General features: G+C 34.1%; 5 protein-coding genes and 1 long non-coding RNA gene across 6 annotated transcripts; 2 read left to right on the forward strand and 4 right to left on the reverse strand.

The window, feature by feature from the left end:
• Window positions 1-3,031: 3,031 nt before the first annotated feature.
• LOC133328184 (retinol-binding protein pinta) lies at window positions 3,032-10,549 on the forward strand. Its single transcript, XM_061536740.1, has 2 exons — window positions 3,032-3,234; window positions 9,919-10,549. The coding sequence occupies exons 1-2, from the start codon at window positions 3,032-3,034 to the stop codon at window positions 10,547-10,549; spliced, it is 834 nt and encodes a 277-aa protein (XP_061392724.1).
• A 13,470-nt stretch (window positions 10,550-24,019) lies between these two features.
• On the reverse strand, window positions 24,020-24,904 carry LOC133328187 (MOB kinase activator-like 1). Its single transcript, XM_061536741.1, has 2 exons — window positions 24,730-24,904; window positions 24,020-24,659 (listed from the first exon to the last, which is right to left on the reverse strand). The coding sequence occupies exons 1-2, from the start codon at window positions 24,824-24,826 to the stop codon at window positions 24,181-24,183; spliced, it is 576 nt and encodes a 191-aa protein (XP_061392725.1). The 5' UTR covers window positions 24,827-24,904; the 3' UTR covers window positions 24,020-24,180.
• A 4,355-nt stretch (window positions 24,905-29,259) lies between these two features.
• On the forward strand, window positions 29,260-30,987 carry LOC133328191 (nucleolar protein 56). Its single transcript, XM_061536746.1, has 3 exons — window positions 29,260-29,265; window positions 29,307-29,709; window positions 29,785-30,987. The coding sequence occupies exons 1-3, from the start codon at window positions 29,260-29,262 to the stop codon at window positions 30,903-30,905; spliced, it is 1,530 nt and encodes a 509-aa protein (XP_061392730.1). The 3' UTR covers window positions 30,906-30,987.
• Window positions 30,988-36,273: 5,286 nt separating this feature from the next.
• LOC133328192 (uncharacterized protein DDB_G0286447-like) lies at window positions 36,274-36,696 on the reverse strand. Its single transcript, XM_061536747.1, has one exon. The coding sequence runs from the start codon at window positions 36,694-36,696 to the stop codon at window positions 36,274-36,276; it is 423 nt and encodes a 140-aa protein (XP_061392731.1).
• Window positions 36,697-36,867: 171 nt separating this feature from the next.
• LOC133328186 (uncharacterized) lies at window positions 36,868-37,747 on the reverse strand. Its single transcript, XR_009754277.1, has 2 exons — window positions 37,701-37,747; window positions 36,868-36,929 (listed from the first exon to the last, which is right to left on the reverse strand). It is a non-coding gene; the product is annotated as an uncharacterized LOC133328186 (long non-coding RNA).
• Window positions 37,748-41,164: 3,417 nt separating this feature from the next.
• LOC133328193 (uncharacterized) lies at window positions 41,165-59,015 on the reverse strand. The gene is made up of 7 exons (XM_061536748.1): window positions 58,942-59,015; window positions 49,714-49,915; window positions 49,504-49,653; window positions 49,229-49,427; window positions 48,676-48,766; window positions 47,751-48,604; window positions 41,165-43,971 (listed from the first exon to the last, which is right to left on the reverse strand). The coding sequence occupies exons 1-7, from the start codon at window positions 58,992-58,994 to the stop codon at window positions 41,165-41,167; spliced, it is 4,356 nt and encodes a 1,451-aa protein (XP_061392732.1). The 5' UTR covers window positions 58,995-59,015.
• Window positions 59,016-61,592: the final 2,577 nt, after the last annotated feature.

Below are 61,592 nucleotides of genomic sequence, written 5' to 3' on the forward strand. Positions count from 1 at the left end.
TTTGTGGATACATTTAGTATCCAATAAAAACACAATGTACCAAATTTCAGCGTATTCGGTTGAAAAACGCGCCTAAGAACCCAAAAATACTGAAAATTGGGGGGTACTGTTATGTGGGAGCTATGCCTAAACGTGGACCGATATATCCCATCTTCGAACTTGACCTGCCTGCAGACAAAAGACAACCCTATGCAAAATTTCAGCACCCTATATCAATTCCTTCAGATGATAGCGGATCGGAAATGAATATTTCGATGAGTTACAAAGGGAATGACAAAATTAATATACCCTCCATACTACGGTGGAGGGTATAATTAATATATAAGTTGCTATGGCCTACCATGAATTATTGTACCATGCGTCAACTTAATCATGTTCACAAATCCAGTGGATTATATTTGACGTATACGCTATGGAATTTACATTTGAGATCGAGTGGATTTCGAAAATTCAAACGCACTTTATGTCCATAATGCATAAAAACATTTGTGATTTTAAATTATAGTAATATTCGCAATAAATTTTAAAAATTCTCTACTTTTGGTAGTCACATATTTTGAATTGTAAAGCATTTTGTAGAACACTTTAGGGAGAAGTCATTATTTTTTACGTACTAAAGCAGGGTTGTATATGAAAGGTTCGTTCCCGTACTTTTTGATAGTAAAGCTAGTAAAAGAGCGAACTATCAAAAATTACTCTCACATACAAGATTTGCGCAAAAAGTAAAGGAACGAAAAATAGTTAAGAAGAAACGTCAAAATCAAAAATTTCATTTGTTAAGGACAAAAAAAAAAGACTACAGAAACCTAATGCACAAAAAAAAAAAAACAAAAAGTTAAACGGCGTCCATTGCGTGATTTTGATAGTATAAATCTTTTTTGTTTATTTTTTATTTGTATAATTTAGAGGAAAGCCTTATCGAATATTTGGAAGTGGAGTTTCCGACGACTCCGAGCTTACATGGCTCGACGCTCCCATAATGTTAATGCTATTGAAATTGGTAGATATTTTGCGAACTAGAACAACAAGATATGGAACAAGTCAAGTTCAGGGGCTCCATTCGGATCATTTTGAAATGATTACCGTAAGTAGCCCTCCTTGTGCGGATTACAGTGATATACATTTCATGTGGGAAAATGGCCTTGGAATTTCGGAACATATTTTGTTTAAAACAACCCTTTTTCTATTGCCACCAAGGCAATATGGGTATTATTAAAAGTTTATACCGGGTATTTTTTAGAGAACTTAAGAATAAGACATTCACATATGGACAGGCTCATACATGGCTACGCAATATATTCTTCATCTAGTTATATAACACAAACCATAACCTTTAAAATGATACGGCTAATTAAAACAACATACTTTCCAAACTTTCAAGGCCCATATCTCGGGAAGTATGCATTTCTCCCCATATCACTGTAATCAATTCACCGAGGACTACTTACTGTAAAAATGTCAAAGCGATCCAAGCGGAGCCCCTAAACTTGTCTTAAGCCCAAGATATTTTGGATATTTTGGTACGATTGACCAACCCAAGTCTTCATTCTACAGTATCTTCATCTGAATCTTCTGCCAGCCATTCATCTTCGCTATCCTTCAAAAGAGAATAAAAAACTGTTTGTTGATTTTTAAATTTCTTATTTGTTTTTTTTTTTTTAAGCAAATGTGTGTGCGTCTGTGCGAGTGTCTCTTTTGTTGAAGCCCTAACTTTCATATGCTTTATTTCGGACTGTATATATCTGGCAATCAAATGTCAAATTCATAAATTACTACATTTACTATTTCGTGCTAGGCCAAATTGGTCTTGCAGAAAATAGGAGAAGAGAACGCCATTTTGGTTTTAACTCTCTTAAATTTAACTTAAATTTTTCCTAATTTTTGGCGTAAGGAAACGCTTTTCTAGCAACAATTGCAAAACTAGTACAATATAGTACTATATTGCAGGTTTGGGAACACAGCTGAAATTATAGGATTTCGAGTAAATCGAGATATTGAGTGGATTTAAAGTACATTTACATATACGGTTTTTAATCGACTCGATTAACGAAATCCAGAAATACACCCTAATTGTTTACAAATACCTTTAATCATGATCTAAATGCCGATCAGCTGATGTTTGTTTGGTATACATAAAAAAATTATAATTTGCGCCAAAAATATATGTTTGTGAACTGGATTAACGTGACGTATACGCAATGGAATTGTCGTTTGAGATCGAGGGGATTTAGTATCCTTTATTTAGTTTATAAAAATGCCCTCATTTTCCCCGCTACGCGGAAAATAAACGAATCTTAATACCTACAAAATGTTAATACAAAACAAGCAAAGAAAATAAATTAATTAAATTCAAAGTAGCAAAAACACGCTATTGATATGTCGTTTGTTTCTACTTTTTCTTTTTGTTCTACAACGCTCAATTTAATAAGACGTGAGATAATAACTGAGGGAGAGAGTGAGCGCATTTCTTTTGTTTTTCTATTCTCTGTTTGTGGCGAGACAATCGACACATATGTCGGTCAAAAGTAGCTTGTTTATCGCGCGCCTTATTTATTTAATTTCATTGCAGTTTTAATAGCCGGCGAAGGAGGATCGTACAATACGTTTCGTATTAAAAAACAAAAATAAAATAAACCAAAACTGATATAGAATCTTCCACCATAAATATTAATACGCACTCAAAAAAATTAGTGATTTGGTTACAAATAAAGACAACAACAATAAGCATATCAATTTCAGTGCAAACATTTCAATGAACAATGGAAATTTAATACAACAAATATAAATATATATACATATATTCTCTACACAAAGACAAAAAACAGACATCAAAAGATATACAGAATCTTAAGAAAAACAAGTGGCGACAAAAAAAAATAATTACAAAGTTTTAATAACAATTATAATATATATATATATATATAAAGTAGTTGAAATTCAAAACAAAGAAAATTTAAAATCATTTGATTTTTGTTGTTTGTGCATTTGGTATCTACTGTTTGTTACTTCGGTAACTTGTTACTTACCTGCAATGTTTCTACGAAATTCAATAAAAATTAAACCGTGCGATAATAACTGCGAAACGGGCGACAAAATTCAACAAAAAATCCAATTGCTGTATCAATGGCTAGCCGATAACCCCAATATTAACGCCCGCACCGATTATGAAAACTTGGCACAATTCTTACGCAGCTGTAAATATGATTTGGATCGTACCAAGAAGAAAATCAAAAGGTGGGCAAAGAAAAGTTAAATTGAATGAAATATATTACAAAAACAAATGGGAATAAGAATTATTGGAAAATATTGATAAAAAATGTTCACTTATCAGGGTAGTGTTTGAATTTTATAGACGTGAGTTGTATTTTAAAAAGGATTTGGAGCTAATCTAGATAATGAGTGGATTTAATTTTGTATGGTAAATCGCATGGCATAACCATACAAGGTAGTCTCATGTAGTCATATGTTTCTATTTTTTTCATAAATTTGCTTTTGAAAACATTCAGCTGTCAAAATTTAAACGAAAATATCTTCCTTCGAAATGTACGCAAATCTTGGGTCCAGTGGCGAACATTTTTTAATCATTTATATTAATATTTTTAAGTTTCCTGCCTATAAAACCTGTAAATATAAATTGCAGCATTCTTATAGTACGTTTACATTGTATCGGATTTCGTTAAACCAGTGGGTTTCAATTGTCAATTCCATTGTGTACATGTCAAATAAATCCACATAGAGTAAAAAGTTCTAATGTAAATGCCGTTTTAGTTAAATATTGATAACAATCATGGCATAATTATTAAAGGTAGTTTCATCTCCTAAATCGATGATGGCAACTCCAGCAACTCTAACTTAGTCTTGATTTAGATTAGGCGAGTTTACTTGCGGCAATTCTTGTCGTTCCATTTTGAACTTGCTTCATGCGTCTATACAAGGCAATTCGGCTTCCAAAATATTTTTCTATTTGTTGTTTTTTCACATTTAAATATATATAAAATGTCAACAAGTACGAAATACACAAAACGAATTGCCAGAAAATTGTCGGTACAAGCAATTTTTTTTTATTTCTATTCCCCTTGCCCATCTCTCCAACAAACAAAGACTTGCCGCAAGTAAACTCGCCTAATCTAAATCATGACTTAATTTTGTCATTTTTACGATGGCCTATTTGAAAATATTTAAATAAATTTTATTTTAATTATCCATCGCTACAACAAAAATCTGCTTTGAAAAGGACTGTTCCTAGAATGAAGACAAATGTCGAACTTTGACAAATTTGAATTTAATTCGCATATGCAAGTTTCGCATCAGGGCGGAATAAATACAAGTTATCAACGTACGACCTTTGTAAAGCCACATAGCCCAATATGTCTGATGAGCCGCTTAACCAACGGCGAAACGCGTCGCATAATGGTGGGTACGTAGGTTCTTCTCCTGGCTTTCCTTTTCATTGCAAAATTTAGATCATCAAGCTCGACTCGAAAGAGTATAAATAATCACTTAAAATCACTTTCAAATGATCAACAAAATTAAAATAACAAAAAAAAAAATAATTTCAGCCGAGCACGGCTAGGGCTCGAACCTAGGTCCTCGGAGCAACACAAATGTTGCCAAGACCGCTTAACGTTATGAGCCATCAACACACTTCCAAAACGGTTGCGCAAAAACATGTGTATACCATGGAAGCAATTGTAGGTGTGTGGATTAATTATCCATCGCTACAACAAAAATCTGCTTTGAAAAGGACTGTTCCTAGAATGAAGACAAACGTCGAACTTTGACAAATTTGAATTTAATTCGCATATGCAAGTTTCGCATCAGTGCGGAAAAAATACAAGTTATCAACGTACGACCTTGGTAAAGCCACATAGCCCAATATGCCTGATGAGCCGCTTAACCAACGGCGAAACGCGTCGCATAATGGTGGGTACGTAGGTTCTTCTCCTGGCTTTCCTTTTCATTGCAAAATTTAGATCATCAAGCTCGACTCGAAAGAGTATAAATAATCACTTAAAATTATATTTTATAATAATTTCATTTCAATATTTATATAAAGTCCTATTCTATATAGTCCGATACTTTATATTTACTAACTTTCCTCTTTCCTTTTTGAACTTTTCAATGAGAAAATCTCAAGACAGGACAGTTAATATTATTTATTAACTTCGATATGTATTTTGTGTTTGCAAAATAGTCAGGCGTAATCCCAGTTTTATGTTTATATAAAAAACCAAACTATTTATTAGTGAGGAAAGTATGGCATTGTATGGCACCAAGGGCTAAGGCACGGATGACAATAGTTTCGGATCTCGCCTCTGATCCTCATCAAGTCCCTTAGTTTTTTGTTGGGTACATTGTCTAATCTGAATGTCTAGGAAAAGTGGACTTAATGCCTTTATGCCGTTAAGCCAGCGATTCCGCATTGGTATCCACCATTTTTTTAATACTAGCATAATCGACAACAACGATTTAGTAATGATTTGTTGTCCCTCCTGGGTCTATGTTTGCTGTAGGGCTCGAAGATGGTCTTTATAAATACCAAACCTCCATATAATAAATTTTCCGGGTTTAATCCTTTATCTATGAAAAGTTTGTTATTTTGCCATCAGCAGTACGTACATAAAAAAGGAGAAAATAAAAATTATAATTTTTGACCATGAAGGTACAGTAAGAAAACAATTTTGAGTGCATGAGACTACCTTTCTTATTATACCATTGATAACAATGTGGAGCTTTAAACGACATATGCATTAGAACTTTTTACCGAGTTAACCTACTTTATGAGGGTTTATTTTACATATATGCAATGGAATTGACAATTGAAACCCACTGGGTTAACGAAATCTGGATAAATGTAAACGTACTATTAGAAAAAATATTGTATAGTTATGCCATGGGTAAATCGATTTACTAAATAAATTGAGATAATGCACATTATCAAGATAATAGCTATAGTCCAAGCGCACTTTAAGACGTCCTCTATTTACGTAAGTTCCGTTCCAGAAAACAAATACAAATTTGACTAATTTTGCAACTTTTTACTAGAAAATCGTTCCTGAACCCACAAAACTAATAAAAATGTCTACCAAATTTTAGAGAGACCAAAACATAATGGCTTTCTCTTTGTAAACTTTTTACTCGAGAAATTTGGGCGAGTAAAAAATGGTACATGCCAAATTCTGAATGGCTGTTGATTTTGAAGTATTGTCACTTATTTTTTAAACATTTACTAGATTTCCATTCCCGAACATTTCATATTATTTTGTATTCTGAGAGTGATTTTGACGTTATTCCTTTTTTTCCAGCTTTAAACGGCATTTACATTAGAACTTTTAACCGGGTTAACCTACTTTATGAGGATTTATTTTACATTTATTCAATGGAATTGACAATTTAAACCTAATGGGTTTGCGAAATCCGATACAATGTAAACGTACTGTTGCCATTAAAAAAATGCAATAATAAGGTGATGTATCAAAATAAAAACCTTGGTTTTTGTCTCGATCATCTGTCAAATTGTTCCATAAAATATTTCAAATGGTTGGCAACACTGCACATCAAATTCAAGTAGAAATTACCCACTTTGACAGTTAATCAAGACATCAGCTGCGCTAAATCGACTACATTCACTGTGCCATGACTGGAGCAGTACAATATATAGGTAAACTGTCATTTACACAAGGTAAATAATTTAATGCTACATTCACAAACAGGAAATGACAATTTAAAGTCATATATTTTAAGATCACAATATTAACGAAGTGACATTTCAAATAGATTATCAATTTGGTATTCGATCAATTAATTAATAAATGTGCCTCTCAGATTTATAGGAAAATAACCGTGCTAAAAATTACTGATAAGAATAATGTGTGTATACAAAAAATTTAATCGACCATAACCTCTTAAAAGCACAAAATTGACAGATTGCTTGTTGTTGGCGTGATAACATAATTAATGATTATATACTGCATTTCTTTCTTTTTGTAGTGTTACAGAAAACTCTTTATATTGAGAAAGAAGATGCACTTTCTTGTATATAATATTGTGATATTTTTTTACTGATGTACATTTGAATTGCTTAGTTTTTTATTAACCTGCTAATTTCTTAAATGTGCTCGTCAATATAAAATAAATACTCTAGTACGTTTAGATTTAAGAAATCTACTCGATATCAAATGTCAATTCCATAGCGTAGCACATTTACATACAACAGAAAATTCAGGATTTAGGGTCTAAAAGCGGCACAATTTTGACATCGCACGAAAACACCATACTATGCTATACAATCCTGCCTTTGTGCCAAAAAGTACTAAAAGTTACAACTGTTCTCATTAAATGAGTCGCGTTTGGTGCACATAGATTAGCTCACTTTTTGAAAAATTACTTACTTAGCTGGCTTATGATAGAACGGTTGTTCCATAAGCCGAGCTTAAAAAAGATTTCCAGGATCGTCGGTTTGTGCGCATCTCATTCAATTTGAAAGAATATGTTCCAAGATGTTTTCTTCTACTTGATCTTTCCATCGGATTCGTGGCCTTCCCCTTCTGCGTGAACCATCAATAGGCTCGCTTTTGGACGTCTTGCGCGTTGATACCATCAGCTTGGTCTTTTCGCCATTTACTGCCACTCCCACTTTGGCAGATTCCTTTTCAATTCGTTCAAAGGTGGCTGTTACCGCTAGCAATGTTCGACCCATTATGTCGATGTCGTCGGCGTAGGCGAGTAATATATGCCGTTTGGTGTACAGAGTGTCATTTCTGATCACATTTGCATCTCGGCATTATAGTCGACGAATAGGTGAAATGTGTCGATGTGTTTTCACATTTGGATCTCGTATGATTTTTTTCAAGCAGGATGTTGAACAGGCGACACGACGATTTGTCACCTTGGGTGAATCCTCGTTCGGTATTGAAGGGGTCCGAGAGGTATTTTCCTACTTTAACTGCTGACATTGTATCAGTTAAAGTTATCCTGCATAGCCGTATTCAATTGGCAGGAATGCCAAACGCAGACATGGCTTTAAACACCTCTGAATGGATAGGGCTGTCGAATGCGGCTTAATAGGTGGAATGTGTAGATGTGTTTTTCGTGATTTTTTTCCAAGATTTGGCGCAGAGTTAAAATTTGGTCAATGGTGGATTTGCAGGCCTGAAGCCGCATTGGTATGGTCCAATAATGACCATTGGCTTCAATCGTTCCCACAGCATTGGCTTCAATCGTTCCCACGGTGCGAAGGAGACTTATTCTTCTATAGTTGGCACATATCCTCTTTTCTCCTTTTTTGTGCACGGGACATAGGATGCTAAGGTTCCAATCATTGGACATGCATTCCTCTAGCTAAATTGTACAAATTGGCTGGTGCATGCTCCTTACCAGCATCTGACTGATGCCTACACCAAAGCCTTCGGTTTGATGTTTTACTCTTTGGTAAAATTTCCAGACTTCTGTACGTCTCGATTTGCTCACGCTCACGTTTCTCTTGTTCTTTCTTCATATTTCTGATAATACGTTTCTCCTCTCTCCTTTTATACCGATACTGCCTATACGCTGCGTTTTTCACATCAGTACCATTACGAAACTCCTGATCGTACCATGGGTTTCTTGATGGTCGTTTTTGGTATCCAAGAGATGCTTTTGCTGCAGTTTGTAGGGAGGGGGCAATTGTTTGCCATTGTGCTTCTATACCTTTATCGGGACAAGAAGTGCTTTCGTCAAGCAGGTGGGTAAGTTGAGCGGAGTAGGCCTCGGTTACCTATTGCCTTTGCAGCTTTTCGACGTCGAGTTTACACTGGATGAATGCCTTCGTCTATCACAACATAATCAATTTGATTTCTCGTTGCTTGATCAGGAGAAATCCAGGTGGCCTTGTGTATATCGATATGCTTGAATCTTGTGCTGCAAACTACCATATTTTTTGCTGCCGCGAAGTCAATCAAACTCATACCGTTGTCGAATATTTATTTGTGAAGCCTGAATTTTTCGACGGTGGGGCCAAAAATATTTTCCCTTCCGATTTGTGCATGAAAATCTTTTGCATTAAATTTTAATGTCATGTCCAGGGCAGCGGTCATATGCTGTTTCCAGGCGCTTGTAAAATATGTCTACTGGAGTGAATCTGGAGACGAGGTCTTTTATTCTCCTGTTAACCATAAATCCGCAAGCCAAATTTTTGTCTCGTTTCATGACAGCTATAATACATTGCGTAAACTTCCGATTTACCTACGCCTGTCCCTTTCCATCGCATTTCATGTAAGCTTTGTACTTCTAGAGTACATCCGTCGAAGTGAAAATTGCGCCTGTTCTTCAATGGCACATATCAGCACACTATTTCAACGGGTTATGAAAATAGTTACTCCAGGTGACACCTCGGGGAGGTCAGTGTCCACAATTGAGATGAAAGAGGGAACAAGGTAAGCCTGGGCCTCGCCATGTTAAATCGGCATTTAGATCATGATTAAAGGTATGTGTGAACAATTAGGGTGTATTTCTGGATTTCGTTAATCGAATCGATTTAAAATCGTATATGTAAATATACTTTAAATGGTGTTTAACTTATTTTTGATGTAGATTCGTAAAAATAAAGGGAACACAGCGTATTTATTCATAGCCAACAAAATACATACATACACACATATATACCTGCTGCTATTCAAGTTTTTAATTACATGCAACCACAATTATTTCCAGATCTTGAAATTGGAATTGGAGATCTGCTTATTGCTTATTTATTACCAGAATCTTCAATGATACGTTCAGATATTGAATAATTTTCGCAGTATATGTTTTAAAGGGGTATAAGAGGGTTATAAAAAATAATATCTAATAACATCCAGTAAACAATTGCTCAAATAAATATTTGTTTTTGAAAATTCAAATCATTTAAATATTTACCATATTTTCTCTTTTCATTTACAGCTTCTATCATATGCGTGCTGAACGTTCTGAATGGTTTTCAAATCGAGATCCGACGCGGAAAGAAATCCAAGAATTACTCAATTTAGGCGTATTCCTTCCCGTCGATGGTCTAGACGAGGAAAATCGAAAAGTTGTTATCATTCGTACAGCTGTACACGAGCCCAAGGAACATTCACAAAATGATGTCTTCAAAGTAATGAAAATGGTATTGGATTTATTGATTCTGCTCGAACCGGAAAATTGTAAAAATGGCATTGTAGCCATATTCGATATGGATGGTGTTCAGCTGGGTCATGCAATGGCCCTAAACCCGAAACTAATCAAACGAACTGTTGACAGTTGGCAAACGTATCCATATCAACCGAAGCTGATGGAATTTATTAACTCGCCACTACATGTCAATATTGTTTTGAATACATTTCGCATTTTTATGACACCGAAAATGCGTTCACGTGTTGTTGTACAAAAACGTAAATGTTCGGTGAAATGTGAAAATTTACCCTGTGATTTGGGTGGCAATGGTCCATCGTACAGAGAGTTGACACAACGTTGGAAAAAGCTGGTTGAAGAAAATGCCAATTTCTATGTTGAAGATGATAAATATAAGAGTATAATTGAAACGAAAAATTGATAGAGAGAGAGTTTTGAAAAAAAAAAACGGACGAATGAAAATATACCAGTACCTGAGTTTTCAAAGCAATACAATAACAACGACCAAAAAATGGACAATTTTGATTAAAAAAGCAACAACAACAAGAAATGTACAAATCTTTGACAATCAATTTCGTTTAAGAGCTTTTTGTTAATTAATTAAGTATTAATTGAATTTATTTGTTCTATATTACACTGTGCTACGAAAAAAAGTGTAAAATATAAATGTGCATTTTATTAATGCACGTTTGGTACAATTATAAAAGGTAACAGCAAATCCCAGCTGATTTGATTCCAACGTAATACTAGTGTCAATATGAATTTGACAAATTATGTTTTTAAAAAATCAACCAACAGGAAAATTGGGAAGGCATACAATTCGAAATTGTTCTTTATTAAATGTCCTCCTGTATTCATTTTACTCAATCTGCCTGCTGGGAAAGTTTGAGGAAGCAAATATTTCTTCGTGGAATAACTCGCAATTCCCTGCATTTTCATATGTGTCACACATATAAGTGGTAATGACCCAATTATAGGAAAGATGTTGAAGCGATAATAATGTAAATTAGATCGTTTTTCATTCATGTTTTTCAATTTTATTTTGAGGATTCGAAAATATTAGATTTTCAAAATAAATATAATTTGTTGATAATTTGTTTGTTTACATTTTTATGTCAAATGACGTTGACACTAGTATAACTTACAACAACAAATTTCCATGTGGTCGTTTGTTGTACAACATGGCACAATAAATAGGTAGTCCATTTAGCTCAGCTCATGGCAAAATAAATAGGTAGTCCATTTAGCGCAGCTGATGACTTGATTAACTGTCAAAGTGCGTATTTTCTAATTGAATTCTATGAGCAATGTTGCCAACCATGTGAAATATTATAAGGAAAATTTTAACAGATGGCCGAGACAGAAACAAAGGCTTATGTTTTGTTACATCACCTTATTTTTGCATCATGGCTCAGCTGATGACTTGATTAACTGTGAAATGCGTAATTTCTACTTGAATTCGATGTGTAATGTTGCAAACCATGTGAAATATTATAAGGAAAATTTTGATAAATGGTCGAGACAAAAACAAATGTTTTTGTTTTGATACGTCACCTTATTATTTCATCATGGTTGTACAACAACACTTGCTGTTACCTTCTATTATTATACCATGGTTTAGACTAAGGCTTTTAAATATGACATAAAGCAGCCAGCCAGAAAAATGTCCCACCTTTTATTGAGGTTAGAACTTTTTCCCGGCTTAGGCTACGTTTAGACTACAAAATCCACTCGATCTAAAACGGCAATCCCATTGCGTATACGTCACGTTAATCCTGTTCACAAATTCAGTGGATTATATTTGACGTATACGCTATGGAATTGAAATTTGAGATCAAGTGGATGTCATAAATCTAAACGTACATTTAACCTCCTCTATGAGGATTTATGTGACATTTATCATGGCATAATTACAGAAGGTAATCTCATTTGAGAATTTGATGATGGCAACCCTTTTTAATTTGGAAATCATCTATCAATTTTAAATAATATGAAAAATAACTTCCATAAAATTTTATGTATGTCGATTGACATATTTTCAATAAATTCAACAAAATATATTTTCTAAAACTGAACATTGCTTTCAAGATTTAACCATGGTTGTTACCTCTTATATTTATAAGTTTTAGAGGCAGGGAACTTCGAAATATTTATGAATATAAATTATTTAGCAATTTTTGCCACTGAACACATGATATGCGTACAATTCGAAGGAAGATATTTTCATTTCAATTTTGAAAGCTGAATACTGTCAAAGGCAAATTTATGAAAAAATTGGAAACATATGACTGCATGAGACTACACTGTCTAATTATGTCATGGTTATTTATGTAATGGAATTGCCAGATATAATAAATCCGGTACAATGTAAACGTATTATAATGGCATAAAATGACATATGACATAAAGCAGCAAAATTGCCTCCTCTTTTTTGAGGTTAAGGACACATTGTCTTTGTAGCACTGTGTAATAGTATGAACTACAAATACATATGTATAGTAATATGTACTTATGTATATTTGTACATTTGATTAATTAAAAAACCGACAAACTGCATTTATTGCACTCTATCACTAAATAAACTTATACCCCGACACTATAATCTGTGTCAATGCTTCTGTATTTGTATATAACCAAATATATATGTGTATATTTATGTGTATGTATTTTTAGATTTATTAAGAAACGATTTAAGTGTATATATGTAATTAGATTAGCGAACGTTATCATCAATAACTCGAGTAAACAAATAATAAAAAAATGTTATTAAACAATAAAATTATATTTTGTTTTGTCTCTTTTATTTTTTGGACAAAGACACGGGTACTTGCTTACTCTGTGATATATCAGACGTTGAACTTGCAATTACGAAACAACACGTTTCCATGTTCACTTAATCAATTATTCACCTTTGTTGCCTTCCTATTATTCGGTTAAATTCATTGCCAATTAAGGAATTGGCTAATAGACCTTATATCTTGTAGATGGTTCATTGGTGGTCAAGTATTTGCAACACATGGAAATTATGGTATTACCAGCATATGCCCGCTACTTCGTTAGCGAATGTTGGATGTGTTTTTAAAATTCAATACCGTTCTCTTATAGTACGTATTTCCAAAACTACGTCAATATTTCAACCCTACACACCAATTCTGACCGCAACAGAAACCTAGCTCTATACTAAATGCGGTATCATTTACTACACTTTGCACTCTTGTAATACTTTTTTTGGAAAAAATTTAAAATTTTCCAATATAGGTTCACCCAAATCCAAATTTAGTACCAGTTAGTACACATCCAGAACTACATACTTTAACAATCATAAGTACAAATTTCCAAAACTTCCCACATATCCCAATCTTACTTCCAAATTTCAGGATTTTATCGATTCATCTTAATATAATTTGTATCAAATTTAATACTATTTAGTACACATAAGTACAAATTTACCTACATCATGCAATCCAATGAAAATCTTATTGCCCAATTTCAGGATTCCAGCTCTATTGGTTCACTCTTAATCCAAATTGTACCAAATTTTGTACTATTTAGTACACATTTCCAAAATTTCCTACATACCCCAATCCAACACTCCGACAGTGTTAGGATCGCTGTCAAATTTCAAGATTCCAGCTCTATCAGTTCACCTAAATCTAAATTTGGTACCATTTAGTACACACTAGTACAAATTTCCAAAACTTTCTACATATCCCAATCCTACACCCCAACAATGATCCTAACTCCAAATTTCAGGATCACAGCTCTATCAGTTCACCCAAGCTTCCAATTGTACCAAATTTAGTACAATTTAGTACCCTTATGTATGAATTTCCAAAACTACATCCAAATCCCTGTACTACACTCCAACAGTAACCTTATTTCTAAATTTCGAGGTTTCAAGCTCTATAGATGGCATAGCTATACAAGGTAGAGTAACTTCGGGTACTGTGAACACCATTTTCTTTTTTTGATATTGTGGGCGTAACAACGGTAAAAAATAAAAACAAATTGTTTTCACATCATAGTGGATTTGTTGGCTAAAGATCATGGTACAATTATAAAAGGTAACAACAAATCCCAGCTGATTTGATTCCAACGTAGCACTAGTGTTAATATGCATTTGACAAATTATGTTTTTAAAAATCACCCAACAGGAAAATTGGGAACGCATACAATTTGAAATTGTTCTTTTTTAATGTGCTCCCGTATTCAATTTACTCAATCTGCCTGCTGGGAAAGTTTGAGGAAGCAAATCTTTCTTGAAGGAATTACTCGCTATTCCCAGCATTGTCATATGTGTTACACATATATATGGCAATGGCTCAATTAAAGGATAGATGTGGAAGCGATAGAAATCTAAATTTGATAGATTTTCATTCATGTTTTCAATTTTTATTTTGAGGATTCGAAAATATTTCATTTTCAAAATAAAAATAATTTGATGATAATTTGTTTGTTTGTTTACATTTTTCTGTGAAATGAGTTGACACTAGTAGAACTTACAACAACAAATTTCCATGTGGTTGTTGTATCGTTTTTTGTACAACAACACTTGATGTTACCTTTTATTATTATACCATGGCTAAAGATATTCCAGGTCAAACATTATAGTTCCGTTCCAGAACCTAAAAGAATCTACTCATTTTACATGTTTTGCAACTTTTTACTCGAAAACCGTTCCTCAACCCACAAAACTGGTAAAACATTGAATCAAATTTAAGAGAGCACAAAACAAAATGGCGTTTTACTCGAGAAATTTGGCCGAGCAAAAATGGTAAATAGGAATGCCTACTTCTGATTGGCTGTTATGTTGATTTTGAAGTATTGCCATCTAATTTTAGCATATTTACTAGATTTGCGTTCCCGAACTTTTCAAATTATTTTGTACTCTGAGAGCAATTTTGAAATGTTTCCCTTTTACTAGATTTACCATTAAAAAAGTACTATATATTAGTCTATATATATTTGTATATAAAAATGTTATTGCATTATATTTCAAAAAACTCTAAACTGCGAATAAAAATAACTTGGCGGGTAATGTGGACTAGTATGTGTGGGTAACGAGGATCTGTAAGTTAAAGGTGGGTTGAGGATTGGTTGTGATAAATTTCAATTTATTACACACTTGGGTAACAATGAATGCAAACATATATGGGTTCATGTTTTGGAATAGTCCCCATTTAAGGGTACCGCCCATTTGCGGTATTTTGAAGGTCCTTGCTTCATTCATCCAACCTGTAATTTCGTATATCGAGTTTTCAGAGTATAGACTACCTCCTCGCATATTAAATATGCCCATGTTTCGAACTCGTCCTCATGAAAAGGTCCCACTTTTTTATAGTGGTCCACATTACCCGACATTGAATATTTTTATTTAAAAATAATTATAGGCTTCAAAAATGAATAAAAATTAAAAATCGCCGATTATAATTACATCTAAACGTATATATTAAAGAAAACAAGAAAACCACATAACTTCTTTATATTCGAGAAAAACAAAGTGTTCGACTTTTTTGCAAAATCGTTCGACTATTGTGCTAAATAATGTTCAAATCACACTTTTGCAATCAGAGATACATTTTCTACAACTAAATTTTCAACATTACAATTATTTATTAAAAATCATGATGCAATAATAATGTGATGTATCAAAACAAAAACCTTTGTTTTTATCTCGATTATCTGTCAATTTTTTCCATATATTTCAAATGGTTGGCAACACTGCACATCGAATTCAAGTGGAAAGTACCCACTTTGACAGTTAATCAAGACATCAGCTGCGCTAAATGGACTGCCTATTTATTGTGCCATGATCGTGAGAATTAAAATGTTAAAGTGCGTTTAGATTTTCGATTAAAATAAGTTTAGATTTCTCAAAAAAAAAATCGTTAATCAGTACTACTACAAACAAATAAAACAACATTGGTTTTTACATCTTAGTATAAAATTTATTTATATCAAAATTGTAATTATAAGAAAATCGTAATATTATTCGACTGTATATATATATATATATATATATATATATTTGTATGCAGAACTTAGTTCTATTTACACTTTATTTATATAATAATTTATGATTATTTATTATATGCATGTGTTTTTTTAATTTTTTATTAATGAATAAATATGAAAGTATAATGCATGTCTTATTCATTCTATATTTCAAATTAAAGTTTCTCTGACTTAAATGAGAGAGACATAGAAGGATTTAAGCTTAGCTTCTTTAAGCTACATATTAAATGCCAAATTATAAAAGAAATACAAGAATCAATTGTTTGTTTTGACATCTTTATCATTATTCAAAGTCAACTCAAACGGCATGTACATTAGAACTTTTTGCAGGCTTATAGTAGGTTTACATTTAACCGGATCTCGTTAAGCCAGTGGGTTTCAATTGTCAATTCCTTTGCATATATTTCAAATAAATCCTCATAAAGTAGGTTAACCCGGTAAAAAGTTTTAATGTATATGCCGTTTTAGCCAAATTTATGAGGATTTATTTGACAAATATGCAATGGAATTGACAATTTAAATACACGAAGTTAACTAAATTCGGTACTATGTAAACGTACTATTAAAGAAGCATCCCGAAATCCTTGTATGTGTCTCTCCCTTTGACATTGGTCTGTTCCCGTACTGCGACAATCTAATATTTTTTACTATTTTTTCGTTATTATAAAGAAAAAATTGTTATCATAGTAAAGAGTTGTACATTCATGCTAGTTCTGGAACAGACATTTTACAAAAGAAGCGAGTATAAATATTATTCTCAATGTACAATTTTAATAGCTTTCTCTTATTATTAATATAATTATTATTATATATATAATAGCATAATACATGCAAGTATTGTATAAATGTATACATATATGTATATTTTAAAAATCAAGTCTTATAATTATTGGACTCCAATTAATGTTATTATTTATTATATTTGTTTATTTTACATTATTTTACATTTACATCAGACATGTTATGTAATAAAAAACAACAATGTATATATGTCAAATACCAGACAATTTTCATTAAACACATTCGATGTAAATGTAGCATTAAATCGCGTTTAGACTAACAAATTCACTTGATCCCAAATTTATATTCAAAAATCCAGCGGATTTTATTTGAAGTATACGCTTTTGAATTAACATTTGAAATCAAGTGGATTTCGCAAATATAAACGTAATGTTATTGTTATTAAATATAAATTTTAATGCGAGTATAAAATTATAAATATTAATACCATGTTTACATTGGTGTCCTTTTTCTCTCTTAAGTGTATGAAAGTTAGAAAACCTTGCATTTTTAACTTTTTTGTGAAAAGATTTATTAAAAAAATAATAAAAACGGGACAAAATTATTTGATAGCTTGCTCATATTCTCTGTGAAGTATAAATAAATTAATAATTCAAATTAATAGTTTTGGGTAGACAATAAAACGGCATTTACATTTAGAACTCATTTGGCATGTCAATGGAATTGGCAATTTAAACCCACTGGGTCAACAATTTAAACGTGCTATAACAAATGTACAACCCTATTTTATAAATATAAGGTCCGTTCCATGATGCAATAATAAGTTGATGTATCAAAACAAAAACCTTTGTTTTGGTCTCGAACTTCTGTCAAATGTTTCCTTATAATATTTCACATGGTTGGCAACATTGCACATCGAATTCATATAGTAATTATCCACTTTGACTTCGATTGAGACATCAGCTGCTCTAAATGGACTACCTATTTATTGTGCCATGATTTGGACCAAACAAAAAAAGCGTTTTTATTAGAAAAATGGATTATAAGCGAAAAAAAAATTATGTTGTTCATAAATACTTGTGTTTTCTTCATCCCTTCTTCATATTTAATGATACTAAATTAAGTTCACAAGACACTCAATTAGCTTGAGAACAATTTTGCCGTTTGTTTACAAAACATAACAAAACAGCTGATTAAATATCAGCTGATGGAACAAGAAAATTCTTTCTGAGTAAATTTTCCTTGTAAGAATTTGCAAATACTCAGAAACACAACTGTCAAATCATAAGGTTAACAGGCAGGTTAACAGGAAGGCGAATTCATGTCATAGTCTTCTCTTGCTGTCAACATTTTAATCGCGAAATACCAAACAAAACAGGATAAAAACTCAAAATATATTTCAGGAAAACGCCATGATAGTAATGTGCACGTATATTTTGGTTCGAATGAAAATATTTTTTGTTTATTTATTCTTCAAATAATAAGTTTGACAGTCAATGAAGACTTCGAATTCGCTTCCCTGTTAACCTTATGAGTAAACCTTGATTTGTACAAATTATTGAGTAAACGAACGAACCTATAATTATCATACGGCATAAAATTTTTCATATATTTACTTCATTTAAATGAAAATATCCTCCATCGAAATGTACGAACAACACGTGTTCAGTGTCAAAAAATACAAAATTAATGATTCATGAAAAAAAAAAATTCTAAGATAGGAAATGTTCTCAATCACTGAGATTATCCAACGATAAGATTTCATTTTACAATATAGGAATAATGCATTTATTATTTCCCAATCATGAATGCATAGAATGATATTTGCTTTATTACCGCAACGTAATAATAAAAATCGTATTAAATAGATTAGATTTAGGTTTTGTTAAATAATCAATAAGTTAAAGCCCAACATTAATTGGTATTATTGGTTTTACTGGAACAACAACAACATTGTTTTATTGGTTTCGTTAACAAGTTTTGAAAATTTGCACACATTGTTGACGAGCGTTTGTGTCTTTTTTTACTCTTGCCAATTTTGGTGGTTGATTTTCTTCTTATTTTTTTTTGTTCTATCCAATGTAAATTCGAATTGATGTAATTGCATTAGGTTATGCAATTTTAGTTTTATAACACCTACCACCCGATTTGATTAAATCACACATAGTATGACACTTTTTGGACATTGCAAAGAACAGAGATTGCAGTTGGAAAATTCTATAATGCAGAAGCATTTAGAGCAATGTAGCAACAAAATCGAGATAATACACTTTATCACGATAAAAGCTGTAGTCTACAGCTACACGAGGATTTATTTGAAATATATTTAATGGAATTGACAATTTAGATCTACGGAATTAAACTAATCCGTTACAAGGTAAACGTCATATAAAAACGCCTTAAAATTCAAAATATTTGCCTAAGTCCCAATTTAGATTAGGCGAGTTTACTTGCGGCAAGTCTTTGTTTGTAGGAGAGAGGGGCAAGGGGAATAGAAATGAAAAAAATTGCTCGTACCGACAATTTTCTGGCAATTCGTTTTGAGTATTTCGTATTTGTTGACATTTTATATATATTTGAATGTAAAAAAACAACAAATAAAAAATATTTTGGAAACCGAATTGCCTTGTATAGACGCATGAAGCAAGTTCAAAAGAGAACGATAAAAATTGCCGCAATATAAATCAGGACTAACAAAAAAATTACAGCAGTTTTTTTAACAATGGTACAATAAACAAGGTAGTATATTTTTCCACAAACTAATGCACCTCTAAAATCTAATACAAAAAATTGAGTTGAAAATATAAATAAATATTTATGGCCTCGATTTAGTAATCATGTCGATTTTGAAGGCATATCATTGTGTACTGTCATCCCTATATTTCACTTTGAAAATAAAAAGAGACTTAACGGAAACAACAACAAATAAAAAAAGAACTTAGCAAAAAAACAACAACACGGAATTAGTAAAACCACTATTGAATACCACTAAACAATAATTTTTTTGGTTAGTTGGCAATTAAATGATGGTTCGATTTGATTGTCAAGGTATTAAATTGACAGTACAGTCAATAGATAAAACAAAATTGCTCTTGATAATAGTAAGACTATACCATTGAAATATTTATACATGTGTTAAAATAGCCATCGCACAAATAAAAATCGATTTCATAGCATGTACGTCAAATAAAATCTAGTGGATTTGTGTATAGGATTCACCTGACTGTGGAATTGACATATGATATCGAGTGGATTTCGTAGTCAAAATCGCTTTATGCAATTTATTCGTTATTGATGTAACATTGCATAAAGTACAGTACAAACCATGGTATTTGGTAACAATTGTTACTAAATGTTGTGTGTTTCCCAAAAATCCAGTAAAAGAGAGTCAAGTGAGAGAGCAAGTTTGACAGTTCAACAACAACAAACTTACTGGAGTTTACTGAAAGAATAGGTGTGTCTGGTTACTTTCCCTGCAGGAATTGTCCAGTAACTTCTTTCTGAGAGAGTAAGGTAGTTTTATTCTCTTTTGCAAGAAAAATGCGAAAAGTAAACAGACGGCATCCCTGCAGAAGCTTGCAACTAATCAGCTGATTTGTCAAAACAAACCAATTTGTCCGCCATTATAAAGAATTAAAAGAAAGAAAACACAACCAGTTTAACAAAAACAAAAACAATTAGTCTTGCTAATTCCAAAAAAAATTATTTTCAAATTGAAAGCACAAAAATAAATAAACAAACAATAGAAAACATCTGATTGAATGTCGATGTATGAGAAGAAGAAGAGTTGCAAGAGATTGCAAGAAGAAATTTTTCCAGCAAGAATTTGCAAACTCTCACTGAAAGAACTGTCAAAATTTCTCTCTCCAACCGCTCTCTTTTGCAGAACTTTTGGGTTAACAGACGACTTCCAGTAACAATTTGTAACAATTGTTACAAACTTTAGGGTAACCAGACACACCTAATTTTATGCAGTAAGATTTTGCAAACTCAGCCAATTTTGGATCAGCTGTTTTATGACCAAACAGAAAAATTATTCAAAACATTTTTTTTTTTTAATTTGCAATGTTCAATTTGAAGTTAATTTGTATAAAAATTACAGAAAATGGCAGAAAATTCGTAAGTAATGTAAAGATTCATTAAATTAGAAACTAATTCCTTATATATTTTTAGCAAGTTCCAGATAGAGGGCAATTTATTGATGCAAGAAGCTTAAATGTTCCCGGGGAACATACCAAATCAATTGTTCTTTTATTATTCATTTTATATTTAATGTAATACAAATAATTGTGTTCGTCCTATGTTTGTTGTTGATTTTGGCGGCAATCAAATGTTTTCTTAAATCAGCTGTTTATTTGCTAAATCTTACTAAATGTTGTCTGTTTTCTTTTCTTAGTATTATCGCAAAAGGGTGTAAAAAAGGCTTACTCTCTGAACTAGAACTTACTGAAGAAATGTTACTGGAAAAATAACCAGACACACTTAATATTACAATTTAAGGCCTTGATATGTCATATGTCAAATTATATGTACAATTTGAATTTGATTTGTGAATACTGTGAAGCCCATATGAAAATTTACCTGTCTTAAAACGATATGACAATAGATATCTAATACAATTCATTTGTTTAGGAACCGCTCTATTTTTGTATGTATTTTCATATGCAAATCAAATACATAAATCAGCTGTTTTGTTTGTTTGGCAAATGAAAATACATTTATGATAGAAAATAACTCGAAGAAATAAAGTTTAATTGGTGGAAGAAAAAAATTATAGAAAAATACAAAAATACGTGTAACATAAAAGTATAAAATGTATGCAAAGTACTAATTTTGACATACATAAATATTGTCGTATGTACAGAAAAACTGACGGCACAAACGAGGGCAATTCGGAAAGTTATTAGCCTAGCACAAATAGCGCGGTATAGACAGAAAAAAGTTAAGTGTTTTAGAAACTTCCATTTCTGTTATGAACACATGATAAATTCGATGTGGCAACTCCTTCATATAGAAACAGGTGTTCGAAAAAGACGCATTCGAATTTTTTTTATAATGAAAGCTCGCATTTCTAATTTTCCATTGTAAAAAATTTCCGATGCGTCTTTTTTGAACACCTGTTTCTATATGAAGGAGTTGCCAGATTAAAACAAAAGTTAACATTTGTTCATAACAGAGATGGAAGTCTCCAAAACACTTACTTTTTCCTGTTTATACCGCGCTATTTGTGCTAGGCTATGAACTTTCCGAACTGCCTTCGTATATCAATAAGGGCTTGTGTATCAACAACTTTCGGATATATTGAGATGAACGACAAAATACCACTCTGTATGTAGTGACTTGTTTTTGTGTTTATTTGATATTTTTTGAACATATTGTTGGTGATAATGATTTTTCCCTATTACAAATCATGGTACAATTATACAAGGTAACTGCAATACTCAGCTGATTTGATTGTATCGTGAATCACGATACAATCAAATCACGATTCGTGATACACGTGTCAAGTTCGATATGACATTTTTGATTTATGTAGAACAATCCAGCAGGAAAATACAATAGAAAAAAATACAACACAATTTTGTGAAATGTTTGACATTTATCTTTGCTATATTCCCAAATCTGCAGACGATAGAAAAATATAGTATCGGCGTTTAATTTTTTCCGAAACCTGTTTTACAACCAATAATTAACATGAGAATTTCAATTATATTCATTTTAAAGAGTACTAATCACGCGTTAACAATTATACATTTTCAAATCAAAGCTATCGCACCAGAAGTTCGTTACCCTTTAGTTTACAATTTACTTATATTTCCTAATGGGAACATTTGAAACAGCAAATCCTTTTGCAATGAAAAATTGCAATATTAAACTCCATTTTCGTCGTTTTTGTGTGAGTTACCTCTACATATGGCAATGACTCAATTGGAGGAAAAATCTGGAAGCGATAGAATTATAAATTTGCAAGATTTAGGGAGAAAGAAATCCATTATTATTATCTTTGTGTAAATGTTTTAAAACAGTTATGGACGATTTTTAGCTCCTGGGTGATTTTACGACTGCTAACATTCCGGTCAACTTCGCTCATTTCTCCGATTTTATTTATCGACGACGATTTTATCAAAAATTCATGAACGGAATCTACGAAACCAAAATTTCGCATAATTGGCTGTTACAGTATCGGAATCATAAACACCATTCACAATTTTAGCCCCTTGGCTTGCATTTTCGTCTTTGTCAAAGAAACCCTGTAAAATGTACCGAATTTTCTCTTCGTTACTTCCATTTTTAACACCCTATAACTTACAACTGAATACACCAAACTGCGAAATTTCACAATTCCACCATGCCGAAAAAATAATGGATTTCTTTCCTAGAGTTATTCGGACCTCATGTAAAAAACGTTACCTAAAGATAGACGAAATCTACCTACAGATAGAAGGTGAGCATGTCTAGATGTAGTATCCTTTAAGGAGATAATATCCTCTGAGTGCTTAATATATCGATGTCTTATATATGTAGATACAGTACTAGCTGTGTCTGGAACTTATAGACAGAAAACATCCAATGGATATTCTACCAAAGAACTTATTTTCGTTTAAAAAGGGCGTTTTCTATAAATAGAATACCGTCCTTCTAAAGGGATTCTTATTCATATATTATAATATAGTGTATTAGAAGAACAAAAAACAGAACATAAAAATCAAACTAAAATCAAAAGAAAATAAAAAAAAACACAAACAAATAACTAAATAATTAAAACTAATAGTTTATTCAGTGTACTTTAAGTATTATTAAAAAAACAAGGCATAATACAAATAATTAGTCCAATGATTGAATTAAGTAGTTATTGACTTAGGAATAGTTTTTGTAAGAGTGTTTTTAAATGAGAATAAATTTTGAAAAAAAAAATAATTACATTTTAAAAAAGTTTTTTCAAAATGATGTCAATGTGGATTGGTCGCGGTCGTTAAATTTCGTGCAATTTATCTCGGAACACATTTGTAAATTTGTGTACTGTACAAAAAATATTTTGGGTTTTCTGCTTTGTGTGTGTTGCAATCGGTGGCTGCTTTTTGTATATAAAAAAGTGTATACATATGCTTATAATATAAAACATTATTTGTTTGTTGAGCAAATTATAATACGAAATTTGATGAGAACACAAAATTTATATATATAAAACAATACATAAATTAAGAGATAGAGAGAAGCGGGTTTTTGTTTTCATTAATTTTTTTAAACTCAAAACTCCATACCATGGGATGTTGCCGATCCCAATTGCAATGAATCCTATATTTGCCGTTCATCTTTGGCTGTCAGCTTATCGATAAGTTCCTGCAGAGGTGCCAATTCTCGGCGATCAATTAAATTGAATTCTTGCACAAAGAATATGAAATGTTTAAATGATGTATTCAGATGAGCCTCCTCACCCAATGTCACCACCTCCGAAAAATGCTGATGATAAATGTGAGCATAGACACGGAATAATCGTTTCAATATGGTTTTTGCATTGCTTAGGAAATTCTTTGGAAATGGTATACCAATTTTGGAGGGAAATAATGTTTCGTCGTCTAATTGATCCTGTACCCAGGTCATGAGATAATCAATATATTTGGGGGCACTACATTTGATAGGTTTTTTAACTGTGAAACCATCGGCCCAATGGTATTCATATTTGGGTCCCGCCGACATAATGCCACAACTCTCTTCGGTGCAGAATTCTGTTATTGTGCCATATAACATGTTGATTTGATTAAAGAAATCCACAGCTGAAGTAAATAGAAGCGAAGAGTTTAGTTTAAATGTTTGGTAGATTCGAATGTGTAATGGAGTACTTACTATTTACGGCCACCCATTCATTTAAATCTTCACCATCTGGCAGGGCGACAGCATTTCGTAAATTGCCTGAGCCTAATGTGGCGGCTGCATGTTTCATGAGATCATATTGATGTGTACCTTCGGGTATATTCTTTTTGGGTTTGAATGTTTTACTTGATCTGGAACCGCTGTAATTAAAAAAATATATATATTAGATCTTCAGACTTGCATAAAACAACTCATCAATAGATAGAAGACCTATACACAATAGACCTTCAAAAGTCTTCTATAGAAGGATCTTCAAATGTAATTCTGTAGACAGAAGACATAAAATAGAGAAGATAACTACACAGAAGGCATCCTAAAGGTATTTTAAGGAATGAAGACTATATTACCACAAATCCTTCAAAATATATTTTCTAGACGCAGTACCTTCAGAATACCTTTTAAATGTCTTCTATATACAAAATACCTTATTCTATGGACAGAAGACATTCTAAGTGTTATATAGACAGAAGATCTACTAATGGTTTCCCGTATACAGAAGACTTTTCTAAAGTCTTCTGTAAACAAAAGACCTTCCTACGATCTTCTGCAGACGGAACTCATTCTAATGGCTTTCCCTGCAAAGTTCTTCCCCTCTTTAAAGATTTCCTATATACATAATTAATAGCATTCTTAAGGTTCTATATATATGGAAGCCCTCCGAATGTCCTTCTATATCGTTAGCTAAAATGCAAAAAGGCGTAACTAACAAAAAATTGAAAATTGACTTTTTGAATGAATATTGTAAATGTCAATCAACAATCAAATGTGTTGACAAAGTCAATTTCAATTTTCAATTTTTTGTTAGTTGCCCCTTTTTGAAGTTGCGCCTTTTATAGTTAAAAATTGCATGACCACTCAATTTTGTCCACTCAATTCTATTAACCACCATTACACATTGTCACTCAAATGGTCTTATCTCTCCATTACCACTCATTCTTGCAAAAGAGTTAACGCTCAAGATGCTCAAAACAGGAAGACCCAATACCCCCAATCCAATACCGGTAACACTCAAAATAACACTCAAAAAACAGATAATTGATGCTAGGTCGTTGCACTCGCACTTTCCAAATGGAAAAATCTCGAAACTATTGACTACCCTACCACAAAAAAAAAGAATCGCAGACGAGACAACAAAACAACGATTCTATTCAGACTATTCCGAATACAATAAATGCATTCAATTGCATACTTACAACAAAAATTCCATTTTGCTATGTGTTCTCTATCTCCCTTAAATGTTTTACACTAAATTTGTCAGTCTATTAATGTTTGTAAATAGAAAATATTTGCTTTTGTGCCGTTCTTTGTTGTTAATTTATAGCGAACAAAATGCAAGAAGTCGGCCGTAATAAAAAAAAAACTATTTTCCTCTTGTTCACAGACAACCAAGTCGAAGTTGGTTGGGAATGATCGGCGTTAGAATTGACGTGCATACAATAGGCAGGTTTTATTTTTTCTGAAATATTTGCAATGTTTTCTAAAAAGTGTTTCTTTAACATCAAACGTGTTTTATGGAAAAAGAAAAAAAAATATAGTAGTACGTTTACATTGTACCTGATTACGTTACCCCAGTGGTTTAGCCTATGGTATAATTATTACAAGGTAGGGCACAGCTACCAACTGATTACAATTTTTTCTTAAGGTGGCTTGTCCCATCAAATCAAAATACATATTTTGTGTATGTGTGTGTATTGTTTTGAATACTATGTCAAATAAATTCAAAAATAAATTGGAGTAGCTCTCAATTTTCTATTTAATAATATTGTAACATACTTTTAAAACACACAAATTTCAAATTCGATCTTGTATATTACGTTATTACTAGCTTCATATTGAATATGTACGTGTAGTCACTTAAAAAACTTCATACTATTATATGTTCGGATTATCATACCTTTATAAGATATAGTCATTAAGGTTTAATTATTACATGGAGTAGTATGGTTTGTAATTTATTTAAAATCGGCCTTTGAGGCTTCAAATTGCATTTTTGAAAGAAATAAATAAATAAAATAAATTGAAATATATTCAAGTTTAATTGAAATGAAAATTATGTTTTTAACACGTTCTTCTGGAAGTAATTACTTTGTTATGGATGAAACAAACATTTTATGGTATTCCTGGATTTTGGGAAGAAATCATAACCTTTCATTTTTCGCTATTTTTGTTTTGTGTCGAAAAAATGTCAAATAAACACAAACACTTGTTGCTTATATTTATTTTATTATAGGCAGAAGAAGCCACACGTGCATAGTTGCTTTTTTGTTATTCACCTCAAGCTTCCCTACCTTGTATTCATGGCACAATGAATAGGTAGTCCATTTAGAGCAACTGATGTCTTGATAAACTGTTAAAGTGCGTCATTTCTACTTGAATTCGATGTGCAATGTTGCCAACCATGTGAAATATTATAAGGAAAAAATTGACAGAAGGTCGAGACCAGAACAAAGGTTTTTGTTTTGCTACATCACCTTTTTATTGCATCATGGGCATAACTATACAAGGTAGTCTCATTTGAGAAATTGATATTGGCAACCCTTCTTATTATGGAATTCATATATCAATTTGTCTTGATTTATATTAGGCGAGTTTATTTGCGGCAATTTTTATCGTTCTCTTTTGAACTTGCTCCATGCGTCTATACAAGGCAATTCGGTTTCCAAAATATTTTTTTATTTGTTGTTTTTTCACATTTAAATATATATAAAATGTCAACAAATACGAAAAACACAAAACGGATTGCCAGAAAATTGTCGGTACGAGCAATTTTTTTTCATTTCTATACCCCTTGCCCCTCTCTCCTACAAACAAAGACTTGCCGCAAGTAAACTCGCCTAATCTAAATCAAGACTTTCAAATAAAATGAGAAATAAATTCCATATAATTTTACGCATTGACATATTTTCAAACAAATTAAAAATATTTTTTTTTCTAAAACTCCTTATTGTTCTCAAGATTTAACTAAGAATGTCCAGGGATAGGGAATAGGAATGAGATGAGTAAAATGTTAAAAATATGCCGAATGAACAGAACAACTTGTTGCAGAGGTTTATTATTATTATTTATTTCTTTTTTTTTACAAAAGTTACCCTTTGTACTTTATATAATTGTGCATATGCCATAATTAGTCTTGATTTATATTAGGCGAGTTTACTTGCGGCAATTTTTATTGTTATCTTTTGAACTTGCTCCATGCGTCTATACAAGGCAATTCGGTTTCCAAAATATTTTTTTATTTGTTGTTTTTTCACATTTAAATATATATAAAATGTCAACAAATACGAAAAACACAAAACGAATTGCCAGAAAATTGTCGGTACGAGCAATTTTTTTTCATTTCTATACCCCTTGCCCCTCTCTCCTACAAACAAAGACTTGCTGCAAGTAAACTCGCCTAATCTAAATCAAGACTTACACAAGGTAGTGTCATGAAGGTATTTAATTCCAAGTTTTTAAAATTTTACTTTTGCTTACCATTTAACTGAAAATGTCCTCCTTTCAAAGGTACGCACAACACGTGTTCAGTGGCAATAATTACAAAATGTTTCCACGACAGAGGGGTCTACGATCCGAAACGACCCGAGTCTTACTCGGCCAACATCTGTCACCTCAGCCCATTGTGTAAAAGCAATAGGGCTGCTACAACAACAACAAAATGTTAAATATTTTGATGTTCCCAGCCTTTATAATCTAATATATAAGCTGTAGCATATGTAGATATAGCTTATGAAAGGATAAAAAAATGTAGATATTTATTATTGCATTTTATTGATCGCAAGTCCGGGAATTATGAATAGAAACTATACATTTTTAATTTAAAAAAATATATATCCCAATCGGCATGCCATGGCATAACTCTACAAGGTCATATGTTTCCAATTTTCTCATAAATTTGCCTAGACGGCATTCACCTTTCAAAATTTTAATGAAAATATATTCCTTCGAAATGCGCGCATAACATGTGTCCAGTGACAAAAATTGCAAAATCATTTATATTTATAAATATTTCGAAGTTCCCTGCCTCTAAACGCTATAGCTAAAAGTTGTAACAACCATGGTTAAATCATGGTTAAATATTTTGTTTAATTTATTGAATATATGCCAATCGACATTGACACTTGTGATCGAGTGAATTTCTGATGGCAAATCAGAGCTGTATTTATTTTCTTCAATATGTACCAGTTGTCATGTGGCCACATCGCATATGAAAAATATCGATTAGTTCCTGGAACAATCGATATCATGAACTATCGTGTCAAAAACAACGAGGAGCCATTCAAATGTCAAACTTTTTCTTCTTCCACGCACGTGTTGAGTCTCGTTGGTCTTGATTGAATTACTCCAATATTTGTGTGTAAAAGTTACAAAATAAAGTGAAAACGAGGCATATTTAAATTAAAATATGGTAAGAATCTACTAAATATCCGTAAATTTATCGTAAATGGCAACTTAATTCAAAATTACTTTATTTACAAACAAACAATATAACCTCGAAATGCAAACATGGGGGTATGGATACTAATTGGTATATTTTTCTATTTTCCTTGCAGTCTCAGCTATACGTTTTATATGAACATGCGGCTGGGTTCGCTTTGTTCTCCGTAAAGGAGTTTGAGGAAGTCTCGATGTTCCTACCCCAAGTAGAATCATCCGTTACCGACTTGGCCAAATTCAATTCAATTGTCAAGTTGGCTGGTTTTGCTCCATTCAAAACAGCTATTGCTGCCTTGGAGAACATTAATGCCATCTCTGAGGGTATTGTGCCACAGGATTTGTTGGTATTTTTAGATGATTTCTTTGCCAAGTTGAAGAAAAAGAAGTGCCAACTGGGCATTGCTGATGCCAAGTTGGGTGCTGCCATCACTGAGGCTATTGGTGTACAGTGCAGCCATTTTGGTGTTGTACCCGAAATTTTGAGAGGCATTCGTTTCCATTTCCACAAACTGATTAAAGGTAGGTGTACATTTTGTTAGTACTACGTTGACATGTGTTTACTAATCCAGATATTTCATTGTTTTGTCGTTTTAGGTTTCACCGATAAATCGGCTGGCATTGCCCAACTTGGTTTGGGTCACAGTTATTCTCGTGCCAAGGTGAAGTTCAATGTTCATCGTTCCGATAACATGATTATCCAGTCCATTGCCTTGTTGGATCAATTGGACAAAGATGTTAACACATTCTCGATGCGTATCCGTGAATGGTATTCCTATCATTTCCCAGAGTTGGTCAAAATTGTTCCCGACAATTATATTTACGCCAAGGCTGCCAAATTCATTAAGGATCGTAAAACTTTGACTCAAGATAAGTTGGAAGAACTGGAGGAAATTGTTATGGATTCAGCCAAGGCCCAAGCTATTATTGATGCCGCCAAAATGTCCATGGGTATGGATATTTCAATTGTGGATTTGATGAATATTGAACTTTTCGCCGAGAGAGTTGTCAAACTGTCCGAATACCGCAAGAAACTCTCGACCTACTTACACAACAAAATGCAATGTGTTGCTCCTAATCTGCAATCGTTGATTGGTGATCAAGTTGGTGCCCGCCTCATTTCTCATGCCGGTAGTTTGACCAATTTGGCCAAATATCCAGCATCTACAGTACAAATTTTGGGCGCTGAAAAGGCCCTGTTCAGAGCATTGAAGACACGCTCCAACACACCCAAATACGGTCTGCTCTATCATTCATCGTTTATTGGTCGTGCTGGTTTAAAGAACAAGGGACGCATCTCGCGTTTCTTGGCCAACAAATGCTCGATTGCTTCACGTATTGATTGTTTCCTGGAACAGCCTACCGCTGTGTTTGGTGAAACACTGAAACAGCAAGTCGAAGAACGTCTGAAATTCTATGAATCTGGTGAAGTTCCTCGTAAGAATATTGAAGTAATGAAGGAAGCTATTGGTTTAGCTGCAATTGAAGCACCCTTAAAGGTAGTAGACGAAAGTCAATCACAAAAGAAGAAAAATAAGAAGAAGAAACGTAAACTAGAAGAAGAAGCTGCCAATGGTAATGGTGTTGCTGCCGACGCAAATGGAGGTGATGCCGAAGAAGCTGCTGCTGAAGAGCCAGCTGCTGAAAATGGTGGTGGTGATGGTGAACCCAAAAAGAAGAAGAAAAAGAAGAAGAACAAAAACAAAGATAATGAATAAATTCATTTATATTTGCTCTATTTTCTTTTTTAATTTTTATGTAGATTTAAGCTTATTAAGGAGTTTTTTTTATCATTTCCTTACCACAAACCACATCCTCCCAAACAATACAAATAGACTTTCTTCCTAAAGCATATGTATTTCTATAGATTGTATAGATGTATATGTTGGTTTTACAAATTATGATATAGCCTGATATATGAAGTAAAAAAATAAAGAAATTATTTTTCTTACAAAAATCAAAACAATCGGAATTTTTAATATAGTTGAATGGAATTTAGCACACAGATTTATACGATGGGACGTTTTGGCATATATACTAACAATATAGGCTTTTGAAAGGGTTTGAATAACATTCACGTCCTTGGTAAGTATTCGAAAACATATCCTAGTAAAATATTTCGAAAAAATTAATCATGGGAAAATTTTAAAAACGCAAGTCCTTGGAGTATATATATATATATCCAGGTCCATTGAATTTATACTAAACCATTGTTGCAACTCTGATTCTCCTTTTATATTAAAACACATATTTCTTTTTTTTCAATTCCTTATTCAACTACATAATTTTATTTTCATATATAAGTATGTAAATTATATATCTGTTTGTTTAAATTCATTTAATTTTAATTGGGGTTTTATTTTTTTCACATGTAAATATTTTTTGTTCATTAATTACTAAAAGTTAATCAAAACTACAAGTTATTTGTTTAACTATTTTCATTTAAATTTTTTGTTTCTGTTTTTTCTTCTTTATCTTTTAACACATTTACAACCTTTATTTTACACACAAATACATAGATATAAATTATAATTGAATTGTTTTTGTTTCCTATTACTAAGGGGTCATCTAACTGCTGTAATTACAAATGACTACATTATTATAGTTTTGTTTATTAAATATTTTTTAAATGTATTTATAATATATATATGTATATAGTTCAGTTTAAAATCTAATTATATATTTTTTTGTTTTAGATTGAAATCGTATATAGGTATGTATATTAATCGGTTTTGTGTGTTATACACGCATACTGTAAAAAACAAAATGTATGTGTTAGAACAATAACCAACAATGAAGATGAAAAGGAAAATATTTTTTTTGTTTATATAGAATTTAATAAATATATTAAAAAATTAAGTATTACTGAAAGACCTGAATACATCACTAAATAAAAATAAAAATCAAATTGGATAAAATCGAGTACAGAATATGAACAATTGCCTCATTGCCGGAAGGTCTCGATTGAAGTTGGGCTCCATCGGCATATCCCCATTATAAAACAACACACTTTCCGATAAAGACATAACCCCCATATTTGCCTGTTGAGCCGCTTAACTAACGGCGAAACGCCTCGCATAATGGTTGGTGTGTAGGATTGCGCTCTGGCTTGCCTGTTCATTGCAAAACTTCGATCAACTCAGCGTATGCGTCTCTCATTTAGCTCAACTCGAGAGAAAACCCAACTGAAATGATTATACTTTGAGAGTTCTTGTTATCAAAAATTCTCAATATAGCCTCCATATAACGTTACCTTAATTTTTTTCAATTGTAATTTGAAAATTTTTTTGTATAACAAATTGTCAATATTCTTACTTGCCCCGGTATATAATGGACACAGCTAATTGAAACTATAACGAAAATTGTTGCATACCTTAAGGCGTCTGTTTATATTTAGCGAAGCCAACAAACAAAAATGTTACCTTTTCTGGCTTAGAATCTCAGTAGCACAGATTCTAATTTTGTAGTCAGTATCAAGAACGTTTGCGGAATTGTTAGGCATATGACGACTGATCGGTCTTTTTATCAGGGTCTCTGTGCAACGTAATGGAAATTACCTTAATGTTAGAAAATCAAAATACTTTTGTTATACATTTTCAATACAGTGGGGTTTACGATCAGAAATGACCGGGATGACCCTCAGTCCATAAAGTATAAAAGCTCTGGATGGCACAACATGGGACACAAATATGGAAACCTTGTTAGCGTCATACAAGACCCTTAACTGCGCTCGAATGGGTAGAATTCGTATGTCAGATGTCACCTTAGAATGAACGAGGTGCTTTATAGTGCTAAGTAGATGTAAATTGCCAATTTTAATTGAACTTCGAGGAATATTGAAGATTATATAGGCCCAAAGATTGAAATGTTCTATGGGAGGTATATCAAATCTTAGGCCCAAAGATTGAAATGTTCTATGGGAGGTATATCAAATCTTTGTCCGATCTATTCAATTTTTTGTCATAGAAGAAATGAGAAAATTAAGAATCCAAGGAAACAAGGAAGTATGAGGAGGTAGGTAAGTAGTTTCGATTTCTATAGAAATTCGGACAGAAGATATATTATAAGGGTTCTAATGGTGCTGTAGATTGAAGCAGGTTCCATAGTTGAATAGAAGCTTAGACACGGTGGGAAGTGAGCAAAGAACGCTTCAAAGTCAAAGAACGAATCAAAGTTCCGAAAAATATGACAGATTGGTGGTTTGATTGAGCCCTTGCTAGATCTGTACATTGAGATCCGCGTCTAGCTAAATCATCAGTTTTTCATTACCCGTGATGTCACAGTGTTCTGGTCCCCAACACAGCCGATAGTTATATGAGAGTGTTTCCAAAACTGCTCTACACTCGAGGACGACTCAGATTTGATGTTGCAGGATTTTTTGGCTTTAAGAGCCGCCTGACTATCCCCAAAGATAGTCACTGTAGTGCGGATAAGTTATTTGAACTTCCGTACGAACCTCATATTGCCCTTGATGAGATGAATCTTCCTCTCCGAAAACAAATTCCCATCTCGTTATACAAACTTGCGAAGATACGATACGGCACGTTTGTAGTGTTTCGCATCGGATGCTTCTCGGGCAGTTCCGACCTTTGAATCGTTGTCCGTTGATAGATTCCCCATCGTCGGACATCGCATCCTCTGTTTTTCCGGTACAAGTCTGTTCAGTTGGTCGAACAGTTCTCTACTCTGTTCCTCCACATTTCATTCACGAATGTACCAAAGTGCATTCACCTACGATAACTCCTACTATTTTTGGCCGCTGTTAATATGAACTCGTGACATAGTGGAATGTGAGTGTCCATTTACAAGCTTCCCCGAGGTGAAATCCGACATCACTAATCCCACCCATGGGCAAAAATCCAAATATCGCACAATCAACATGGTACTTTCGCTAAGACAGGCAAATCAGATGTTCGTCGTAAGCGCAACGTAGCCATCGTTATTAATTTCGTCCGAGATCGCAATCTTCAATTATCCACCAGCTTAGGAAATTGTGAGATTTTTTACTTCTTGGAGGCGATAAGTTAATTTTGAACTTGACATTCATGTCAAAATTAGCCTGGGGATCACCGTTCTTGAACCAAAAATTCTTAGGTGGTTTTCGATAACCTCCTTCAGGCTAGGAATAAAGTTTGAAAAGCTTTGGCTGGCACTTTCTGAGGCAAAAAAACGTAGACGACATTTAAGACCATCTGTCGTTCCACCCTTAGAACTATCGGGAGAAAAAGAGAGGGGAGAAACGTATTTTCAGATAAAAGAAGAAAGAACAAGAAAAACGTGAGCGTGAGCAAATCGAGATGTACAGGAGTCAGAATGAAGTCCGAAAATTCTACAAACACCAAACCGAAGAGGGGTAACAGCCACCTTTGAACGTTCAAGAAGTCCAGTAAACTCGGACCAACTGTGGAACTTGAGAGCTACAGCTTCGAGGTTGTCGAAGATTTTATATATCTTGGTACCGCCATAAATAAAACTAATGACATCAGTTTGGCCAACAGATGCTACTATGGTCTGAGCAAGCAACTCAAAAGCAAGGCCATCTCCAGACCAAACTCACACTTCACAAGACGCTGATACTATCCATGCTGCTATATGAATATGAAGCATGGGTATTTACGCAAGCAGATGAGGCAGCTCTTGGAATGTTTGAGAGAAAAATTCTCCGAAAAATCTATGGGCCGATCTGCGTTGCCGGTGAATATCGCCGTCGAATGAATCATGAGTTGTACCAGGTATTCTCGGACATCGCCATTATTAGACGTATTGAACTGCAGCGGCTACGTTGGCTAGGTTATTTTGTGAGAATGGATGAAGATGACCCAGCCCAAAAGGAATATAAAAGCGAAACAGCTGATGGTTCACGAAGAAGGGAAAGGTCACGAATAAGGTGGAAAGATCAAATAAAAGACAACATTGTCGAATATTGTCTTTCAAATTAGAAAAACTGCGCAAAAAACCGACGCGCCTGGAAATCTTTTTTTTCAGCCCGGCTTATGGATCGAGAGTTCTGTCACAAGCCAGCTAAATAAGTAAGTAAATGTTTAAAATCTCTCTCTCTCTCTCTCTCTTATACCTTATGAAAACAAAGGCTTTTTTTTATTATTTAAAATAAAAACTTCTCATTGGGTTACATTTATCAATTATACACATCGGTGATTACTTCTGTTGCACTCAATCGTATTTCTTACATTTTCAAAAAAAATAATAAAAAAAACACACTTGAAATATACAATTTTAGTTGCATATGTATGTATATAATTTGAAAACAAGTCTTATATGGTACGATCCTGTTTGACATTATCTTAAAACAAAAAGATAAAGAACAAAATAAAATTGGAATGAGGAGAAAAGGAAAAAACAAAAAACGAAATGACAATAAAACATTAATTGTGATTACAAACTTTTTTTTTGAAAACAATATCATTATTTATATATAACTTTGTTTTTGCATTATGTCTACAAATATAATTCAATAATAATCCAACATTATTAATAATACAATTTGTTTTTAAAAAAAATACGTATATATTTGCTAAAGAAAACAAAAAAAGTTGATAGAAACATAGTTTGTGTTGTGGTAGGTAACCTTGGGATATTTTTTTAAAAACTATATTTTTTAGCATAGTTAATTGAGGCTATAAATTAGCTGAATAGCCTTGGGACATACACAAATTATTATTGCCAAAAAATGCTAACAAATAATACAAAATAATCATGGAGAAGAAATATTGGAAAAAATTGAAAAAATATATAACCTTAAACAAATTTTGATAAAACAAATAGTGATTTAGTTGATTTTCAAAATATATACATATTAATGATTTGATTTCGATTTTATTGCTATTAATTTCAAATCATTATAATGTATTTCAATCAATCAATTTAATACAATTTTAAAACCATAATACTATTTAATTGTATTACAAAATTTGTTGTATGGGAAAATTGAAAATAGTTTAAAGGTTACATTAAAAAAATTAATCTGAGAATAGCGAACAAAACTACATATTTGGAAAAAAATTACAAAACAAAAATTTCTTCTTTTTTTTTCAAATGAATTGAATGAATGATTTATGCCATTAGATATCATTGAAAGAAATCAAATGATTGTATATTATTGTTGTTGTTGCTATTACTAGTAATATTATTGTTGGTTACGTTATTATTGTTATTGCTAATAAATCCCATTTTTTGAGTTGTTGGTTGCATCAGGTTATTCATTTGATTAAAATTAGCAAATGGCTGTGATGACGGAATGTTCGGTGATGTTGTTGCTGTGGTGGTGTTATTGAAAAATACTGGACCGCCAATAACCGGCGCACTGGCCAAACCAGGTGAAATAATACCCGCTGCTGCAGCAGGTGCCCCAAATGCAGCAAAATTACCCATAACGGCGGGTGCCGTATTGGCGGTTTGTATTGCTAACGGGGTCTGTTGTGGTTGGAGTGGCGATATTGATATTGGTTTCATTTGTGGCATATTAGGATTTTGCACTTTGAGAGCATTCATTGAGGGTGCCGGAGCATTTGATTTATTTGTTTTACTTGCAAGTAAATTGTCTAAATCGATTTTCAAATCGCCAGCTTTCAAGTTGTCCGACCAGGTGGAGCCGACCTGTACCGGTGTGGAGCTGGCGGCGGCACTAGAGTCGGCAGTTCCTGTTGATGTTTGCTGTTGCTGGTTAGCACTGACTGGTTGCAATAGATTATTGCCAGCACTGGCAATTGGTGGAAGTATATTGTCTGGAAAGAAAGTTTCAAAATTGAAATGATAAATAATTTAATTCGAAATTATTAGAAAAAAAATAAAGATAAATTGTTTGAAAAGAAAAATATGGATTTGAAATAAAAAATATAAACCAGCAAAATATAAATCAGGTTGATAAAGTTTAAAAAAATGCGGGATAAAAAATATTTGAAATAATTAGAAAAGGATTTGAGAAAATCAGCTTAAATTATGTGCTGATAAAGGTAAAAAAACAAATGCGGGATAATTTTTTTTTAATATAGAAAAGAATTTGAAATTACAGGAAAAAGTGTTTTAAAGAAAATATAAAAAATAAATTTGCTGGACATTCTTAGGACTATATTTATAATAAAAAAATATAAATAACTAAACATTTATAATAATTTAAATATTTCAAAGATTTATAGCATGTTTAGACATGTATAAAGTTGCAATTAAATGTATTTCTATATGAAAAGCAGTGAACGTTATTTGCAATACTTTCAAGTTTAGTTATGTGAATGAATGGTGACAAAGCAGAGCAATACATACGGAAAGAATAGTTATTGTAAAACAAATCACAAGGTATGGGGGTAGGAGAAGAGTGATACCTTTTATTTCTTATGTGCTATTCAAGAGAAGTTCATTTACCATTTCTTCTTTGTGTGTGTGGGGTATTTATTTTTGGTGAAAATACGATTTCTTTGCTTTTGGTGCTTTCATTTGTGATTTTGGTGCTTTTATATTTTATATATTGTTAGGTATTCATTTCATTGTTGAGAATTTACCTAATGGGTCCGCGGTGGTACTATTCCCGGTATGTTAAGAAAAGCTTAATTTTTTTTATTTTACATTATTTTTCACAAGTATTTGTTTGTAAGTAATACCAATAAATTAAATAAAATAAAGAAAGAAAATGGATAAAAAATGACTTTGGTTTAATTTTGAATTCAATTACAAATTTTATACAAAATTTAAAATGTTTTAGAACACAAATATATTAAAATTTATTTTTGGAAGAAGAATATCTTACAATGTTCATCAATAATATTTACAAACTGAATAAAAATTTAAATAATAAATTAAATACACAAAAATATTAGTTTTATTATTACTTTTTTCACTTTAAATGTGTGAGTTCTCGTGTATTCATATACATATTTTTAATTTGTAGTGTAACCTAAAGAGGAACTACATTAGAAATATAATTTCACAGTATTTCACACTTCTCGTCTCTCCATACAGGCTTTAATTTCTGTAATAGAAAAACGCCTAACACTCGTGAATATGGATATATTTGCTGCAACTATACCTTGACATTGAGGCTAACTTCTCCTATTTTTGATTTTATACTTATAATATGTAAAGAATATGTAATAGCAATACACCAACGTTCGTTAATAGATTGAGAAGTGAAGTCATCGACATAACCCTCACTAATATGGACGACTCTGAGGTTATGAACTGGGAAGTATCTGAGAAATGCTACTTCTCGAACCATAGACTGATATTTTTCCAGATTCCTAGCTCCAGAGGTAAACAGAAGCTTTATAGGAATCTTTGGAAGACAAACTGGGACAAATTCAAAGCAAAAATAGCAGCCTCAATCTTAAAGATCTCAAAACGGTTGAGGATGTTGAGGAAGCTGTGAACAATGTCACGGTCCCTCTTTTGAAGGGCTATAAGGTTTCATGACCTTGAGAAAGGCTGCAAGGAAAGCATACAATAGAACTAGTAAGACAAAACTCAGTACAGATTGGGACGTTTTTGGAGAACAGTTCAATAGGAAAAAGAGTGAAATCATGAAGGCTAAACGTGAGTCTTGGGTCTTCTATAGTGAGTCAATCGATGGAGTAAACGAAGCTGCCAGATTTCGCAGAGTATTACTTAAAGATCCAAAGACTATAGGTAGTATTAAGCGAAGTGACGGAACGTGGAGAACGTGGTAATGAGAATCTTGATCTTCTATCGTCAACCCACTTTCCTGGTTGTAATAATGAGGATGTTCAGCGTGCGCATCAGCATTTGGAAAACACTATAAGTTACCCAAAACTGTTATGGACGATAGTTTTAAACCCTATAAATCTCCAGGCCCAGATGAACGAGTATTAGCCTCTCTGCAAGACATTTTTAGGGCTTGTCTACTTCTATCGTACATACCTAGTCTATGGAAAGAGGTAACAGTGACATTCATCCCGAAAGCCGGAAAGCCGAGTCATATGCTACCAAAGGACTATAGACTGATTAGCCTCTATTCTTGTCTACTCAAGACTTTAGAAATGTTACTAGACTCAGAAATTAGAAATACTATTGATCAAAACGAAATTAGCAACTCCCAGCATGGCTACATCAAAGTTAATTCAGTGGATACGACCTTACATGATGTGGTTGGACGCATTGAGAAGAATATGGAGTTCTTCGGCTACACCTTTGGATAGCCAGAGAACTCGATATTGAGGGAGCTTTCAACAATGTAAAGCTAGAGAGCTCAGGTATCTTCTCACTTCTAACGGACTGGATTAATAGAATGCTAGAAAGCAGAATAATCAACTCATCCTTAGGAGAGAGTTCCGTGAGGAAATCTGTCAAAAGAGCCACACCACTGGACATTCTGATTAAATTCCAACATAACGCCAGGTTGTGATTTCTTGAGGAGAATACTCACTCAAAATACTCACAGCGAGGTAGCCGGCAAAAGATGGTCGAGAGAACCTGGTTGCAGAATCTCAAACGCTATCGGGCCTGAATTCTCTCGCCGAAGAACTTCTTCCCTGTTGTCACATAATAAGAGAGAGATCAAAATCATTGTGGGGATCATAATAGGTGACTGCAGGATTAGATCTCTCACTTCGAAATGGGACTCCAGCGGAGATGATTACTGTCGTCCATGTGAGGACGAAGAAGAGCTAGAAAAAATTGAACATATCCTCTGTAGATGTCCATCGCTGAGTGGCAGAAGACATAAACAGTTTGAAAGATATGGAATTGATAATTTAGCTTTCTTCTCTAAAATAGACCCCAATCAGATCCTAGGCTTTGTCAAAAATCTTGCATGGCTAAAATAACCATCTCTAGGCGCTCCATTTTCTACTATTTTCTCCTCTCTTCTACTCTATCTTCTTTTCCCCTTTACTTTGCACGTATCAAGTATGATCACAATGGTCCGAGTGAACGGTTGTTACTAACAACCGTACATCCGCCTTCGGGGAGCAGAGCTGAATGCTAACGGACGCGTCCAAAGGTTGCGGATAGTGGGAAGCCCAATACTATTGACTCAACAAGTTGTTTCAGGCTTAGCTGCCAAGTCCTTGCCATGGTAAGAGGCTATGCCATGGTTGACCTCAATCCCTCACAAACAGCACATTGTATGGAGCCGAATTTAGAGGTAGGGGATTGTCGAAGTCGGCCCGAAGGAGAGGCCGTAAAAAGGCCACCATGAAGGCCGATACGACACAACCACCCTCTGCCAATCCACCCCTTGTGGAATTGCCAAAGCCGATATCCAAGGCTGTGACAATTGGGCAATTGTTAGTGGATGCGCCAAAGGTAGCGAGCGCGAAGCAGGTGCCTGCGTCGGCTGGGGCTATCTCTGCGGCGGTTGTAATCCCGGGTGCTAAATCTCGGCCACAGCCCACGGCTGTCAAGAGAATGAGGTCATCGAACTGCTGCCAAGAGCCCCATGCAGTCGTCAGCTGCACAAAGCTCTGCTTTGTTTGCGTCGATAGTAGTATCGAAGGAGAAACCTGCCAAGAATGGACATATATTGAAAAGTTTCTTTAAAGATGTTCTTCAACAACCAAGACTATGAAATACCAAATTACAGTCACTTCATTTGGAAAATGCAGTTAGAACCATCAAAATACCTAAAATAACGCGCGGCCTCTATTAAGGGACTATGTCAGGACATGGACCTATATTGAAAACGTAGAACAAATATTAGATTATCCAGAAGGAGAATTCTTTCAAAAAAATACAACTCTGAAACTATTCATATCAGCTGGCCTTACTGGATAACCTAATAAATATTTTTTTATAAAATTAAACAATGAGACTGAAATTCCCATAATTAGTCCCAAAAATAGTCTCACAATTAATTTACAATTTTTTTATTAAGGAACAAAATTCTTATTTTATTGAAATTTTATTTCAAATTTATACATGAAATGAAAAAAAATGAATACAATTTATGAGAAAAATAATGAATAAAGATTTATATTCAAAACAAAATGAAATATCCTTAAAACTACATATATTAATTTTGAGGATTCATTATTTTATAGCAAGTATTTAAAATTTGTGTGGCAATTTCACGGCATTCCTCGGACGTTTCTCCGCCGACAAGGGGTGATTTGACAAAATCCTCTAACCAATATCTTAAATCCAATAAGCGTTCATTGAACTGATCGATCAGTATATAACCAGGTGTGGTTACCAATGTTATGCCCAATAATTCCAAACATGATTGTCGTATACGAGCCTCTGGACTAAATCGTACAAATGAACATATGTCGAATATTTCTCTTGTCATGGCCGGTAGTAGAGGGCAATTTTGTGCTGCCATAACAATCACGGATAGGGTGTGCAAAAAATTCACCATTAGCATGGTGTCTATATCATGAGCCAGTCGATCATATTTTACATAGAGCATTTGTTTGGTACGATCACCGCGAATGAGGCAAAAGAAAAATGTACCCACCACCGCATGGAAACGATTTGGCTTGGATTTGCGGTTTTCGTTGGCGGATTGCGATGATTTTTGTGAAAAATATCTTTTGGTTTTTTCGCGCAAACGTTTCTTGATCACCTGTTGCGTTAGGGCCAAACGTTGTTTGTGTTCATTATCAAATTGAAATTTACGTATGTAATTTGAATTTGTGTGGGAAATGGGGGTATGATTCGTATGTTCGATTGTTTCCAATTTTTCATTTTGTATATCTGATAATTCTTTGGCTGTGGCAGCCAAAATTTGCAGCATAACAATACGCAAATTCACACTATAATGTGAGTTATCGGTGTGAAATTGTCGGCAAATATATTCGGCACATTCCGCTGGATGGGCCGTACAAATGGCCACACAACATTTGAATTTAGTTTCTTCGAAATTCTCATAATAATATTGCATATCTAGGGGCAAGAAAATTTGCATTAAATCCAAGGCTAGACGAGAATCTGACCGAGGTAATTGGGAGCGTATGAGAGATTCTGCTGATGATAGGGCTGATTCAAAAATTTCATAATTTTCACATTTCTCAGAAAGAGTTTTTAGTAAATCGAAAAGGAATTTGGGTCTTTTTTCCATTATTTGAGGTATGTCATTGGACATGTCATAGGGTTTGAGATCATCTTCGTCATCATCGTCATCGGAGTCTAGTTCCATTTTTGCCGATTTTGCCGGTGGTGGTATATCTAAATCTTGAGGTTCTGGTGGTGGTGTTGGTGGAATTTCATGTTTCACCACTTCGTTCTTTTCATTTGCCTTCATCATAAATAATTCCAATAATTTTAGCAAATTATTTTTCTGTGTATGATTATTTTCTAGTTTCAATTCAAGTAGTTCATCAAACTCTTTGAGTATTTTTTCCAGAGTTGTACCCTGAATACTGGAGTAATCAAATTTCAATCTATCTTCATCCTTGATATCTGGATCACACATTAAATTGAAAAGAATTTCCACACATTTCATGCCAATATGACGTTGTCGGGCATCTGGACATTCCAAATGATGGCGTAGTCCTTCGTGCAGCAAACGTTTTATATCCACATCCGTATCTCCTCCTTTTGATTTACAATAACATCTTCCACACAACATCAGCAATTTGGATAGATTCAAATGTTCAGTTTCCGATAACTTGAGTAGGGCAGTACGTTTGGACCATATATTTAGGACATTTTCAAAAAGCTTTCTTAATAAATCAAAATCCAATTGGCGGACATAGTTCACCAACCCAACAAGACAATTATTCTGATTGGGTATTCTTTGTATGGCCAATTTTTGCATAAAACAAAATTCCCAATTGGCGGAATCCTTGGCACAGGGCCCCACAATTTTATAAATATCCAAATCGCCATTAAGCATACACAAAACAATCCGGTATATGGCAATATTATCTTCAATTTGTTTAAATATTGAATGCATTATTTGTTGACCCGGGGGGAAATTACAAAATTCCTCTATAATTTGTAAAATTTCAAAGAGTGTGGAATCTTTTCCGAATTCCTTGCAAAATTCCACCACAATTCGTGTTAGCAATTCCGATAGGAATTTCAAATCAAAATAATTCTCTTCCAAATTTTCACAATGCATTAGAAACCATATCGTTTTGATTACATTTTGTAACAAAAGTTTGGAATAATTGCAAGAGAGAAAAATATCCTTAACTTTCCCCTGCATTTGATTGGCACAGTGGGTGGGTATGGAAATTATCAATTGTATGAATTGTTTCACTTTCATATTAAATCGTTCCACTTGAGTTTCTGGAACAGCTTCCATGGTGGCTTTATATTCTTCCATTAGCTGGGCCCTCTCCTTGCAGATTTGTAAAAATGCCACAAACATGAAATTCTCATCGCTTAACATAAATTCCAAAATTTCCATTACCACTTGGGGTAATGCGGGTAATTTTTGCATTATGCATGACCATGATTCGAATATAAAATCAAAATTATAATCAATTTTAAATATATTCATTATGTAGCGTTCCTGCATTCCCATATTTGTGGGCCAATCTGGATTAAACAGCCCACAAATGGCTTGTAACAGCTCGGAGTATTCATTTTCAGCTATCAAATGCCATGGTATTGCATTTTTATCTAAATTACATAGTTGTTCAGGTGTGGTAAATCCTGGTAATGCCACGCCTCCACCTCCTTCACAACACCATAAATTGGTAATAATTTCTTGGATTTGTTTTACATCCTGCGATGATTGAACTTTTTCAAGTTTCTGTAATTTGTTAATGGCATCAATGAGTTCTTGTTTAAGTTTTGCCGGGAATTTGTTATCACTGGTGACATCATCATCATGATCATCGCCGCCATCATCTTCATCATCATCATCCGCTGAAAGTGGAAAAATTGAAGGCATCCAATTGGCACATGTTTCCATTAAATAATTGTTTATTATTTATTTTTTGTTTTGGTTTGAACAACAATTTTACAAATTACTTCTACTTAGTTTTTGTATTTAAAGTAGACAATTAACTACTTTTTTATAATTATTTTTCAATTTTAAATTCTCGGTAGGACACATAGAAGCTGAATACAATATTTTAGCAGTGGAATATTTAATAGATTTTTGAAACCTTCTTTAGGTCTTCTGGTCTTCAGAACACCTGCTGGAGGTATCAATTCAATGTGAAAAAAACATTAAAGCTTGGTTCACTAACGAATTTCTAGAAAGAACATTTCTAAAAGAAATTGTAAATTTTCGGAAAATAATACCCAATGAACATAAATTTTTAGGCATATCTAGAGATAAAATAATATTGCATTAAATCCACGGTAGTTGAGAATCTGATAGTTGCAACTGGAAAAATATATTAAAAATTCTGCTAATATCAATTTTATTATTATCACATTTTTGTTGTTCAGTTATTCCAATAGAAATTTGGGTATTTTCAAATTTCGATACTAGGAGGTGCTTTTGACCACACATGTTTACGACATGTTTATGGGAGAAAAGAAGGGGGGTTAGAGAGAGAGATGAGAAACTTACAAGGAAGTGTGAGAAGGTGAGTATGAGATAGTATCGATGACTATAGAGATCGGACGGAAGATATATTACGTATATCAAGGTTTCACTTTCCCAACCACTTTAGGTTTCTAATGATGCTGTAGATTAGAGCAGATTCCGTTGTTGAGAGCCAGGACTTGGCAGCGATACAGGAGATGCTCAATTATCTCCGTCTCCTCCTCGTCAACGCAGAGTCTACAGTAATCAGTAGCATTATGGTCCCATTTACTGGTAAAGGCCCTGATAATGCAATGACCAGTAATGATTCCTGTCATTACTCTTATTTCAGCTTTGCTCAGATTCAACAGTGTGTGTGTTCTTTTGGTAGACAGAGTTCGCCAAATAGATTTTGACACGTTGCACCTAGGTTCGTTGTGTCAAAGTTCATAGGCTCTTTCGTCGAAGAACGCCTCAAAATTCCGATAAAGATGACATATGGGTGGTTTGATTGAGCCGTCAATTGCTAGATCTGTAGATTGAGATCCTCTTCTAGCTAATTCGTCTGCTCTTTCATTACCCAAGATGTCACGGTGTCCTGGTACCCAACACAGTCGGTAGCTGTAAGTAAGTTCTTCCAAAGCTGTTCTACACTTGAGGCCTCAGATTTGATATAACAAGAGTTGATGGCTTTAAGAGCCGCTCAACGACCGGTCACCGGTTCAACGACCTCTGCATCCAGACTTTTTATCAATTCTGCTGCCTTCCAAATCGCGAAAATTTCAGCTTGGAAAACACTACAATTGCAATCCAGCTTGTAGGTAAGCTCAAGGCCTAGCCTTTCACAGTACCTTCTTCCATGTCGGATCCGTCTGTATAGAAAGCCAGGCCGTCCAGAAGAGGGTTACTCCGGTTCCAGTTGTCTCTACTAGTTCTTCGCTAGTTCTTCGGCGAGGTAGTCGGCAACAGATGGTCGAGAGAACTTGGTTGCAGAATCTCAAAAGCTATCTGGCCAGAATTCTCTCACCGAAGAACTTCTTCGCTGATGCCACATAATAAGAGAGAGAGATAGAAATCAAAATCATTGTGGGGATCATAAAAGGTCACTCTAAACACCAATCCTGATCCCAATAAATGTAAAACCCCGCTACGTGAGGACGAAGAAGAGCTAGAAACAATTGATAATATCCTCTGTAGATGTCCATCGCTGAGTGGCAGAAGACATAAAAAGTTTGAAAGGTATGAAATTGATAATATAGCTTTCTTCTCCAAAATAGATCCCAATCAGATTTTCCAAGAATCTGACATGGCTAAAATAATCATCTTCTAGGCTCTCCAACTCAAACTATTTCTTCCTCTCTTCCATTCTTTCTTCTTTTCCCCTTTCCTTTCAGGTATCAAAGATGATCACAATGGACAATTGTCTCCGAGTGAACGGATGTTATACCGTACATCCCTAACCTAACCTTGGGAGGGTACAAAAATATCGGCTGCACCCGTGCGTGGATGATACATAGGGCATGGTTCCACCTCCTCGCTTGGAACTGCGGCAGATGCAGAGGTTGGCCGGGAAGCAAACCATCGGTCTTCATATGGATAGCTGGAACAAGCTGAAGAACAATGGACTGGACCTACACAACAGCACAATGGCATATTTCTTTATGCTGTTGTGTATGAATTGGTGGGGCATTAATTTCCAACTCTGTTCATTACAAAGGCAAGTGATTGAAGCAGTGTCTGCCCCACTGTAAGGCTGCAGCAGCAGAGTTACTCCCCCTCAATCTCTCCACCAGGATCTTAGTCCAAAAGCCATATATTTTTAAAAACATATAGCTGGGCTCAGGAGTAAAAATTACATACTTTGTCACTCCAAAAAAGATAAGGTATGAAAGCTACCGAAATCTAAAATATTATTTTTCAAAGGGAGCCTCTAGATCAAGTTGCCTATCGAGCAGGTCTGAATGGCATTCACACAGATGCAGTAGCCGCAGCGCTGAACGGTTACAAAGTGAATGCCGTCCCCGAGCTCACCCCCACCCATAGCAGCTGAAGAACGTCAGCTGCCGAGACAAACCAGAGTAGTTTTGGCTCAGTTACGTTCTGGATGGTGCAGTCGGCTCAATTCGTATTGGGCACGGATTGATGACCAGGTGCAGGATGTCTGCCCAGCATGTGGTACAGGCCCTCATACCACACTGCACTTATTCAATTGCCCAGCCAAACCTACTCACCCCACTCCGGAAGATCTGTGGTTACAGCCAGTGGAGGTAGCTGCATTTCTAAATCTGGAGACAGAATTGGAGGATACATAACAGGAAACATACAATTCATATAAACTGCTACAACCACAACAACAAAATATTATTTTTGAAATAATTCCTATGGCATTTGAACTAATATCGAAGAATGTAGGTCGGTCATTAAGCTTAATGGTCTCGTCTAATTAAGTTGAAAACCATCAGCTGGTTATATATTGCAGATTATTATTTAAATTAACTCAATTAACTCAGACATGGGACATTATATTGGGGTTGAAACAGAAAGACCTCTGCACCTTCGGTGACGTTTTCTGGACATTCTTATTTTGGTTTCGGAAAATTTTATGTTCTAATTTTTGCCATAAACATTCACATCTACTCTTTTTGTTAGAATGAACTTAGAAAATGCAAAAAATTAACTTAGAAAGAAAATTGCAACAACTTCGTGCAAAATAATAGGATTAACTTTTTTAGGCCGTATTAAAATAGGTTACCTATCGCATTACAGAAACCTACAGTTAGATCTCTTGTAATCAAAAATATCTCTGCTGAGAATCTAATTAGAAGATCCCTTCTATGGCAATCGCATACTGAACACAAGCTTATGTTCAGTATAAGTTATACACAACTTTGTTATAGAAATTGATTAATCCACGTTTCGTAAATCTAAGGTTTCATAAAAAATATCGGCTAGCCGACAAAGAAATAACAATTTTTATCCATAAAATTCTTTTCTTATAGATTATTTTTATCTAAACATGCACTAAATAAAAGCACCCAATCATTCTATAAAAATATTGCCTAACCAACATATAGCACAAAATGCAAAAATTATTTATCACCAGAGTTTTCAAAACACAACTTAAATATAATTATATTTTTCATTTCAAAACTAACATCATATAACTTACCCATTGGCATACTTTGGTGTATTGATAGATCTCCTAGTCCAGCTAGTAGATCTGTTGCTGTTGTAGCAGCACCCATGCTGGTTGGTTGGTGGTGATTTGAATTCGCCGTCGTCGTTGCAGCATTAAATAGATCAAATGCATCGTTGGCTGGAGTTGCAGTGGTCAGAAGGTTACCTTCCAAACCACCAGGTATAATATTATTACTGGTAGTTGTACTACCTTGGAATGCAGAAAAATCAGCAAAATCATCACCACCACCAATACTTGAGTTTGTTGTGGTCGTTGCTAAAGCTGTTGAGGGAGCTTCGATGCCCGAACTACCACTGAAAGCTGAAGCAAAATCGCCGAATTCCGATTGCTGTTGTTCAGCAGCCCGGGGATTGAAATCGTCTAAATCATCGTTGATAACAGCAGCACTGTTAAGGGTTTTTTCACTTTTTGGTGAACATGTTGGAAATAGATTTGTTAAATTATTGTTATTTGCGGTGGTGTTATTACTATCCAAATCTGATAGGCCCAAGTTAATGTTATTATTAATTGGTGAATAGCCAATTAAATCGTCATTATTACTTTCGGCTGGGGTATCACGATGTGTGGGCGAATGTATACCAGCTGTTTTGCCAAAATTAGCAGCAGCTCCCATATCGATTTTCTTCGCACCTACACCAGCAGCAGCCGGCGTGGACTTATTTTGTGGTTGTTTTGTAACCGGCCCTCCGGCTGCGGGTGCATTATGCGACGACTTGGCAGGACGAATATTCATATTAATGCTACCACCAGTTGGTTTTGTTGTTGTTGTTGCTTCAGTAGCAATATCTGCAGGACTGGCACGATCATTGTAGCGATAGCTTCGCCTGTAAATTGAAATATGAAATAATTAACCGTTTTTGAAAAGTGGTGTATGGGAAATAATGAAAAAACATACCTTGGACTAGGGGAATCACTATCTGAGAATTCCTTTTCACCTTCATATTGGACATCATCGTCTTCGTAACGATCACCACGTGAATCAGAATCTGAAAGTAAAAACGAATGAGGGTTTAAATAAAAATAATGGTTTTGGCGAAGACTCGTAAGAATAATAATAGCGAATGGTAGTGAGAATTGGAAAGGGAAAGGCCAACTGGATTTATTTACAATATGATTCAGGACCAATTAATGTGGCCTTATATCTATAAAAACGCAAGGACCCCAACCACGTGACAAACGCCATTTAATTAGACATGGGCCCCAAGTTGTTGTGATGGAAGAAGGGATTTAATAGCTGACGAGCATATTCGACCTAATATTACATAAAAAAATTACATGCAAAAAATTAATGTAATTACTAGGATTATTCTAACATAAAAAAAGTTCATATCCATCGCAAAGGACTATAATTGCTGAAGGGGACAACTTCAGTTGTGGTTGTGCGTCGACTTTAGCCGATTCCTCTGAGGCAGACGTTCTTCTTTGTATTTAAATTAATGTCTACTTACACCAATTATCACCATGATCCGAACGTGATGTTCTCCAGCCACCATCACTGAAACCACCGCCGCCACCATAACCACCACTGCTGCGCATACCCATTACATCGCTACTCATGCCAATGTATTTGTCCTTATTCTTTTTGGCCTTTTTACGTTCTTCACGTAAACGATCATCATCCTGTATAAAGTCTATTAGTTCTCTAACCTAAAAGCGAACAAAAACAAAAATAACAATATATTACTTTATACAACTCATTTTCAAATATTCTCTTTAAACTCACCTTATGCCTAACATTAATACCCTGATCTTTGCCACCCTCATCTGTGAAAGTGTAATTTTCCAAGGAACGTAAATCATAAATGTGTTCTCGTGATGATGTTACAACACGTTCGGAACCATTACGCACGAGATAGTTTAATAGTAATAAGCTCTGCAGAAAAAATATGAAATTATTGTTGGGACATTATTGATATTGACCACCTATTTATACCTTATAAGTTCGTCTCCAATTGGTTTTATTGTCTTGCAGCATTCGTTTCCACAGCATGGACATTACTTCTGGAAATGTTTCATATGAGAATGTGGCGTGAGCCAATTCTTGCATTAGCGGACCAGTTGGACCCCAGGGATCATCATTGGTGGCTTCACGTACTTTGCCTTCGATTTCCGTGTAATTCATAACAACATTTGTGCTAAAGGAGAATAACAAAGGAAAAGAAAACAAAAATTAATAAAATATATTTTTTAATCGTTCTGATTTAAAATAAGGGAGCTGTAAAAAAAAACAAGAGTTGTTCGATTAATTTTAGGGAGTAAAAATTATGCTTTGAGCCAGTAAATTATTAAAATAAATATATTAGGACTGTCGGGTCTTCTATGTAGGTCAAGATAAATTGTTATAAAAATCCTAACAAAAATTGTAAATAAAAACTTTATGAACTTTCAAAAATTATTAGATATTTTTTTAATTCTGTTTTGGATAGTTGTTGTATAGTGTAACTAATAATAAGTGAATGTAATATTCACCATATAGCTACCAAACCTTTTGACGAAACACTTAAAAATAAAAAAAATACACCAACAACAAAACCTGGCATTAGCTATCACGTCCACCATGGCTTTGCATGACAAAATCACATAACACAGCTATTGATTTATTTCTATTTTCTATTGTGTTAGCATGTTTGAAAAATGATTTTGAAATAATATATAAAAATACCACCTACACACAAAATTTAGTGAATTAATTAAAAAATCAATTTTGAAAAAGTAATTATTATTTGGCATATGGTTCATCACTTTGGGATATTTATTGATTTCCGATTTGGGACTTCACTCCAGGACACCTATACGGGACATGCAACAATAGTCCTGTATGGTATAGATAAAATCTTTAACAAATGTCAAATAAAAACATATCCAAATTCTTAAATATCGAAAAATATTATCAAACAGTAATCAGTTCCGTTGAAAAATCATGTCCAACATTCTTAAAATTTCAAAAATCGGAAAGGATAATTATTTCCAAAGAAGTTTTCTGTTTTATAAAAATGGCAAAGAAAAATTTGTCCAAAAACCTTTAAATATCTACAATCTTCAGTAACCGTTATATTAGAGAGTAACAGAGCTAAACCTACAGGAGGCAAAGCAAAATGCTATTGGACGTGTCCAAAGGTTGCTGATAATACATAGAAGGGTCTACGATCCGAGTCTTACTCGGCCAACGTCTGTCACTTCAGCCCATTGTGTAAAAGCAATAGGGCTGTTACAACAAGAGCCCCCACCATTTTTTCACATTAAATGTATGTTTGCAACAGCGATTTTTTCATTTTGACACGGACGCCGATTCTTCTTTATGCACAAAAAGTACAATGACACGCTAAACTTAGTGAACATAAATATCTTTTGGGGGCAACTTCATTGACAGAGCAAATTACTCCCCAATCTTATTGAGGGATACAGTAGAATCCACTTTAGTAAAAAAAAAACATGAAAGTCTCGCTATCAAGCCAAAAAGAGTCGTCGACTTTTCAAATTTACCTCACCTTACATGCTTCGGCAGATGCCGATAAGCCATTGCTTTGGAAGAAGCAATTAGTTACGAGTGGTAAAGTAGTTAATAATGGAAGCTCCATAGAGACTTTGGAAACACCGCTGCGAACTGCAGTGTCAACCAAAAAAATTTGAAGTACAAAGAGCCACTGGATAGGAAGGTATACCAAAGGACAATTTGATATTTGTCAATGTTTAATTTCTCCACCAAAAAATATAAATATAGGTTCACTTTTTGTGTCAGCCCCCATTTAACGGTACACCCGAATTTTCAATATTTTGGGGTTCTTGAGCGCGCTTTTCAACCAAATTCGCTGAAATGGTTTCTACAATGGGTTCTTATTGGGTACTAAATATTTCCACAAAAAGTTAAAAATATCGGTCCACTGTTTGTGGTAGCCCCCCATATAACGGTACCCCCAATTTTCCGTATTTTGGGGTTTTCAAGAGCGTTTTTCTACCGAATTTGCTGAAATTTGGTACATTCAGTTTTTATTGGGTATTAAAGTTCTATGTGCGTGAAGATAAATTCGAATTTGAGTAGCGAAGGCACACACCAGTTTGGGTGGTTGTGTGCGATATAACAGTTTTGTTATACAGTATAACAGACTGCTGTAAATGCAAATTCGAGTTTAGAACACATATATACTACTATTAACATATATAAATATAATATTATAAAAATAAAATGTAAACTAATGTATATTTTTGCACACATATATTAATATTAATAAATTAAACGATTTGCTTCAAAGGCAAGATAATTGGTATTGGCCCACTGTGCCAAATTTTGGAGGCAGGTGCCTCTATGGCTGATGCCATTTGAAAGGCCATTGAAAGAGCTCTTAGAACATGTTTCACTTTTATTCCCAAGTCAACCATAACTCCCAAAATTTGGCCATTTTAAAATTCAAAGTGTATTTTTTTAAATTTTCCCACTGTGCCAAATTTTGGAGGCAGGTGCCTCTATGGCTGATGCCATTTGAAAGGCCATCGAAAGAGCTCTTATAACATGTTTCACTTTTATTCCCAAGTCAACCATAACTCCCAAAATTTGGCCATTTTAAAATTCAAAGTGTGTTTTTTTTTTAATTTTCCCACTGTGCCAAATTTTGGAGGCAGGTGTCCCTATGGCTGATGCCATTTGAAAGGCCATGGAAAGAGCTCTTAGAACATGTTTCACTTTTATTCCCAAGTCAACCACAACTCCAAAAATTTGGCACAGTGGGAAAATTTAAAAAAATACCCTTTGAATTTTAAAATAGCCAAATTTTGGGAGTTATGGTTGACTTGGAAATAAAGCTCTTTCGATGGCCTTTCAAATGGCATCAGCCATAGAGGCACCTGCCTCCAAAATTTGGCACAGTGGGCCAATAGTAAAAAACACTCCTTGAATTTTAAAATGGTCAAATTTTGGGAGTTATGGTTGACTTGGGAATAAAAGTGAAACATGTTCTAAGAGCTCTTTCGATGACCTTTCAAATGACATCAGCCATAGAGGCACCTGCCTCCAAAATTTTGCACAGTGGGCCAATACCAATTATCTTGCCTTTGAAGCAAATAGTTTAATTTATTAATATTAATATATGTGTGCAAAAATATACATTAGTTTACATTTTAGTTTTATAATATTATATTTATATATGTTAATAGTAGTATATATGTGTTCTAAAATCGAATTTGCATTTACAGCAGTCTGTTATACTGTATAACAAAACTGTTATATCGCACACAACCACCCAAACTGGTGTGTGCCTTCGCTACTCAAATTCGAATTTATCTTCACGCACATTAAAGTTCTCCACTTCAAAATTATAAATATAGGTCAATTTTTTCCTGATAGCCCCCATGTAACGGTATCCTTCGCTGTAATTTGGTATTTTGTATTCGTATTTGGAAACAAATCTCCTTACAAAAAATATTTTTTTTTAAATGTGGTCTTCGGACTTTGGAATTGTTAAATAAAAATAAATATAAAAAAAAAATTAAAATAGTTAACTGATTTCTTCCGTGTTTTGGAGGTCAGAATTTTCGGGGTTTGAGATTTTAGGGTAAACCCCCTTAAAATTGCTGATATTTGTATTTGGTTTACAGCATGTGTTCCCTATATTTTCATTTCAAGTATCTGTCAGTATTCCTATGGTGGAGGGTATCCAAAGTTCGGCCCGGCCGAACTTAATGCTTTTTTGACTTGTTTATTTTAATATTCTTTCAGAATATTAAATAATGAAGCAACTGCCGTGGATTTTTTATCCTAACTTATTCGGCGAACGGTTAAACCTAAAAAAACGTTGGATATTCCAGGATATTTTGATGTAAAAAAAATCACAATGTATTCAAGTATTTTATATATTTTACTAAACAGATCTGAAAGGATAAATAACCTGTCTATATTGGATATTTTTTAGTTTTTTCCATAAATGGTTAAAATTTCAATTCGACATGTGTGTCTATTATGAAATAAACCGAGAATTTTGGGTACTTGTTTGATCATAATTGTTTTTTTTTTCGGACAAACAACAATATTATTATTATTATTTCATCGATTTAATTGCGGTCGTACTCAATCATATAAAATGAAAACAGAAAAATATGGTTAAGCCTTTTATTATAACTTGTTTATACATTTATTTGCAGGGCACCTTAGCCACAGAGAGAGAATGACATGGTGCCACAATAAAACGTCACACCGCCATCATCAACAACAACAGCTAATTAAAAACATTAATTTATTATTCATATACATATAAATATATGATGGAAATGTGTGTCAGAATATAGAAAATACTACAAAGAAGAAAAAAAATACAACCATTTACAAACAACTACCACTCCCTTCCTCCATCATACTTTCCCTTACACAAAACACAACAATCGCAATGGGAATGCATTTTTTTATAATTTGTTTAAAAATGATTCCCCTGTCTGCGTTTAACCCGGCATTGCATAGCGTGACGGAAATAAATATACGGCTTATTTCCGACATTGAGAAAAAAGAAAGAGTTGTTTTTTTGTTTCTCATTAAAAACCTTTTAATGTGACCAATACACCCAACCACGACCAGGCAGGCAGGTTGTATTGGAAATTATATTTAATGAATTATTAATGCAGAGGGGCAGGCTGTATTAATTGTTAATTCATATTTGAAAAAGAGTGTATTATTTTTGATTTGTTTAAAAACTCAATTAAATATTATATGACTAGCTCGCTTCTCTACTAATTTCAAGTGGTTTTCGAAATTTATTTTTAGTTAGAATATTCGACGACTTGACTTGGCTCGATTTATGGTGTTGTATGGCAGGCATGCATGGAGTGCCTCCAAACGAAAGATAACAACAGCAGCAAGCAATTTCTAAGAACAAATTGGTGTAGTAGAAGTTTATCACACATTTTGTGTTTCGTTTTCGTTTTATTTTTTGTTTTCTTCAATTTTCTCGTAACTGATAAAAAAATCAACTAATGTGTATTGTGAGTAATGGTGTGTGTGGGAATGTAGATGGGCAATTAATAGTATTAGTTTTCCGAGTTTTTTTAACTAATGTTTGTTTACTTTGTTTATTATGAACACTTTTATTTGAAGTCAAATAAATAGTTGTTGTGTGAAATGTTAGCCTCTCTAATTCGACAGTTGTGAAAATAGATTTGACATGGTTTTTGTTGTTGTTTCAGTTACGCTATAAAATTACAAAATAATTTCGTTTTGCTTTTCCATAGAAATCTTCTCATGTATGTATACGACTGCATAATTTGTTGAGCCTATGAAATATTGCATGGTACAACTATAAAAGGTAACAGCAAATCCCAGCTGATTTGATTACAACGTAATACTAGTGTCAATATGAATTTGACAAATTATGTTTTTAAAAATCACCCAACACGAAAATTGGGAACGCATAAAATTTGAAATTGTTCTTTATTAATGTGCTCCCGTATTCAAGAAGCAAATCTTTCTTGAAGGAATAACTCGCTATTCCCAGCATTGTCATATGTGTTACACATATATATGGCAATGGCTCAATTAAAGGAAAGATGTGGAAGCGATAGAAATATAAATTTGACAGATTTTCATTCATGTTTTTCAATTTTTATTTTGAGGATTCGAAAATATTCCATTTTCTAAATAAAAATAATTTGATGATAATTTGTTTGTTTGTTTAAATTTTTCTGTCAAATGAGTTGACACTAGTAGAACTTACAACAATAAATTTCGATGTGGTTGTTGTATCGTTTTTTGTACAACAACACTTGCTGTTACCTTTTATTATTATACCATGGAAATATTGCTTAAAAACTTAAGTGGAAATTGAAACCTTTTCCTTTTGGTAGAAAACATATTATATATATTTGGGAGTAGTTTTGAAACTGCAAAAGGGGCCAAATAACATTATTATTTATATGAAAAGTTATATGCCTAGAAATTAATAACTCATATGAAATTAAAGACCTCTGTATTCAAAACATTTACTTCTGAAAATCTATGACCGGTGACTATAAATGTCGGCCAATAAACCAAACAGGACATAGTGAAATAAACGGCATTTAAATTATTGTTGTAGGAGTCCTATTGCTTTTACACAATGAGCTGAAGTGACAGACGTTGGACGAGTATGACTCAGGTCGTATCGGATCGTAGACCCCTTTGTCGTGGAACGTGGAAACAGATCGCAGTCGTTCGATCTGTTGACTGAGAGACAACGCGACCGTCAGCCACTAAAGTAGCAATTGTGATACACTATTTCGGCCATGCCACGTTTTTTTTTTTTTTGATACCAAAGGTGCCACTACAAAGTATGTAGACAAAAATTGTCATGGTTAAGCTATAGCATAAGCTATAGCATATAATCTCTTCCACTATTTCCCACTTTTTTCCTTTCCTCGTTTATATGGTTATTTTCAAGGTACTTAGGATGAGCACAATGGATCAAGGGTCTTCGAGTGGGAGCAAGTGCTAAACAATTGGTGGATATTGGTTTTTTAGTCGTTTGAGTCAGAATTATGTTGTACACTTTATGACGTCTGAATGCATCATCCTTATCCATTGTGTCCTTACTCCTCAAGACTCTCGAAAGACGGATCGACTAGGAGATTAGGAGTCATGTAGTCACCAGTTCTCTAAGCAATTCGCACGACTGGAATCTGCACTGCATGAGTTGATAGGTTTTATTGAGAGGAATATGGAAACTGGTGCCTTCAACAATGTTGAACTTGAATCCACTCGCTGAAACCATCGTCTATACACTGGGTGTATAACACCATCCTATCCTATGGATGTCTTGTTTGGTGGCACTGCCTTCGCCATAAGTCGACATCCAGACAATTAGACAAGGTCGATTCTTATAACAGTACTTAAGGCCTCTGGGTTTCAGCATTAAGCATCAGGCAGCACGTAGTGACCTAAGGCTGTATGAACAGAATCTTTGGCGAAATTGTACTTATGATGTATGGGCGTATCCTGACCGAACAATGTATCACATGGGACCAACGTGGAAAACTAAGCGACTATATATCACACGAGATTTGACGATGTAGATGTCGTTATCCCCAGTAGAGAGGACTGGAACCGTAGTAACCCTCCTCTGGACTGTCTGGATTTTTATGTAGACGGATCCAAGATGGAAGAAGGTACACGGGCTGACGTCTCCAGGGGAATGCTAGGGTTCAGTAATTTGGATAGCAACTGTAGTGTTTTCCAAGCTGAAATCTTTGCGATTTGGAAGGCATCTGAATTGATAAAAAATCTGGAGGCGGAGATCGTTGAACCAGTGACTATCTTTTGGGATAGTCAGGTGGCTTTTAAAACCATCAAATACTGTAACATCAAGTCTGAGGTCGTCATAGAGAAGTTTTGGAAACACTTATTAAAAGCTATCGGCTGTGCTGGGTACCAGGACATTGTGAAAACATGGGTAATAAACAAGTAGAAGAACTAGAACAATCTTCAGATCTAGCAATCGATGACTCAATAAAACCATCCATCTGTCACCTTTTCCGGAATTTTGAGGCGTTCTTTGACGAATGAGCCAATGAACTTTGGCACAACGAACCTAGGTGCAATGTGTCAAATTCACTGTTAAATCTGAGTAAAGCTGAAATTAGAGTAATGACCGGAGTCATTACTGGTCATTTAGTTCCTTTATTTCAAAAATTGTTGCTGATACAATAAATCGTTGAATTAATGTAGGTTCAAATTAAATTCAACGCGCCCACATTATGGACATAGAGAAATATGTTATCCATACGAACTAACTAATGTGCTCTTATACTGCACTACTATTTTCTATCTATCCTCTATTAGACAGCTCGTTAACATTTATTGTCGCATAAGCAAATAAATATCCAATTACACAAAACAATTAATCCTCTTTAATCTTCCGTAAAATATTTGCCATGAAAAAAGCCAACAACGTAACCACCATCAGCTATAACTGACGTATACACTCAGTCCAGAAAGAAAAGTGTGAACCAAATATGGAACACACACACACGGTGAGAAACGCAGGTGTTTTAACCAATCAGCCGACAAATAAGGGAGACTCAATGTTCCCGAAGTTTTGTTAAAGGGGGACACAATTTAAAACCAGACAAAATTGTGATAGTGGTTTACGTGTTGAGCGTGTGTGTGGTGGCACACTAGCTAGACTGAACAGTAACAATATCTAAAAAACAATAAATTGTTTAATGATAACAGAAACAACAAAAAAAAAACAAATAATAGAATGCAATCTCATTCGACAGTCAAGTACAAAATAAACAACAAAAAGTAGGTAGGTTGGTTCGTACGTACGTATAAATGTTATAACATAAGATATACGAATAAAAGTTAACAACACATCGAATAGAGGAGAAGTAGTGTTAACAGAATAAATGTGAGGAATGGGGTGCCATAGCTAGCTAGACTTGAGCGAAGCGGGAAGGCAGAAGCAGTAAAACCAGTACGCAAGTGTAGCCACTTGTAGTGTTGTTGTTGTTGTCTTTACCATAACAAAAGCAAAAAAAAAAAACGCGAATGAACGAACATGACAAATACAAGAACACAAAGCTTAACAGCCAACTTGCTTGCAAGCAAGCTAGTCAACAACATGCTACATAAATAGATGTGACGAGACAGACTACCTTGACTCTAAAGAAGAAAAACTAAAGCTTGTCTTTAAAGAAAAAATCTCGCACATTCAAGAATATCATAGCATAGAGGCGAGTACAGGCATCTTAATATTGCCTAGTGATTGTCACAAAGGATGGCTGTTGCATGCCTCCTTAAAGTAAAGGGGAGCTGCTTTTTGCGAGCAGTTGCAAGTAAATTAGTTTAGTTTGTATATCAACGTCTTCAGTTCAGGCTATTTATCTATATCTGCAATTGATTTTTGTTGCCACTGCCGCCGTCACCGCCACCAATAAGACAATCATCATCGACGTCGTCATCATCATCTTTCCAACGAAATTTCACCTTGACCAGATTTATGGCACATATTTGTTAATTTGATTTTTTACCACAAAGCAAGTGGTATCTATTGGAAATCTCCTTGATTGGCGATAATGACAGCCACCCCCTCCATCATCAATGATGGCCGTTCTCCTTGACCAATCACCATTCCCCCCACTCTACCTACATTGATTAATTACGATAAGTGTGCAACTTATATTATCCATCTCATTGAATTTCACTTACACTTTATCCGCCAATTCACGTACTTTCCACATATTTATAAATTTATCAACCATTTTGTTATGAGCTGTATTCTTATTTGTGGAAAGGGCTGGCTTGCTTCTTGTATTATTTCCTTCCTGTTTTGCTGTGTGTTATGGAATTTTTTGGATTGTCGTTTTTTGGGTTCTTTTTTCACAGCTTTTTTTCACAAAGAAACTCAATTTGGTTTTTCAAAATATCTTCACACTCTCGGAAAATCGAATTGGAAAAGCAGAATTTTGCATAGACTGTCTGCCACTTGATTTCTTTTGTCGTTGTCACTGCTCGTTCGTTCTTCTTCACTGTACACGTTTCTATTTTTTTCCTTTTCTTGATTTTTTTCTTTCCGTTCAAAATTGCCGTTTATTTCATTGTATATGTTGCTTTAGCTTAAAGCTTTGTTGTTTACTCTTTTTTTAATATGAAAAATTAAAATATTGGAAATAACCAAAAGAAATTTTATACAAAAAAATAAATTAGTTAATAAGTTTACGAAGAAAATGACTGACGACGAAATTGCTTTGCTGTCCCATCAAAAATGGGATAGGTATCTATAAGTCGACTTGAAATAAATCGATTACGCATTATCGATAGTTTGTACACAGTTAAAAAAGGAAATGCCAAAATATAGTAACCTGTTACTTGCATGCATGATACAATAATTATTCTGTTGCAGAACAGCAAGTGTTGTTCTACAATAATCCGAAACAACAACATGGAAATTTGTTGATAGAAAGTAATCGTTTGGATAGAGGCAAGATCTATTAATAAGGTCACCCAGCTAGCGAAAGTCAGCTGTTTTTTTAAGACGAATGTCAAAATTCTGGACTTTGTTTACGTTTTCATAATGGAAGTCAATTCACAATAAAGGATTTTGACAACAAACTTGAGAGGCAACTGATATCTAGCTGGTCTCCCTGCATAACCTTGTTAATAGGAGACCAGGAGATACTCGTTCTACTCGCAGACAAAGGAAGGTTGAAAGATGCAGCGTATCTTGAGGTCCAAGTCCACGATATTTGGTAAGAATTGTTACCAAATGCAGGGCAGTAAAAGAGACGTGTTTGACAGTTGAACAACAACAAACTTATGGTGTTTTTACACGATATGTATTTTACATATGTGCTGTCCATATGTAATTCCTTATGTGTGTCAAAATTAGCGGGTACACAAAACATTTACATATGTATTTTACATATGACATAACCTACATATAAAGAAAAAAACAATTTTATTTTTTCTTAAATCAACATCATTTTTTTATTAAACACCTACAAACGAAATAATAATTTGTAATTGTTGCCTTTTCATCCTTTTCTTTGACTTGCAATTGTCCAACAAATTCAAACAGCTGAACATACGTACGTCCATTCGGAAAAAATACATCACATAATTGCATCGATGTTAATTGAAACCACTCTCGTTTGTCTTGGCAGCTGTCGTTCTTCTGCTGCTATAAGTGGTGGATGGACTCTAAGAACTGCATTCACGTGGTACTGGCCCATTGCGTGGGTCACTGCTCCCGTGTGAATGCTGGTAATTCCTGCTCGATAAGCTTGTTGACTAGGGGTTCTCTTTTATACAGTTGAATCTCTCACTCTAGATCATGTAGTGTTCTTCTTCCATGTCTGGGTGGGGAATTCTACACATAAGGTGATGGCATGAATGATTCCGGCGATAATACATTGCACTAAATCAGATAACAGAATTGCACTAAATCAGCTATAAAGACATTTAATCTTTCACAAATGCTTATTTTTTCTGAATTCCACATATTACTGGCGACCACACGTGTAATTGATTATCCATCGATTGAAACTAGGCCAGAGGTATATCCTCGAACAACTCGGAGTGATATTGAAGGCTTTCGATAAGTTAAGAGCCACTAAAACTGTTCTGTCGTACGATCTGTTCTGGTTAAGTCCTCCGGAATACAAGTTGATGTTGAGGGACTTGAAACATACTTATCATTCAGCAGCGGGACCACCGTGCCTATTTTCCAGGCTTCACGAATAATGTGGGTGGCTAACGACATGACGTCTGAAAAATTATCCTTCGTGTCTATGAACTGCCGGTAAAAAAACTCGAGTACCTCTTCGGATCAGTCACCGTTACGTCTTCCGTCCTTCCGGGATTCGAAAGTGTTTGTGCCGTTTTATTGGACACTAGTGCTGATGAGCTTCTCATCGAAACGATGGATGAATAATCAGCACAATACCAAAGAAAAGTTGATTTCTGCAACCGGTCCATCGTTCGCGACAGGAACTTGATCACTTCTGATTAAGATAAACCTAAAATTCATTCTGTCGAAACTATCCGAATGGCATCTGCAATGTAGGATAAAACTGCGAGTAGCGGAGCACAACCAGTAAGATAATGTCAGAGACTTCTAATCAATTAAGACCTTCGAATGGGTCCCTGAATCTTGAGAAGTAGAATGAGAGCCTGTAGGCGTTCATGACACAATCCCTTTTTTGAGTAACACCCCAAAATTCCAAATCCACGGTTTCTGGAGCTGACAAAGTACCAAAAAGCAGTTCTAATTACACTCGGGGTGAAAAAAATATCTGAGATCCTCAAAATACCGAATATTGGGGTCTATATCAATGACAATCTTAATTCGGTATGATTTT

Source organism: Musca vetustissima, unplaced genomic scaffold (genome assembly GCF_032173495.1).
Source record: "Musca vetustissima isolate MV318-11 ecotype Yass unplaced genomic scaffold, APGP_CSIRO_Mvet_v1 utg327, whole genome shotgun sequence".
NCBI lineage: Eukaryota > Metazoa > Arthropoda > Insecta > Diptera > Muscidae > Musca > Musca vetustissima.

Excerpts from the sequence above, each read along its gene's own strand:
- LOC133328184 (XM_061536740.1), top strand. The coding sequence starts at position 3,032 with ATGTTTCTACGAAATTCAATAAAAATTAAACCGTGCGATAATAACTGC. Across the intron at positions 3,235-9,918 it reads ACCAAGAAGAAAATCAAAAG|CTTCTATCATATGCGTGCTG; the intron begins GTGGGCAAAGAA and ends TTTCATTTACAG.
- LOC133328187 (XM_061536741.1), bottom strand. The coding sequence starts at position 24,826 with ATGAAACATGCAGCCGCCACATTAGGCTCAGGCAATTTACGAAATGCT. Across the intron at positions 24,660-24,729 it reads TGAATGGGTGGCCGTAAATA|CTGTGGATTTCTTTAATCAA; the intron begins GTAAGTACTCCA and ends TATTTACTTCAG.
- LOC133328191 (XM_061536746.1), top strand. Across the intron at positions 29,710-29,784 it reads TTTCCACAAACTGATTAAAG|GTTTCACCGATAAATCGGCT; the intron begins GTAGGTGTACAT and ends TTGTCGTTTTAG.
- LOC133328192 (XM_061536747.1), bottom strand. The coding sequence starts at position 36,696 with ATGAATGCTCTCAAAGTGCAAAATCCTAATATGCCACAAATGAAACCA.
- LOC133328193 (XM_061536748.1), bottom strand. The coding sequence starts at position 58,994 with ATGGTTGATAAATTTATAAATATGTGGAAAGTACGTGAATTGGCGGAT. Across the intron at positions 49,428-49,503 it reads GTATTAATGTTAGGCATAAG|GTTAGAGAACTAATAGACTT; the intron begins GTGAGTTTAAAG and ends GTTCGCTTTTAG. Across the intron at positions 48,767-49,228 it reads GGATCATGGTGATAATTGGT|ATTCTGATTCACGTGGTGAT; the intron begins GTAAGTAGACAT and ends TTTTACTTTCAG.